This window comes from Neoarius graeffei, chromosome 3 (assembly GCF_027579695.1).
Source record: "Neoarius graeffei isolate fNeoGra1 chromosome 3, fNeoGra1.pri, whole genome shotgun sequence".
NCBI classification, from domain to species: Eukaryota; Metazoa; Chordata; class Actinopteri; order Siluriformes; family Ariidae; genus Neoarius; species Neoarius graeffei.
Window position 1 is genome coordinate 36667968 of NC_083571.1, and position 72089 is coordinate 36740056.

General features: G+C 43.6%; 3 protein-coding genes and 1 long non-coding RNA gene across 5 annotated transcripts; all 4 read right to left on the minus strand.

Annotated features, from left to right (window-relative positions):
• Positions 1–16425: 16425 nt before the first annotated feature.
• LOC132882775 (uncharacterized) lies at positions 16426–17438 on the minus strand. Its single transcript, XR_009654226.1, has 3 exons — positions 17183–17438; positions 16682–17068; positions 16426–16569 (listed from the first exon to the last, which is right to left on the minus strand). It is a non-coding gene; the product is annotated as an uncharacterized LOC132882775 (long non-coding RNA).
• A 2388-nt stretch (positions 17439–19826) lies between these two features.
• On the minus strand, positions 19827–22072 carry LOC132882543 (uncharacterized). Its single transcript, XM_060915642.1, has 5 exons — positions 22036–22072; positions 21535–21921; positions 21243–21416; positions 20813–20979; positions 19827–19859 (listed from the first exon to the last, which is right to left on the minus strand). The coding sequence occupies exons 1-5, from the start codon at positions 22070–22072 to the stop codon at positions 19827–19829; spliced, it is 798 nt and encodes a 265-aa protein (XP_060771625.1).
• Positions 22073–30879: 8807 nt separating this feature from the next.
• On the minus strand, positions 30880–44479 carry stim2a (tromal interaction molecule 2a). Its single transcript, XM_060915886.1, has 11 exons — positions 44417–44479; positions 40629–40743; positions 40423–40534; positions 40122–40237; positions 38447–38624; positions 36754–36931; positions 34277–34438; positions 33975–34075; positions 33449–33690; positions 32624–32807; positions 30880–32401 (listed from the first exon to the last, which is right to left on the minus strand). The coding sequence occupies exons 1-11, from the start codon at positions 44462–44464 to the stop codon at positions 30880–30882; spliced, it is 2958 nt and encodes a 985-aa protein (XP_060771869.1). The 5' UTR covers positions 44465–44479.
• A 16026-nt stretch (positions 44480–60505) lies between these two features.
• Positions 60506–72041, minus strand: rbpja (recombination signal binding protein for immunoglobulin kappa J region a). Of its 2 annotated transcripts, XM_060916762.1 has the most exons (11): positions 71988–72041; positions 71263–71301; positions 71093–71188; positions 68320–68485; positions 67778–67952; positions 67448–67585; positions 67222–67334; positions 66988–67128; positions 65080–65235; positions 64727–64830; positions 60506–64590 (listed from the first exon to the last, which is right to left on the minus strand). In XM_060916762.1, exons 1-11 carry the CDS (start codon positions 72005–72007, stop codon positions 64311–64313), a joined length of 1428 nt encoding a protein of 475 aa, XP_060772745.1. In that variant the 5' UTR covers positions 72008–72041; the 3' UTR covers positions 60506–64310. The 2 variants fall into 2 exon arrangements, with proteins under 2 accessions (XP_060772745.1, XP_060772744.1); XM_060916761.1 differs by lacking the exon at positions 71988–72041 and having other exon boundaries at positions 71263–71974.
• Between the last annotated feature and the right edge of the window lie 48 nt (positions 72042–72089).

Consider the following 72089-nt stretch of genomic DNA (forward strand, 5'->3'; position numbering starts at 1 on the left):
AGCTGTGCTTTGAGGCCATGTTGCAGGCTTGGCAGAAAGTTTGTCAGGCATTCCGGCACTTGCTCATGTTGGCGTGGCACACATGGACCTCTTGGTCAGCAGCCTCACTAAGACGGGGCCTCACGACGACCCAGAAGTCCTCCTCGTGATCTTTGAGGAAGCTGCAGAGGCATGGGAGGGCCAGTTGAGCAACAAGTGGCTTGTCTTCTGCCACTCCTCACTGGAGAAGCCCAGCACACCGGCCAACAGCTGCCCTTTGACAGGCCGCTCAACTATGCTGACTTGAAGCGAGACATCTTGTAGTGTGTCAGCTGCACCCCAGAACAACACCATCAGTGTTTCTGCATGCTGACACTGGATGAAGTCAGCCGGCCATTTGCTTTCAACCCACTGTCCCAGGACACCTGCCATTGGCGGCTGAGGGCAGAAGACTGTGACCCCGAGGAGATCATCACTGCAGTGGTGTTGGAGCAGTTCACTGCACAGCTACCAGAAGGGACAGTGGAGTGGGTCCATTGCCACTACCTGGTGTTGCTGGATCATGTGAGTGAGTTGGCGGAGGACCATCTGGGAGTGATTCCAGTGGCAGGTAGACATCCTGCCACTTCTCTCTCTCTCTCTCCCTCCTGCCCTCCCTCCCTCCCTCCCTCCCTCCTTCACTTCCCCCTCTTTCCATCCCTACCCCATCCCTGTGCCATGGAAAGGCGAGCGGACCCTCCCAGCCAGATTGCCGAGCCCATGGTGTTCCCCCCTCCCTCACCTTATGTGTCTGTTGGTGGATTCCAGGTGTAATCAGACCTCAGTCCACCAAAGCCTGGTTCTTGTTGAGGCATTGGGGGGAGCACAACTGGTGAAGGTTTTCTGTGCACATGAGGATGTTCATGAATATCCACGAGTGTCCATTCACATCGTATTTTGGGGAACAATACATAGTGTACAGGTGGCAGTTGGCCCGCGCCTCACCCACCAACTGATTCAGGGGACAATGTGGCCAGGGTGTAATGTTTAATGGAGCATGTAGTAGTGGGCTGATCCTGCAGTAGTGTGTCACATGGAGATCCCAGTGTGGCATTGTCTGGGAAAGCAGTCAGTGCGATATGGAGAAATGGGAGCAGCCCACCCCAGTCTTTGTCTCTCGGGGATTCCCTTGAGGATTTCCTCTTTGCTCAAACACAAGACAAGACTCTGCATCATGCTTTTGACTGAGAGTGGTCAATGGTCAGACCCTCCAGCCAAATGCAACACTCTCCTTCCTGTAATTCATGATTATTAAAGATAGGTTTTACTGAGTGATGCAGGACACTCAGACCCATGAGGAAATAACCCAGTTGTTAATCCCAAATAACTCTAGGGAACTAATATTCCATGTGGCTCAATTTAACCCTATAGCCAGACACTTAGGTCAGGATAAGACACTAGCCTGAATAATGGCCCAGTTCTATTGGCCAGGGATTTGGGGCATGTCCATAGGTGGCATGTTGCATGCTTCAAATGCCAGTTGGTGAACCTGGTGGCCACTCCAAAAGGGTCCTTGTGCCCTCTTCTCCTATTTGAGACCCCCTTTGAAAGAATTGGTATGAATCTTGTCAGCCTGTTACATCAGTCAGCACGAGGATATTGTTTTATTTGTCTCCTAATGGACTATGCAACATGATGCCTAGAAGCAGCCCCACTGCGTAACATTTGGCAATATGACAGAGGAACTGTTTAAAATTATCTCCCAATGTTAAGGGTGGTGAAGGTGTGGTAAGATAAGGATCCACAAGCAGAACACAGACAGTAATCCAATAAAAAAAGGTGATTTAATCCAGGGAAAAAGGGCATGGCAAAAAGGTGAACAAATGGGACAAAAAGAAATGGCAAAATAGTCCAGGTAAAAAGAGACAAAAAACTTGACAAAAACACAAGGCAGACAAGGACAAAAATGCAAGAGCAAAAAAAAAAACATAAACAAGAAGAAAACCCTAAGTGCAAAAACCATAAACTAGAAAAATAGCTTGAGAAAAAACCATGAAATGCAATAAAGGCACAGAAATGGCTGGAATAGCTAAACGAGACATTCTGGCAAAGTCAGGGTCTGAGAATGGCCTTTATATAGGCAGGGGTGGAAACCAGGAAGTGAGTTGAAAGTGAGCTGGAATTCACATCCTGGATCCGGATCCACACTGGTGTGGGAGATCCGTAATATGCGGAGTGGATATCCGGGGCAGAGCATGACACCAAAGTCAGGACTCCCAAAGAAATCCTGACTGACCAAGGCACTACATTCATGCCATGCACACTTTGTGAACTTTGTGAGTTATTTGGGGTTAAATCAATCCACACCAGCATTTATGAATGAATGAATGAATGAATGAATGAATGAATCAATCAATCAATCAATCAATCAATCAATCAATCAATCAATGAACCCTTTCTTATCACTGTTACCAGTGAATTTGACCATCAACCTGTCCATACAGAGGGGGAACAGGACAGGAAGACAGGGATAAAAGAAAAGGAAACACAGTAGTAACATGAGGAGAGAGGAGAAGAAAAAAAACATCCCCAAATTATGCTCCTGTCAGGAGTACAGTGTGGGAACATTAAAAAACCTCAGCACATAAGCACAAACAAGTATATTTCCAACACTTTACAACATGAAAACACGGGACTTGAGGGGGGGAAGGGGGGAAAGGGGGGCAATCAGGGGTGGGGGTAAGGGGTAAGGGGGGAGGGGGGAGGGGAGGAGGGGAGGACATAGAGGTAACCCAGCACAAGCAAGCAGCCGTCTGCTCCTGCAGCCATTAGGGCGCTGGTCACGCACCTGCTTGTCACACTGGGGGTGAAAACGGTGCCCACAGGAAATTGGGGAAGGAATGTGAAGAATGCGAGAGTGTCTCCCAGCAGTGACCTTCAGGGGGAGATATTATCAATTCCATGCTTTTTTAGTTTAGAAATTCAATGCGGAGAGAGTCTCTCAAAAAAAGTATAGGCAGACGAGACGAGAAAAAGAAGCACAAGCAGGGGAAAAAAGGAGGGAGAGGGAGAGCAGAGAAAATGCGATCACCTTCCGTGGAAGCATGGAGAGAAAAAAAATCATCACACTCAAACAGATGGCCTGGTCAAATGGTTTAACCAAACTCTTAAAAATTGATTCGTAAATTTGTCAATGAAAACACATAATTGGGATAAATGCCTTGAGCCCCTGTTATTCACAGTTCCAGAGGTTCTGCAAGGAACTCCACAGGGTTCTCTGCATTTTAATTATTAAACACTTGCAGCATTTTGGGAAGAGGGTAAATAGAGCTTTTTTCACCTTTGCTGAGAGAGTGGGAGGTTTTGACAGTCTCCGCCTACCAATCATTTACACATCACCACTGAAAAGTCTCTGTGGATATGAATGTGAAGTTTGTACTTTTACAGACTGCTGAATTCTGCAATCTCTGTGGTGCCTCTCTGGTCTGTTTGATAGGAAACTGAAATTAGACTGACAATATTGAGATGGGGATCAGCACCATGGACAGCACCTATTTCTTATTCTAATCTGAACACTGGCACTCATGAGCTTTATTACATTTATTACATTTATTAACCCAACAACATGGTGAGCCTCATCATTTATGTCCTTGGGCTGACGTCTTTTGCAGTATTATTCTAATGTTGAAAATCATTATATATTAAACATGATTCCTGACTGTCACATTTCTCACAACAACTGAAGCTATGATTTCTCTTGGGCTGAAGATGGACAGGATTCCAAGCAAGTTTTCAGACATCAGAAGTGGACATTGATGCTAGGTGTATAATTGCTTTAAAATCCAACAGCATATAACTCCAGTGTTGCAAATGAGTGCATCAGTAAAATTTCACTTGATTTGACTGTCTCTTTTTACATCTTTATTACTTTCTGTGCAATCAGAGGAAATGTAATGGACCTCATTTTCTAACCACCATACACCATGTGAAATCACCTCCTGAAAATGGGAATAGCACAGACTTTGTTTCTATTGTAAACTTTTCCTTAATTCAGCCATTCTGCAATGGCCTGACCCCTGACCCCTGATCCTAGAACAGAATGGAACAATGGACCGGTGCATTGTGGTGCTGAGGAACTTGCAGAAGTCCTGGGTTCTTGCAGAAGATGTGACCAAAGCACAGACTTCAATGTGGCAAAATTTCTAAGCCTTGCAATACTAATACATTTACTCAATCTACAAACTCAATGTTTTATGATTTTGGATTTGCCTGCTGTCTTTGTTGTGGATGTTTTGACACTTGACCCAAATATTTCCTTCTGAACTGTAGATCAATTGTGCAGTTCAATGCATTATTTTTGTGCAATTGCAGAATGGGAATCATTATTTTCATAATTTATTATTTGCTTTCTTTTGGTACTAACACTCACATGGTGAAGAGCTGCACTCTGTGGATGATGTCATGTCAGATATCACACTACTAAACTCAGATAATTGTATATTATACTCCTTTGAAGTCTTTTTGTTTAACTTATCAATAAGTTCTTCTGTTTTTTCTGCTGGCCATGACAACTTAAGCCCCAAAATCTGAAACAGGAAGTGATGACAAAAACCAGATGAACCACTCAGATAACCAGCGTGCAGCTCTGAGCACAGAGAGCTTCGACAGTTCAGTCAAAGCCCCAGAATCCACCGTTTTTAAAAGGATCAGTTATCAGTTCTTATCAGTTCTCTGGAGTGGATCTGAGTTCTACACTTGTGTTCACACTTCACCAGTCAGACTGAACTCTCACACAAATGAGCCATGGCCTGAAAAACACACCAAGTCTGAAAGCAACCTCACCTTCTTCCTGTTTTTGTGTTTTGCCTGTTTTTTCTATGTAACATCTAAATGTGATTCTCTGCACTTTTATGATCTTGCATTCATGATTTCATTCTTACAAAACTGAATGACAGGCAGGTGTTTCTCTCTCTCTCTCTCTCTCTCTCTCTCTCTCTCTCTCTCTGACACAGGAAGCTCAGTAAGAGTAGTTCAGGTCACTGCTGATCTCAGATCAGTTTAACATCATAGTGGTTGAATCATCAGACTCATTGAAAACAGTGTAACTGACCCTGAATTAGATAATCACACACACCCACACACACACTGCTGCAGAATAAAACCTAACATAAGACATGACTGTGTTTGTTTCTTTTTCAAAATTTCAAATTCCAGATTTGTCTTTAGTATTTATTATAAATGTGATCCCAAACACACACTGATTATCTACAAACAAGTGCACATTATAAAGCAATCATAAAGCAGACAAGTGAAGTAAGTCAGTTTGTGTGTGTGTGTGTGTGTGTGTGTGTGTGTGTGTGTGTGTGTGTGTGTGTGTGTGTGTGTGTTTAGTCTGATTTGACTGCAGGTTTCTGAAGTGTGTAAAAGACTTCAGTGTGACAACAGAAATACGCCATTACACTCCTCTCACACTGATGTACCTGAGAGAGAGACAGAGAGAGAGAGATATTATACCAGCAGTTTAAAGACTAAATGAAGATGATTGTCTGTGTATAAAATACCTCAAAGTCCTTCTCAGTGAGCAGCTCTCATCTCTTTTCACAGCCTGAGGAGAAAAAAACCCCAAAACCTTAGGTGAGAGAGTGGGAGGTTTTGCCAGTCTCCGCCCACCAATCATTTACACATTGCCACTGAACAGTCTCTGTGGATATGAATGGGAAGTTTGTACTTTTACAGACTGCTGAACTCTGCCATCTCTGTGGTGCCTCTGTGGTCTGTTTGATAGGAAACCAAAATCAGACAGGCAGTATATTCAGATGGGAATCAGCACCACGGACAGCGACTGTCTCTTATTCCAATCTGAACAGACACTCATGAGCTTTCTTATATTTATCATATTTATTAAAGTAAATAAATATGATGTTTATTAACCCAACAACATAGTGAGCCTCCTCATCTACATCCTTGAGCTGATGTCTTTTGCAGTTTTATTCTAATGTTGAAAATCATTATATATTAAACATGATTCCTGACTGTCACATTTCTCACAACAACTGAAGCTATTATTTCTCTTGGGCTGAAGATGGACAGGATTCCAAACAAGATTTCAGACATCAGAAGTGGACATTGATGATAGGTGTATAATTGCTTTAAAATCCAATAGCATATAACACCAGTGCTACAAATGAGAGTATCAGTATAATTTCACTCGAATTAACTGTGTCTCTTTTTACACCTTAATTACCTTCTGTGCAACTCAGAGAAAATATAATGGACCTCATTTTCTAACCACCATACACCATGTGAAATCGTCGCCTGAATATGGGAATAGCACAGACTTTGTTTCGATAGTAAACTTTTCACACACACACACAATTTTACAAAACATCAGCAAAGACATAATAATAATAATAATAATAATAATAATAATAATAATAATAATAATAATAATAATGAGACAATCTTACCGAGTAGAGAAAGTTGAGTGGATTTGTTTCTGTAATGATACACAGCACTGGGTATTATGACACTGACTTTGTCATTTGAAATGATTATCTCATGTAGAGCGCAGTAGTATAGGCCCAGATCTGATTCTGTGACATTCTTAATCAGGAGACTGTGTGTGTTAGTGGAGCCGTTAAACACAGCTGAGTGACATGTAAAAGCAAAATGCAACAAATTATGAGATGACATCATGAGCGGAGGTTGATTCTGATGTGAGCAGTTTCTAAACTACACTGGATAAAATCCACTTTTCCAAACACAGTCGGAGTAGAGAGTGACGTCATCTCCTCATCTGACTCTCATCTCCACTTCTGCTCCAGAGATCCTCTTCTGACTGGAGAACACAACACCTGCAACACAACATCACACTTTACAGTACACTGAAGAGGGAGTACAAACTTCTGAACAACCTCACAGCAAGTTTTAATTCTTTAGAAAGTGTGTAAAAGTTCAATGTGACTTACACACGAGAGTGATGAAAGCGACTCTTGATGTCTCCATCTCAGACACTGGTGCTGAGCGGCTCGTGCTGCTGAAGCTCTTTCATGCAGTTGTGTGTTCTTTAATCTGATTGGTCCACATCAGTGGAACGTTTTGCTCTCGCTCTCTAACAGCTCATTGGTTGCGGTTAAACTGTGATGTTTAGACAAGCGGGAGACAAACAAACCTCACCTGCCTTTTAACACTTTTTGATTTTTTTCATCACTCTGATCTTTCTTACACCTCATTGGTCAGCAGGTCAGGTGTTTTATCTGGTGACTCTAAGTTTGAGCCAAATGAGTATATTTTGTTTGTGAGACAAAAGCAGATTGTGAAACCTGAGTGAGTATTTTAAGTGAATCGACCCAGTGGGTGTTTCAGCTGATCCAAGATTAGTGTCTCTCTTCGTAATGGCTTTGATCATGTGACTTCTACAATGTAAAGCTGATGTTAGGTCCAGTGGTGGCTGGCCCATAGAGGGCACTCAGGCGCTGCCCTCCCAGATGTGGTGGGGAAAAAATATAAAATATTGTAGCAATCGTGGAAGGTGGGTGGAGCACAGAAGCATGGCAGGCCAGAACTGAGTTCTCAAACTCTTTTTATTGCTAGCTTTTCAGCTTTCAACAGTCTCCCAGCCACACACGCGTGCACACACACACTAGTGTTCTGGTTGGGGAGAGAGCTCCCTTTCTCTGCCCTCTCTCTCCTTTTAAAGGGCATGGTTACTGGGGAAGACACACAAACACAGGTTAATTCACATCAGGTGCAGTGATTCTGCCACTTACCTTCCCTGACTTTGCCCTCCATTCACAGACTGACCCTCGACCACGCCCCCGCTGCCGCAAATATATATTTTTTTTTACAAATTTTATTATCAATGTCAGTTTTACTTAATAGTGTGTGCCTACATGCAATCTGAATTATTTAAACAACATTTCCACCAACTCACTCTCATTCAACAGTGAATTTCCACCGACAGGCTCGTATCATTTCTCTTCTTGGGCACTCGTCAAAGTGCCCCAGAAGTGCAGTGAAATAGCCAATCATGTATGGTTGTTAGGGAAAAATAATGAATATTTGGCCAATCAGCATCGCTGAATTTAATGGTTTTGGGGTGCTGGAAATTTCGCCCTGCTACAGAAAATGTGGGAAAGTTTCGGATTGCAATGGTGATAAACTTGAGGTCTCAGGTCAGTCAGTCAGAAAGATGATGGCAATGATGACAGTTGAGGGGCAGCTTCCACCAAATTCGGTGAGATCTTTGTTGAACTACCCTTTCGCGAGCAGGACGATGGTGGAAAAAATCCGTGTTAAGGAGCTGGGACCCGACAATAAACATCAACCAGCCAACCAAGGAGAGAGTTAAAGCCTACAACAGGACTTTTTGTAGGAGTTGGTTCCAGCGTAAGTCGTGGCTGACAGGCTGTGGAACAGCCAATGCACTTTTTTTGTTTCCCCTGCATCCTTTTCAAAAGTGACAGGTGTGATTTGACGTGGACACAGTCTGGACAAATTGACTTAAAAGCACCTCTCTGAATGCATCAAGAAACATGAAAGATCAAGAGTTCACATGGAAACCTGCGTAAAGCTAGCTGTGCTCGGAAGGATTAGCATAGCGGCGCAGCTAGACGATGGGCAATGCATTGATGTAAGAAGGCGCAATGAAGAGGTATTTGAGTATTGTATTGTATTTGATACCATTCCTTTCCAAAGCATAAATGAAGCCTAATATAGCTCTAAATTGTTAATTTACTTTATCTGTGAAACTGCTGATTTTGAGAAGGAAATTAAATTATTATTGTGGAATTGTCATTTTCTGACTGTTCATTTGAATGCTTATACTGGACTACACAAGGAAATCTATTGGCACACACCAGCCCCACCAAAAATTTTTTTCACCAGCTGCCACTGGATAGATCAGTAAATAAAGTTGCACAGGAAGTGGCTTTAGCTGCCAGGGCCTGAGAAAACGTACCTTTGGTTTCCTGTGTACATGTATAGAGGAGTGTGTGTGTGTGTGTGTGTGTGTGTGTGTGTGTGTGTGTGTGTGTGTGTGTGTGTGTGTGTGTGTGTGCGCACTTGTGTTTTTCTCAGAAACTGAAAGGTGTTGTGGTTCTTTGTATTGATGAAGTGACCGTCTCTAACCACAAAAACTTTCCATTTTGTGTGTGTGAGTGTGAGATTGCATGTGTTCCTACGTGCCTTGTAAGCTCCACCAGCTACCATCACCCCGAAAGAGATGGAAGTCAGTGAAAGCACAAAGAGGCAAATGGTCGACAAGCGGAAATAAGACACAGGTGAGAATCATCAGGCCTTACCTGCTGGTTCGATGTGGATGAGCTGAAGCAGCTTAAAGCAGATATGCAGAACCTTTATTTTTAAATACATTTCTGAGTGGATAGTATCTCCACTCTTGACTCTTGTATGCTGCATAAATGGGAATAAAAGTTTATATTTCTGAGACTTAAACTCAACCGCAAAGTTGCCATTCGAGCTGCCCCGCTGAGCCAGCCAGCCCTGAATGCGTGACATCACAGCAGTAACCGGTTTTAAGGCCGAGGCCATTTACAGCTATAGACCAAAGTCATATCAATAAAAATTTATGGTGAAAGTAAGAAATCCCATTACTGATTTGCTCAACTAAGACTGATTTGACTTCACTGATTGTGGGTTGACTCTCATTAAAACAGGATAGGCATTATAACTTATGCAACATACATGTACATGCATGCATTTTCACTGATAAAATGTAAAAGGCTAATTAAATAATCAGATGAACTGAGACAGTCACATTCTGAAGCAAATTAAATAATCTTATACCGGCAACTTAAACACACAATACACCACGGGCGATTGCTCTAAGACAACGAGGGAGGCTCAGCCTCCTCTAAAAATGACAAACATCGTGTAGGATGAATTGCGCTAGGTTTATGTTATAGCCGACCTTATAACATCGCTATTTCAGATCCAGAATCATAGAAATATATGTGCTCAACCCAACTACAGTGCGAAATCATTCCGTTATAACTTTCTCCAGTTCGCCTAATGTGTGCGTGAGTTTTTCCCCCTCGTGACAGCGCGATGCAGCCCACCCTCAGTGGACTTCAATGGCATTCGGGAGCTCTGCGCTTGTCAATCTCAAAATGCAAGACGGTTATTGGACAAATACTGCGAAAACGCCCGCCCCACGGACTCCAAGCCTCACAGTGGGAGGGACATGGCAGTTTCCGCGAGGAGACTGGTGACTGGTGAAAGCGACCGGATATTTTCTTTGATTGACAGCTCGTTTCAAATATAGACAGGCAGCGGTGAATTTCAGTTCAGTCCCATGCGGATTCGCAAGTGCTGTGGTGTATTGTAAGAGATCAGCTTACATTTCGATTTCATTCATTACATACGGTTTCTACCAGCTTTTTTAGTTTGTATATATTTTCATTGTAAATAATAATAATAATAATAATAATAATAATAATACATTCGTTTTATATAGCGCTTTTCTAGACACTCAAAGATGCTTTACAACAATTATAGAAAAAGAAAAAATAAAGAAAATAAAAATAATAATTGAATAAAATAAAAATAAAAAGTCCACCAAGTAGGGGTCAGGATGTAATTCCCGAGGTGTAGCAGCCACAGTCCCACCAAAAGGCGCATGAAAACAAGTCCCACATCTCCAGCACCGCCACCACGACGCCGTCAGCCACATCGCTCGAACACCACACCGTGGATCCACAAAGCAAGCAGAGAAGCTCCGCCATGCAGAGCGCTGGTGTGTCCCAAACCGCCTGCACATCCGCCGCGACGCCACCGAGCAACACCGCCCGGAACATCACGCCAAGCGTCAAAGCGCAGAGCGCTGGACAACCACGATGCCAAACGAGCAATAAGCTCACTGCAGTCCAACAGCCGGGAGTGCAGGCATCACCCACGGCGAACCAAGGCCTGGAGGGAAACCAACGCCCAAAACTGGGTCCGGAGCCACACCACAACCAGCGGACAAAACACTCAAACAAACATCAAACGACACAAATACGCACAAAAATAAATAAATAAATAAATAAATAAATAAATAAATGAAATGAAAATAGAAAGAAAGAAAATGAAATAAAAAATAAAGTGTAAATATAGTGTTGTCAAGTTTGCTATCTTAGTTCCAGAAATTTCATTTATTTGAGTGACTGAACTTGAACTTGAGGGGGCTAGTCAGCTAGCAAGAAAGCTGTGCACGGATGCCAAGCATTGCTGATTTAATTTTGGTGAAGCCATTTGCCAGTCTTCCTTTCGAGGAAAAAATTAAAATTAAAGAGCAGGGTAGACCAACGCCTCAAAATGACTTGGTGAAAAAGGTAGGGAATAATACTCGTTCCTTTCAGCTCTCCTGGTACGAGAAAGTGAATTGGCTAACAGCAAGTGACCCACATCAACAACAGTAAATAGGCTACTTTAGTAATATGTCATGGATGGACCAAAAATATAGAATCTATTTAAAATGTTTATGCTGAGTATATTATATTGGAATATATATTTTCTGGATATGAATTAAACACAGCTACAATTTGGAAAACATTTTTAAACAAAAACACAGCCGAGAACATTTCACACTACAGACCTGGATTAAAAGTGAAGGGTTATCAAAATTGTCAATAAAACATTTTTCAGTCAAAATAAGTAAAATATAGGGAAAGTTTCATTGAATGAAATGTGTGGCACCCAGCTCTATGTTTGGCTCCCCAAGGTCAGTGCTTGTGCCTATTCCAGAACACTCTGCTGTTACTGCTGAGGTTCCTGACAAAGAGCTGCTTTCAATAATGATCATTTTTTAAACAACATGCCACATGCCACAATTTTAAAATATAATATGTTAAAATATACCCCCCAACACCACCATCATGTATATTGGACAGTAGGCTAATGGGCCAAAAGAACCTGTTATTTCACAGTTTGTGACCCTGCCAACAATCAGCCAGATCAGAGGCAAGAGTATGGGCAAAATTGATGTGTTTTTTCTTTTTTCTTTTAAAATCTGGAAATATCGTAACCGACCAGCCTCCCCTGTGTGAAAGACTACCAGCCGCCACTGCAATACACGTTACATGTATTAATCTAAATGCAGGTAAACAACATGTTGTTTTTGTTGTTTTTTATCCAAATGAGAGTTGCAGCTTACCCGTCTGTGTTCTCACTTCTTGAAGGCCGATCTTCTGGCCGATTGTTTTGAACCAATCTGACTTTCAATTGTTCGTTCAGTTCTCTGTTCATTCACGTCTTCCACGTACTGTAAGGGTGAGATGGCAGCAATACCCAGTTTAGAAATAAGACGGCTGCTACACTCATTCTCTCCATATTGTGTGCGCCGCCATTACTGCTCGGCTCAGGCAATTACTGATACCCAGGATGGAACGGGATGAAATCCAATTTCTGTCGTGTTGCTGCACCGGCAAAAACCACATCTACGTGGCATGGTAATAAATTAGCTCAAAATGGAGGATCGGAGTGACAGTCAGCTCTGTGTGTTAGTATAGCGGAAATGGCGATGAGATCGATAGACTTGCTGTTGTGATGTTACGGACGTCAATGTCATTCACTCAGACCGCTGCCTATATGAATCACTTAAATCATAAAAATTACTTTATTAGATCTATTGTTAATGCTTAAAACTATTCCTGTGCCATTCTTGAGGTCTCAAGGCATTTATAAACTAAAAATGAGGCCATGGCTCTGCACATACACTTTAAGAAGTTTGCATATATCGTAATGCTGGAACCAAATACAGACTACTGGTTGGTTTACATGCCCTGTGAACACCACACAAAAACAGCCTTTTTGTACAACAAGATGATTCTGTCTGTCTTATACCCTGTATAAGGGCTATCACTGAGAACCTGCAACCTTCCAGTGTCTCAATAGTCCTGATACCTGCCCAGCTCTCCTGCTACTTTGCAGCACATAGCTGGAGGATGGAGACGCTTCACACTTATCTAGATCATGACATTATACTGTCCTTCATTGAATGGAATCAGGAGTTCTTGGCCAGGTCCTTGGTCAACACCTTGAGTAACAGAATATGACACAAGCAGAAAAAATTCTTCCTCGTTTGAACACATCTATTTTATATTCCCAGACAGACTTCATCCCAAACCCACTTGCTCCACTAAACCACTCACTCTCCTTCCTCTTCCTCCCTCCCACACAGTTAAATTCCTCAAACACCTCACTTGGTTGGGTGGTTAGTGTTCATGTCCCGCCCTTAAAAACTTGTCCTTTTATATTTCACAATAAGTACCACAATTCATCTTCACCAGAGAATTACATCCATCATCCATCCATTATCCATAACTGCTTATCCTGTGCAGGGTCACAGGCAAGCTGAAGCCTATCCCAGCTGTCTATGGACGAGAGGTGGGGTACACCCTGGACAAGTCACCAGATCATCGCAGGGCTGATACACAGAGATAAACAACCATTCACATTCACACCCATGGTCAATGTCATGCCACCAATTAGCCTAAACTGCATGCATTTGGACTGTGGGGGAAACCAGAGCACCTGAAGGAAACCCACACAGACACAGGGAGAACATGCAAACTCCACAGAGAAAGGCACCCATCGGCCACTTGGCTTGAACCCAGAACCCTCTTGCTTTGAGGCATCAGTGCTAACAACTACACCACCATGCCGCCACTAGAGAATTCCACAAATCTGAAAAAAAGCTGTAAATGAGCAGTGAATATAATGTATTTGGGTTTTTTTTACACATGAGTAAGAATATAACAACAAGGTATTTTAATGCAAATGTATTTTTAACAATGCAAACAATTTCACTCTTACAATTAATCTAAAAATAATGAGAAACTTCAGCAATTAAACCATGATTCACAGGCACCAAGCATTTAAAATTCATTTCACTCTCTATTATTGTCATTAAGATGTAAAAAAAAGAGTTTATTAAAATAATACACTGTGATCTAATACAAATTTCAGAATTCATTAACGCCTCCTCCTCAGCATCTCTCAGTTCTCTCAGTTCTGACCTCTGAATATGTGCTAAAATCAGAGTGCTGAACTCTCTTCTTCCTCTTCATCTTCTTCTTGAGGTTCTGGATGTCCAACGAGGCGTAACAAACCTCATCGTCTCCAACCTCATCACGTCTCCGAGTCGTCCTTTTGTGACTTCCTGCCAGATCAGGTTTAAATTTTGCTGTGAATTAAATGATGTTATCTTTAATCTTAAAAGAGAGAAACCATTTGCTGAAGATTATTTAAAACTGTCTGGATGAAGCCACACCCCAAATACTTCAGACAAAATGCCTAAATGGTGATCAGAGGCGGAGTTTTCTGAATTAGCCAACAAAATGCTTGACAGGTGAGGAGATAGACCTCCTTAATGGTGACGAGAAAAGTTAACTCTGATTGTATTGAAAGGTGAAACAGTGTTAGTGCTGAGAGCGAGTGTGTGAGTACCTTTAGTGGTGTTTGTGCAGAGGCAGTACACACAGATCGAGGAGAGGAGTGAGGAGAGGAGAACACACACAGCACACACAAGTCCATCAGCTTCCAGCTAACACTCCACTCTGATACACAGGGTTCACACCCAGTTGGACAGGATTCTGCTCAGGAAAACACACACACACACAAACTTCTGAGTCTAAAAATGTCACCAGAACATTTTTCAGTTTTATTTGGATAATCTTAAAGATGTATCAATTTTACAAAACATCAGTAAAGACAAAAAATTTAAATAATTATTAGACAATTTTACCAAGTAGAGAGAGTCGAGTGGATCTGTTTCCGTAATGATACACATCACTCTGAACTTTGGGGCCATGTTTTAAATCTGAAACTATTTTCTCATGTATAGCGCAGTAGTACAGGCCCAGATCTGATTCTGTGACTTTCTTAATCAGGAGATTGTGTGTGTTGGTGGAGAAGTTAAACACAAACGAGTAATGTGGGAGAAACATCATAATTTTGAGTTGACATCATGAAACGAGATTGAGTGAGTAAATTAAGTGAATCTATCCAGTGTGTGTTTCAGCTGATCCAAGATCAGTGTCTCTGTTCTTAATAGCTTTGATCATGTGACTTCTACAATGTAAAGCTGATGTTAGATCAGTAACTAAAGATGCACAGGAAGTGGCTTTAGCTGCCAGGGCTAGAGAGAATGTAGCTTTCATTTCCTGTGTGCATGTACAGAGGAGTGTGTGTGTGTGTGTGTGTGTGTGTGTGTGTGTGTGTGTGTGTGCATGCGTTTTTCTCAGAAACTGAAAAGTGTTTTGGTTCTTTGTATTTATGAAATGACCATCTCTAACCACAAAAACTTTCCATTTTGTGTGTATGTGTGTGTGTGAGTGTGAGATTGCATGTGTTCCTACATGCCTTGCAAACTCCACCAGCTACCGTCACCCCAACGGAGATGGAAGTCAGTGAAAGCACAAAGAGGCAAATGGTCGACTAGCAAAAATAAGACACAGGTGAGAATCATCAGGCCTTACTTGCTGGTTCGATGTGGGTGAGCTGAAGCAGCTTAAAGCAGGTACGCAGAACCTTTCATTTTAAATAAATTTCTGAGTGGATCGTATCTCCACCCTTGACTCTTGTATGCTGTATAAATAAGAATCAAAGTTTATATTTCTGAGAGTTAAAATCAACCGCAAAGTTGGCATTCGAGCTGCCCCGCTGAGCCAGCCAGCCCTGAGTGCATGACGTCACAGCGGTAACCGGTTTTAAGGCCGAGGCCTCTTACAGCTATAGACCAAAGTCATATATATAAAAATTTATGGTGAAAGTAAGAAATACCGTTACTGACTTGCTCAACTAAGACTGATTTGACTTCACTGATTGTGGGTTGACTCTCTTTAAAACAGGATGGGTGTTATAACTTATGCAACATACATGTTCATGCATGCATTTTCACTGATAAAATGTAAAAGGCTAATTAAATTAACAGATGAACTGAGACAATCACATTCTGAAGCAAATTAAATAATCTTATACCGGTAACTTAAACACACAATACAAGTCACATGTATTAGTCTAAATGCAGGTAAACAACGTGTTGTTTTATATCCAAATGAGAATCGGCGCTTACCTGTCTGTGTTCTCGCTTCTTGAAGGCCGACCTTGTGGCCGATTGTTTTGAAACTATCTGACTTTCAGTTGATCGTTTGGTTCTCCGTTCATTCACTTCTTCCACGTAAGGGCGAGAAGGCAGAAATATCCAGTTTAGAAATAAGATGGCTACTACACTCATTCTCTATTTTGTCTATACAGAGTACTCCGCCATTACTGCTCAGCTCAGGCAATTACTAAAACCCGGGATGGAATGGGATGTCACTGTTTTTAGCAACAACTGCGGGGAGGTCACTGCCCAAGCGATATGTCCTGTCCCATTCCGTCCTGGGTTTTACCAACAACCCTCGGCTCACGCTCCTGGAGGGCTGGTGCAACTGAACTCTCTTAAAATAAATAAAACTCTCTTAAAAAATAAAATAAAAACTTTCCTTTTCTTGTTTTATTTTTCTTTAATTGTTGATACTGCACCCGGGCTTATAGCCAACGCCATAAGCCTGGGTGACTCCACTCCACTCCACTCTGATACACACAGGTCACACACACTGGGACAGGATTCTGCACTCACACACACACATACACACACACAAAATTTTGATCATAAAGATGTATCAATTTTACATCACATCAGTAAAGACAAAAAATTTAAATAATGATTAGACAATCTTACCGAGGAGAGGGAGTCGAATGGATCTGTTTCCATAATAATACACAGCACTCTGAACTATGGGGCCATGTTTTGAATCTGAAACTCTTTTCTCATGTATAAGGCAGTAGTACAGGCCCAGATCTGATTCTGTGATGTTCTTAATCAGGAGATTGTGTGTGTTGGTGGAGCCGTTAAACACAAACGAGTAATGTGGAGAAACATCACGCATCAAATTTTGAGTTAACATCATGAAACGAGGGTGATTCTGATGTGAGCAGTTTCTAAACCACACTGTCAAAAATCCACTTTTCCAAACACAGTTGGAGTAGAGAGTGATGTCGTCTCCTCATCTGAATCTCAGCTCCACTTCTGCTCCAGAGATCCTCTTCTGACTGGAGAACACAACACCTGCAACACAACATCACACTTTACAGTACACTGAGGAGGGAGTATAAACTTCTGCACAACCCCACAGCGAGTTTTAATTCTTTAGAAAGTGTATAAAAGTTCAATGTGACTTACACACGAGAGCGATGAGAGCGACTCTTGATGTCTCCATCTCAGACACTGGTGCTGAGCGGCTCATGCTGCTGAAGCTCTTTCATGCGGTTGTGTGTTCTTTAATCTGATTGGTCCACGTCAGTGGAATGTTTCTCTCTCGCTCTCTAACAGCTCATTGGTTGCGGTTAAACTGTGATGTTTAGACAAGCGGGAGACGAACAAACCTCGCCTGTCTTAACACTTTGTGATTTTTTCATCACTCTGATCTTTCTTACACCTCATTGGTCAGCAGGTCAGGTGTTTTATCTGGTGACTCTAAGTTTGAGCCAAATTAGTACATTTTGTTTGTGAGACGAAAGCAGATTGTGAAACCTGAGGGAGTAAATTAAGTGAATCTATCCAGTGTGTGTTTCAGCTGATCCAAGATCAGTGTCTCTGTTCTTAATAGCTTTGATCATGTGACTTCTACAATGTAAAGCTGATGTTAGATCAGTAACTTAAGATGCACAGGAAGTGGCTTTAGCTGCCAGGACCAGAGAGAATGTAGCTTTGGTTTCCTGTGTACATGTACCGTATAGAGGTGTGTGTGTGTGTGCGCATGCGTGCGGTTGTGTTTTTCTCAGAAACTGAAAGGAGTTTTGGTTCTTTGTATTTATGAAGTGACCATCTCTAACCACAAAAACTTTCCATTTTGTGTGTGTGTGTGAGTGTGAGATTGCATGTGCTCCTACATGCCTTGCAAACTCCACCAGCTACCGTCACCCCAACGGAGATGGAAGTCAGTGAAAGCACAAAGACAAATGGTCAACTAGCGGAATTAAGACACAGGTGAGAATCATCAGGCCTTTCCTGCCGGTTTGATGTGGATGAGCTGAAGCAGCTTAAAGCAGATACGCAGAACCTTTTTTTTAAAATAAATTTCTGAGTGGATAGTATCTCCACCCTTGACTCTTGTATGCTGCATAAATGGGAATAAAAGTATATATTTCTGAGAGTTAAAATCAACCGCAAAGTTGGCATTCGAGCTGCCCCGCTGAGCCAGCCAGCCCTGAGTGCATGACGTCACAGCGGTAACCGGTTTTAAGGCCAAGGCCTTTTACAGCTATAGACCAAAGTCATATAAATAAAAATTCATGGTGAAAGTAAGAAATACCGTTACCGACTTGCTCAACTGAGACTGATTTGACTTCACTGATTGTGGGTTGACTCTCATTAAAACAGGATAGGTGTTATAACTTATGCAGCATACATGTTCATGCATGCATTTTCACTGATAAAACGTAAAAGACTAATTAAATAATCAGATGAACTGAGACAATCACATTCTGAAGCAAATTAAATAATCTTATACCGGTAACTTAAACACGCAATACAAGTTACATGTATTAATCTAAATGTAGGTAAACAACATGTTGTTTTATATCCAAATGAGAGTCGGAGCTTACCCGTCTGTGTTCTCGCTTCTTGAAGGCTGATCTTGTGGCCAGTTGTTTTGAAACAATCTGACTTTCAGTTGTACATTCAGTTCTCCATTCATTTACTTCTTCCACGTAAGGGCGAGATGGCAGCAATATCCAGTTTAGGAATAAGATGGCTGCTACAGTCATTCTCTCCATATTGTGTGCTCTGCCATTACTGCTTGGCTCAGGCAATTACTAAAACCCGGGACGGAACGGGATGTCACCGTTTTTAGCAACAACCGCGGGGAGGTCACTGCCCGAGTGAAATGTCCCGTCCCGTTCCGTCCTGAGTTTTACCAATAACCCTCAGCTCACGCTCCAGGAGGACTGGTGCAACTGAACTCACTTTAACAAAAATAAAATAAATACTTTCCTTTTCTTGTTTTATTTTTCTTTAATTGTTGGTACTGCACCCACTTTCAATATGGGCTTATAGCCAACGCTCCTCAACAGATCAGAGGTTTCATACGAATCTTCAGTAAAATGTACAAGCAGAGGAGAGACTACTTTATAGGCACCCAATGTGTCCATGAATTTCTCACAAAACACGTCCAAATCTTTGCAGTTTGAACATTCTTGGGCCATGAATGCAACATAAATCCACCTTCTGTCATGTCACTGCACTGGCCAGAAACACATCTGTGTGGCATGGAGATAAATTAGCTCAAAATGGAGGATCGGAGTGACAGTCAGCTCTGTGTTTTAGTATAGCGGAAATGGCGATGAGACTGATAGACTTGCTGTTGTGACGTTACTGACAACAAGGTCATTCACTCAGACCACTACCTATATAATTCACTTTAATCGTAAAAATTACTATATTAGATTCATTGTTAGCGCTTAAAACTATTCCTGTGCCATTCTTGAGGTCTCAAGGGATTTATAAACTATAAGTGAAGCCATGGCTCTGCGTATCTGCTTTAAGAAGTTTGCATTTATCGTAATGCTGGAACTAAATACAGACTACTGGTTGGTTTACATGCCCTGTGAACACCACACAAAAATAGCCTTTTTGTACAACAAGATGATTCTTTCTGTCTTATACCCTGTATAACGGCTTTCACTGAGAACCTGCAACCTTCCAGTGTCTCAATAGTCCTGATACCTGCCCAGCTCTCCTGCTACTTTGCAGCACATAGCTGGAGGATGGAGACGCTTCACACTTATCTAGATCATGACATTATACTATACTTCATTGAATGGAATCAGGAGTTCTTGGCCAGGTCCTTGGCCAACACCTTGAGTAACAGAATATGACACAAGGAGAAAAATTCTTCCTCATTTGAACACAACTATTTTATATTCCCAGACAGACTTCATCCCAAACCCACTTGCTCCACTAAACCACTCACTCTCCCTCCTCTTCCTCCCTCCCACACAGTTAAATTCCTCAAACACCTCACTTGGTTGGGTGGTTAGTGTTCATGTTCTGCCCTTAAAAACTTGTCCTTTTATATTTCACAATAAGTCCCACAATTAATCTTCACCAGAGAATTACATCCATCATCCATCCATTACCGCTTATCCTGTGCAGGGTCGCATGCAAGCTGAAGCCTATCCCAGCTGTCTATGGACGAGAGGTGGGGTACACAGTGGACAAGTCACCAGATCATCACAGGGCTGATACATAGAGATAAACAACCATTCACACCTACGGTCAATTTAGAGCCACTAATTAGCCTAACCTGCATGTCTTCGGACTGTGGGGGAAACTGGAGCACCCGGAAGAAATCCACACAGACACAGGGAGAACATGCAAAGTCCACACAAGAAGGCCCCCGTCAGCCACTTGGCTCGAACCCAGAACCTTCATGCTGTGAGGCATCAGTGCTAACCACTACACCACCACTAGAGAATTCCACAAATCTGAAAAAAGGCTTTAAATAAGCAATGAATATTATGTATTTTTTTTAAATCAGTAAGAATATAACAACAAGGTATTTTGATACAAATGTATTTTTAACAATGCAATCAATTTCACTCTTACAATTAATCTAAAAATAATGAGAAATGTCAGCAATTAAACCATGATTCACAGGCACCAAGCATTTAAAATTCATTTCACTCTCTATTATTGTCATTAAGATGTAAAAAAAAAAAGTTTATTAAAATAATACACTGTGATCAAATACAAACTTCAGAATTCATTAACGCCTCCTCCTCAGGATCTCTCAGTTCTCTCAGTTCTGACCTCTGAATACGTGCTAAAATAAGAGTGCTGAACTCTCTTCTTCCTCTTCGTCTTCTTCTTGAGGTTCTGGATGTCCAACGAGGCGTAACAAACCTCATCGACTCCAACCTCATCACGTCTCTGAGTCGTCCTTTTGTGACTTCCTGCCAGATCAGGTTTGAATTTTGCTGTGAATGAAATGATGTTATCTTAAATCTTAAAAAAGTGAAACCATTTGCTGAAGATTATTTAAAGCTGTCTGGATGAAGCCACGCCCCAAATATTTCAGACAAAATGCCTAAATGGTGATTAGAGGTGGAGTTTTCTGAATTGGAAGACAAAATGCTTGACAGGTGAGGAGATAGACCTCCTTAATGGTGAAGAGAAAAGTTAATTCTGATTGTATTGAAAGGTGAAACAGTGTTAGTGCTGAGATTGAGTGTGTGAGTACCTTTAGTGGTGTTTGTGCAGAGGCAGTACACACAGATGGAGGAGAGGAGTGAGGAGAGGAGAACACACGCAGCACACACACTCAACATCAGCTTCCAGCTAACACTCCACTCTGATACACATGGGGTCGGGGTGTTTGGAGAAACAGTAACCCTGGGAGAGGTTTCTCCGGAGTCTAAAAATGTCACCGCAACATTTTCAGTTTTGTTTGGATAATCTTAAAGATGTACTGAATCAATTTTACAAAGCATCAGCAAAGACAAAATAATTAAATAATGATTAGACAATCTTACCGAGTAGAGAGAGTCGAGTGGATCTGTTTCCATAATGATACACATCACTGGGAATTATCATGCCATCTTCTAACTTTGAAACTCTTTTCTCATGTATAGCGCAGTAGTACAGGCCCAGATCTGATTCTGTGACGTTCTTAATCAGGAGATTGTGTGTGTTGGTGGAGCCGTTAAACACAGCTGAGTAACGTGGAGAAACATCACGCATCAAATTTTGAGTTGACATCATGAAACGAGGTTGATTCTGATGTGAGCAGTTTCTAAACCACACTGGATTAAATCCACTTCTCCAAACACAGTCGGAGTAGAGAGTGACGTCGTCTCCTCGTCTGACTCTCAGCTCCACTTCTGCTCCAGAGATCCTCTTCTGACTGGAGAACACAACACCTGCAACACAACATCACACTTTACAGTACACTGAGGAGGGTGTACAAACTTCTGCACAACCCCACAGCAAGTTTTAATTCTTTAGAAAGTGTGTAAAAGTTCAATGTGACTTACACACGAGAGCGATGAGAGCGACTCTTGATGTCTCCATCTCAGACACTGGTGCTGAGCGGCTCGTGCTGCTGAAGCTCTTTCATGCGGTTGTGTGTTCTTTAATCTGATTGGTCCACGTCAGTGGAACGTTTCTCTCTCGCTCTCTAACAGCTCATTGGTTGCGGTTAAACTGTGATGTTTAGACATACATTAAAGATGCTTCATATAACTTTTTTTCTACCTTTTCTGTTTGACACTTTTTTATGATGAGCCTTTGATGTGGATGCATCTTATTCGTGACTGGTCAAAGCCAGTGGAACATTAACATGTTGGGGTGGGACATGTTCTCTGAGCACTTATTTGTGGCAAACAAACACTTTTTCCATTCAAAACAAACACTTTTCAAACATTAATTTTTGCACTGGGTAATCATACAGGGGTGAAAATATTAATGTCATGAAATAAACACAGAAAACATGAGACTTTAAACTCATGTAAATAACAATGTTACATCAAATTTGTAAAATAAAAGGCCAAATGTTCGTTTATTTCATCTTCGAGTGGAACTGTCATGTTTTTATCTCGATTAAATCCAGCGTCACTGACTTGTGACCTTTGTGTTACACTTATACATGACAGAGCTGACTTATTTATGTGCATCTGAAACTGCAGGGTGACACTGTCTACTTCCTGTTTCAGCAAAGTGACTAGCTCTGTGTATGTGTGTATGTTTCTCAGAAACCAAAAGGGGCCCAGGCCCATCGTGTTTATGAGGTGACCATTTCTAACCACAGAAGTTTCCATGACTCGTGTGTGTGTGTGTGTGTGTGTGTGTGTCTGTGTCTGATGTAGAAGCCAAATTCCCTAGATGATCTTTGACCTCTACCAAAATCATAAAGGGTGTCTCAGTGTTTCACATGCTGCTCACTCGAGGACATGTATGCTCTCAGCTGAAAAAAGAATTCTCCAAGTTTTAGGGGTTTTTTTCTTTTATTATAATTAAATATTCAAAACATTTCATACAATTATAACAAATAAAAATTAAATTAAATGCATTAATTGAAGAAGCAACATGAACTCATGACTGTGAACGTTATCGGATTTGTCTGACTCAAGTTTCAAATGGTTAACATTTGGATGTGGGTTGTTTTTGTGACAAACAGGAATAAGCACAGACAGACAGACAGACAGACAGACAGATAGATAGATAGATAGATAGATAGATAGATAGATAGATAGATAGATAGATAGATAGATAGATAGATAGAGGGGCGCAGATACGTTTTTTGAACTGGGGGGGACAAAGCTGCCAGCAAACCAACCCCACCCCCAACATGTGTTGTGCGAGGAATATACTCTGATGCCCTTAAAACTGCCTTCTGAGCACTGTATCTACAGGCTACCACCGAAAGAAGGAGGCTACCAGAAAGGCATCTCTACTCTGTACGATTTTACTTTCACTACGACATTACTTTGAACAGACTATCAAAAAATTGCAAGGTGATATGATAAAGTAAGGCACAGTTTACTTACAGTCGTTGTTTTTTGAAAAAACGATGCAATCGTTTTCTGCCTTTTCGGTTTGGTACCCTTCATCATGCCGTGTTGGGGTCCTGAACTAGGAGCTGTCCCCGATATGCCTGTCAAACTTGTTGTAGGTAACCATAGCAACCAAGCTCGAGCTCGCAACCTGTGCAGTCTGCGCAGCTCAACCAACCGAATATCAGTCTTTGTTTTGTTTTATGTGAGTTGTTGCAACTATGTATGTACTGCTGTGCACCTCAATAAACCGAATGGTAATTAGTAGGGCTGCATGATTATGGAAAAAATGATAATCACGATTATCTTGATCAAAACTGTAATCACGATTATTAAATCACGATTATTCTTGATGTTAGGGAAATCACTTAAATTTTATTTCACTATATTCAAACAAACAATATGAACAGCTTTCAGTGCAGAATGAAATTTAAAAGAGAAATTCTGATTTCCAAATGACAAATAAATGAAATTTATCCAAGAAATTACCAAAGGATGAAGGAACTGAAAACTCAATTGCAACAATTACATAGCATTATACTGAGGCCTACAAGTTTTTAGCTAGAAAGAGCAGCCTATCAACATGCTCTGGCTTTAAACATGAGCGAAGGCAGGCCACAGCATTGCCTCCAGTGCTAAATAGTCTGTTGTTCCGACATGGTTAGCTTTTCTCTCTCACCTCAATCTGTTACCTACTCTCACGCTATCACCCCTTGAAGATACCGCTGCACTGAAGCTCTGCGCACTTGCCTTGCTTGCTTATTTAAGCGGAGTAATGAAACCTTACATGCGTCGGTTCGCCCCCTAATGGTTTGGCGGAGTACTGGTTAAAGTGCTTGATCAGATATCCAGCAGAGCTCGCATTTTAAATGGAAATAAATCACGATTTTCATTTAATTCAATCGTGGCAGCCAAAATCGCGATTTTCGATTAAATTCGATTAATTGTGCAGCCCTAGTAATTAGTCTTTTGATTTTTCCGTGAGGTTTGCCTTATGCAAAGAAAGACAGCATAGACGTTTTTTCCTCCCTATAAGTGGGGGGGACCGAACGAGGTGAATTTAAATCTGGGTGGGACGAATCCCCCCCGTCCCCCCCTCTATCTGCGCCCATGGATAGATAGATAGATCTTTAAAAACCATGCAAATCAACTTTTGTCCAGATGTAAACACATTGCACAGTACAAATTAGCCACCTGAAATTTCTGTTTTAATAAATTTTCAAATTTGAAATAAACGCTTGAGCACTCTTTAAAAAACTTTTAAAGAGAAAAATTGTGAATCCTTAGACATTCTATGTAGAACCTTACAGCACAACACTTTCCAAATAGAACCCTTGTTGGAGGCTAAGGACCTTTAATTTTTTCATTGAACCCTTAAAGAACCTTCAAAGAACCATTTTTTTCCTAAAAGAGAATTTACACAGCCAGCGAGATATAGGCGTGAGCGAAACCTAAGTGGATGCAAGTGTTTGCTGATTTACACTGATCTGTTTCTGAAATTTGATTTTCAAGGTTTGAGAACACAAAAACTGCTAAAATGACCAAAGTAACAGTTCAGCCACAAAGCAGCCAGTCTGGAATTGTGTTTCATTACAAGTAATTAGGTCTTTTACACCCTTTATCTTTACATAGTCTATGCTGTGTGAGGTGCAAACCTGGTTAGCATGTCTTTTATGTTGACCACTAATTTGCTAGCTACCACAACATTAACTGTCTCCACAATGTTGAACCTGTCAGCTCATTACAAAGAGATAAGTTATAGAACATCTCATCTCATCTCATTATCTGTAGCCGCTTTATCCTGTTCTACAGGGTCGCAGGCAAGCTGGAGCCTATCCCAGCTGACTACGGGCGAAAGGCGGGGTACACCCTGGACAAGTCGCCAGGTCATCACAGGGCTGACACATAGACACAGACAACCATTCACACTCACATTCACACCTACGGTCAATTTAGAGTCACCAGTTAACCTAACCTGCATGTCTTTGGACTGTGGGAGAAACCGGAGCACCCGGAGGAAACCCACGCGGACACGGGGAGAACATGCAAACTCTACACAGAAAGGCCCTCGCCGGCCACGGGGCTCGAACCCGGACCTTCTTGCTGTGAGGCGACAGCGATAACCACTACACCACCGTGCCGCCGTTATAGAACATGTCCGAAATAATGGAAGAAATATTCCCTTGTCTGTATCAACGACCAAGGTGGTATAATCACCATGGTAACAGCATATAAACAGTATAAATGGTAGAAAAGGTAAATAAATCTTCACAGTAAGCAAGATGAAAACCTGAAAGACATGTTGGGAATGGGATGCATGTGGCAGGATATTTAAAGAGCAGCAAATAAGCCATAAACATGCTCACATTCATTTGTAATAATATTTTATTTCTTTTTTTCATGCGATCACAAATTCATGGCATGAACAATGACACAGGAAGACACCAATGTCACAAATTCCCAAATCCTTGAACACAATGTTTTAATGTGACAAAATAGGAGGCAGTGGTTTGGTTGTTTTGGGTTTTTTTTTTTTTTTTTTTTTTTGTGTGTGTGTGTGTGTGTGTGTGTGTGTGTGTGTGTGTGTGTGTGTGTGTGTGTTTCTATTATGTCTCATGCACTAAAAAAAAGAAAGAAATGATGCAGAAAAAATTTATAATATGCACTTAAAGTACTACCAGTCTAAACTGCTGCATTGATTCCAATGAAATTCTATCTGTAACAAAAGACAGAAGTCAGCCGGAGAACTGAAAAACGCCTTGCAAATGCTTCTGGTGCAAATTAGCCTTAAGAGCATGTGTATTGACTGTGTAACTGTTAACTGTGTCCGGTACAAAACTCCAAATTATTGCTCATTATTTTCTTCTTAATACCTAGGACCTGTCGGGAGGTTAACATTTAGCTTCTTGGGCTTTACTGAACCAATTTTATGGTAGGGTTCTATATAGAACCTTTAATGGTTCCACCAGAGACATACACAAAGAGTCATTACGGGTTCTAAAGGCCCTTTAATAGTCCTGTTGAATCTTGTTCATATCCATAAATTCTCTGTTTTTATGTAAATCCACAGGCTTGTCTATGTGGCAATACTTTTGAAATATGTAAGACTTTATTACATTTCATAATTCATAGTGTATTTAAGTAAACATTTTCACACACTTAGATGGAATACAACTAAAAGAGTGCAATAAAGTGGTCACTAAAATAAATAGACTTCTTCTTACAGCCATTACATACAGTATTAAATAAACTAAAACCCACTGTATGCATATTAAACATGGCAAAACTCTAATTTTGTAATTTTATTTATCAATCTATAAATATAAAACAAAAACCTTATTGTACGTCACTGCTTGTGAATATGAAGGCTTTGTTTTGAAAATGTAACCTTCAGTAACAGGAGGTGAAGTAACCATCAGAACCACTATGTAGTGGGCGGGGCAAGTGACACAGAAAGTTAACCAGTTATTACGTTTAACATTATGCAAATAAAATGCAAATCCATGTGATGAATATCAATGGGACTGAGGGACGATGATACACTCCTTGCCACACAAATATTTTCCAAAGCTCTTGGGCAAGTCAGCGAGACTTATGGTGTTGTAAATATATATATATATATATGGGCTTGAAGTGTTTTATGAACCCAAATAAAACAATACTAATCTTCTTCTTTCAGCTACTCCCATCAGGGGTTACCACAGCTGATCTTTTTTGCATATTTTGGCATAGATTTTACATTGGGTGCCCTTCCAAATGCAACCCTCCCCAATCTAGCCAGGCTTGGGACCAGCACTAATTATGCACTGGCTCGTTACAATCCCAGTGGCTGGGTATTTTACCTAATCTGCATGTCTTTAAACTGTGGAGGAAACCCACGCAGACACGGGGAGAACATGAAAATTCCATACAGAAAGGCCCCCGTCGTCCATGAAGTTCGAACCTGGAACCTTCTTGCTGTGAGGTGACAGCAATACCCACTACATACCACCCCTCAAAAAATAAAACAGTGCTAATATTTTCATTAAAAATGGATAAACGTGATCAGGAAGGGTGAATGTTATTTTTTGACAGAAATAAACTACATGGATGCAATTTATACACAAGCCATTTCTCTTGAGAACTTTTAATTTTTAGCAGAAAGACAATTGATGTCTGGTCAGATTGGTGGCTTTGGATACATTCCAAGGCTAGCTATGCAATTTTAAAGGCCACATCTTGACATCAAGGTGTTACCATGGTAACTGAAACTCATTCAAGAAATGTTTTTTCCTGATTCTACTCTTCTATTTATTTATTTATTTATTACAGTGGTGCTTGAAAGTTTGTGAATCCTTTAGAATTTTCTATATTTCTGCATAAATATGACCTAAAACATCAGATTTTCACACAAGTCCTAAAAGTAGATAAAGAGAACCCAGTTAAACAAATGAGACAAAAATATTATACTTGGTCATTTATTTGTCAAGAAAAATGATCCAATATTACATATCTGTGAGTGTCAAAAGTGTGTGAACCTTTGCTTTCAGTATCTGTTGTGACCCCCTTGTGCAGCAATAACTGCAACTAAGTGTTTCCCATAACTGTTGATCAGTCCTGCACACCAGCTTGGAGGAATTTTAGCCCATTCCTCCATACAGAACAGCTTCAACTCTGGGATGTTGGTGGGTTTCCTCACATGAACTGCTCGCTTCAGGTCTTTCCACAACATTTCAATTGGATTAAGGTCAGGACTTTGACTTGGCCATTCGAAAATATTAACTTTACTCTTCTTTAATCATTCTTTGGTAGAACGACTTGTGTGCTTAGGGTCATTGTCTTGCTGCATGACCCACCTTCTCTTGAGGTTCAGTTCATGGACAGATGTCCTGACATTTTCCTTTAGAATTCGCTGGTATAATTCAGAACTCATTGTTCCATCAATGATGGCAAGCCGTCCTGGCACAGATGCAGCAAAACAGGCCCAAACCATGATACTACCACCACCATATTTCACAGATAGGATAAGGTTCTTATGCTGGAATGCAGTGATTTCCTTTCTCCAAACATAACGCTCCTCATTTAAACCAAAAAGTTCTATTTTGGTCTCATGCGTCCACAAAACATTTTTCCAATAGCCTTCTGGCTTGTCCACATGATCTTTAGCAAACTGCAGACGACCAGCAATGTTCTTTTTGGAGAGCAGTGGCTTTCTACTTGCAACCCTGCCATGCACACCATTGTTGTTCAGTGTTCTCCTGATGGTGGACTCATGAACATTAACATTAGCCAATGTGAGGGAGGCCTTCAGTTGCTTAGAAGTTACCCTGGGGTCCTTTGTGACCTTGCCGACTATTACACGCCTTGCTCTTGGAGTGATCTTTGTTGGTCGACTACTCCTGGGGAGGGTAACGATGGTCTTGAATTTCCTTTACTTGTACACAATCTGTCTGACTGTGAATTGATGGAGTCCAAATTCTTTAGAGATGGTTTTGTAACCTTTTCCAGCCTGATGAGCATCAACAACGCTTTTTCTGAGGTCCTCAGAAATCTCCTTTGTTTGTGTCATGATACACTTCCACAAACGTTGTGAAAATCAGACTTTGATAGATCCCTGTTTTTTAAATAAAACTGGGTGCCCACTCACACCTGATTGTCATCCCATTGATTGAAAACACATGACTCAAATTTCACCTTCAAATTAACTGCTAATCCTAGAGGTTCAGATACTTTTGCCACTCACAGATATGTAATATTGGATCCATCCATCCATTATCTGTAGCCGCTTATCCTGTTCTACAGGGTCACAGGCAAGCTGGAGCCTATCCCAGCAGACTATGGGTGAGAGGCGGGGTACACCCTGGACAAGTCGCCAGGTCATCACAGGGCTGACACAGAGACAAACAACCATTCACACTCACATTCACACCTACGGTCAATTTAGAGCCACCAATTAACCTAGCCTGCATGTCTTTGGACAGTGGGGGAAACCAGAGCACTCAGAGGAAACCCACGCAGACAACATGCAAACTCCACACAAAAAGGCCCTCGCCAGCCGCTGGGCTTGAACCCAGGACCTTCTTGCTGTGAGGCAACAGTGCTAACCACTACACCACTGTGCCACCCTAATATTGGATCATTTTCCTCAAAAAATAAAAGACCAAGTATAATATTTTTGTCTCATTTGTTTAACTGGGTTCTCTTTATCTACTTTTAGGACTTGTGTGAAAATTTGATTATGTTTTAGGTCATATTTATGCCGAAATACAGAAAATTCTAAAGGGTTCACAAACTTTCAAGCACCACTGTATATAGCCTCATTCAAGAAATTACACAAACACTAGTGACCATCATAGAATGATGTAAATGATAGAAGTCTGCTATAACACTCAACTTAACTCTTTAACTCACCCACAGCAATGCAAAGGAAAAGTGGTGGGACTTTTTTTTTTTTTTGGTTGGTTGGTTGGTTGGTTGTTTTTTGAGCTGACAAACAACAGCATAAGAGGTGAATATAATCTTTCATGAATAAACTTGAGAGTTTCACTTTGAACACATAAAAGACAAAGGTGACTACCAACAGGAGTGAGAAAGTGGGTAATATGCACCCAGTTTCTGATAATAACCCACCTTTGATTTTATATATATATATATATATATATATATATATATATATACACACACACACACACACCTGTGAGTGTTTAGTCTATGTCTATTTCTTATCTAGAGTGTTTATACTGTTTATATTGTTTATTTCAGTTATTCTATTTTTATTTATTGCATTGCCTGTTTGCACCATGGGTCAGAGAGGACTGAAATTTCATCTGTGCTGTATGTCGAGCATGTATAGCATATTTGACAATAAAGTTGGCTTGACTTGACTTGACTTTTTTACCTACTACGTATTTTGAGTGTGTTGCAGTAGGTTCTTTTCTAATTAGCTAGATTAGCTAGTAATAACCTTCCATAGAACTACACTTCATACACATCGAGTACATGAATAAATGCTGCTAAAGGTCAAATGACCAGGTGGTATCTGTTGGGACTTTTACATAGTTTTGTTTATAGTTGCACAAAACATACTCTCAAGTCCTGAAGCATCTTTGGTAAAAGAACCCAAATTATGTCCCTATATTAATTGTCCCTGATTATTAACACTGCCAATATGATGTTCTTTTGGCCAAGCTTGGAATAAGAGTACCAGCAATTTGTTTCAATATCACCTAATTCAAGTGACAGTGATGAGATTTCTAATACATTTTAGGTTTAAAGTCTAAACTTACACAAATCCCTTAAACATTGTTGGGTCTTAAGTCTATGAGTTCTTGTTGTAATGACTCAAACTCACAGCTTCTGTAAACCCCCTTGTGGATGTTCTTGTTTTGCATCTTTATCTTTCTCCTTAGCTTTCTTTTTTTTGAACAGATTCTTGAGCTTTAAGGTTTTCTTGCCTTTGCCTCGACTATAGGATTCTGCTGGCGAGAGATTTCCAGATGGAGTAGAACTGCTGCCAGCACCATCACTGCTCACAAGACTTTGGGAGGAGGCAGACATTGAGGATAGCGAGGCAGGATGGCTGAGATCTCCAGGACTGGTCATATTCAGAGTGTTCTGATAAGACTTCTCTAAAATACCATCATACACTAGATGACTAAGGGGGTCTGAGGTTGGAGTCCAGAGCATTAGGGAGTTGATTGTAAGGTCAGGTTGATTGAAATGACCTGGGTCTGGAACTACAAACTCATCTCTGGATATCTTTGGCCTAACAGTCTCCACAGGCATGTCTGACATATCTCTCTGGATTATATCTCTGGGTGTGTCCAAAGTATTGTCTGGCCTGACATCCCGGATCAGTCTTTGTCTCTCTGTGACAACATCACGCTCATCTCTTGAGAGCTTCATGGATACAGCATTGTCCCTTCTCTCTCTTAAAGACATTCCTTGCTTATTTTCCATTGACGCATCCAAATCATCATGTGCCTTTTTCCTAAAACTGCTATCTATTGAAACACCTCTACTCAGCTTTCCCTTGTCCATGGACAGACCTAGTTCATCTCTGGGCACCTTTCCGTAAAATCGTTCTTTGGGCAACTCTTTGCTATCTCTTACCATTACTCTTTGTCCATCCACTGAGACTGAGTCATCATGCTCATCTCTCAAAGGGCCTGTGAAAGTAGAGGCTAAAGGTTTGTCCTTTAACAGGGTATGTCCCTTTTGAGTTTCCTCTCTAAGCATTAATCTTGGAGCAGTGTCCATATCTACATCAAAATCTTGACCTGTATCTCCACTTTGGATATCTGTCACATATTCATCTTTTGGTGTCATTTTTGACAGGCCCTCTCCTGAGGGATCATTCCTTTCTTTAGACACCTTTCGTTGCAGACTGCCCACATTCACCTCAGTATCATCCATGTATCTTATTCCAAGGTAAGGTTCCATGGGGGAATCTAATTTCTCCCTGGTGGACAGTCTAATAGAAGAATAAGTAGAATCTATTGGTAAACTTCTTGGAATCTTCTTGAAATCAACAGGACCCTCAGGTTCTTTTATACACACAGGACTGACCAAAGCCACCTCAGGTTCCTCTCTGGATATCTTTCTGGCTTGGGTTTCAACTCGAAGTTCTTCATATGAAACTTTTCTAGAATCACTCCTTAGAGGAACCCCAAGTTCCTCTCGTGATATCTTGCGCACGGGACTGTTCTCATGTCCATCAAGTGGAATCTTACTTGTGACACTATCAGAGAAAAGCTCCAGCTTATCACGATATAGTTTTCGAGGTGAAGTATCCAATCCAGGGCTGGTGTATTTTATTCCAACAGTGGGCCCAGTGGGATCAGACTCGGAGGCTGTCTCTAGACACTCTCTGTAAAATATGTAAAGGATTTTAGAATATGTTGATGATATTTTGCAATATTCTTCATTTAAAAAATGAGAAAAACAAGCCATACAAACGCAACCATGTAAACTGTATTCTCTAGTAATATTACTGCAGCTAAACCTAGAAACTAAAGATGCTACCAATCAAGATCAATTAACCAACCAACTTGAATCTACCAATCAAAATCAATCAACAATAAAAACTTACTGTTTCAAAATAGCAGGGAAAATTATTCCTTCCCCTTCCTCCTCACCATATGAAGGGAGAGGAGGCCGAATGGGGATTAGAAGATCAGGATCAGGTGACAGAATCACAGGTGATTGGATGATATGACCTGATCTACGAGAACGGACCAACGCTCGAGGAGAAGGCTTGAGTGGAGTAACTGTGACTGTAGATAAGACAAATGTAAGAAGTGATAGATAAACTAAGGCACTCTGGAGTTCATTCATCTCATTATCTCTAGCCACTTTATCCTGTTCTACAGGGTCGCAGGCAAGCTGGAGCCCATCCCAGCTGACTACAGGCAAAAGGCAGGGTACACCCTGGACAAGTCGCCAGGTCATCACAGGGCTGACACGTCATAGACAACCATTCACACACATCTACGGTCAATTTAGAGTCACCAGTTAACCTAACCTGCATGTTTTTGGACTGTGGGGGAAACCGGAACACCCAGAGGAAACCCACGCGGACAACATGTAAACTCCGCACAGAAAGGCCCTCGCCGGCCACGGGGCTCGAACCCGGCCCTTCTTGCTGTGAGGTGACAGCACTAACCACTACACCACCATGCTGCCCTCACACTGGAGTTTTCCCTCTAATTTACATTTTCATTTATGGCATTCAGCAGGTGCCCTTATCAAGAGTAACTTACAGAAATGAAATGACATTACATTTGACATCTTATTTATACAACCAAGCAGTTTAAAGTTAAGGGCCTTGCTCAAGGGCCCAATAGGGGCAGCTTGGTGGTGCTGGGATTCCAGCATGCAACCTTCTAATCAACAGTCCAATGCTGACCATACTCACCAGGAATTTTTTGTGGCATCATGGAAGGCATACCATCCTCCATGTCATCAATGCTTACAGGCGTTTGGTAGGAAGACATGGTTGCTCTTTGCAAGACCATCCAGCTGGCATCAGGGTACAAGATGGCTGTGAGGCTGGACAGTCCAGCATTGTTCATTACAGCAAATCCACACAACATCTCGATCTGCTGCCACCTGTGCAGGCGTTCTTGCAAACATGCCGTCACCTCTGCGAGGGCATTTCTGTTACCAAAAAGAGCAACAGACTCATTAATATCATTATTAATATTATACCCTAAGATTTGTGTTGTTCAATAATTCCTCTGTATTCCCTTCAGTACAATGGTCCCTCTCTATTATCTGTACACAACAATAGAGTTTAACAAAAAATACCACATTTTTGTACCATATCATTGTGCCAGGTTTTCCAAAAAAAACTCAGTACTGTCCATTTGTCAACACAATTTCCCTATTTTATTCCTCTCATAAATACACAGACATAAATGTTCCCTCTCTTATATTCTTACTTGGCCTGTAAAATCTTGTGATCCACTTCATCTAAAGAGGAACTGTGTGCCACATGGAGGGTACCAAGAACAGAACCTCTCTTCTTCTTAATTCTTTCTGCCTTGAGAGACCACCAAGCAAGAACACAACAACAAATACATGCACACACTGGGTAAACTTTATACGAGAACTTAGCAGGAAAGTAGCATGGCAAAACTTAAACATGAACATAAGATCTACCAAACCAAGCACCACTGCCCTTGTTAACTTGTAATTCAGATAGTCTCCAAATGCTAAATTGCAATGTAGACAGGGTTGGTACCTCATACTTGGCAGTGGCCAGCTGCTGTTCAGCACTCTGCTTTTTGACATTGTAGTACTGCATCTCCATCTCATGTGTGAGTTGCAGCCACAGCTGCAGAGACTCCGGCATTGACCAGCTAGCTTGAATGTCCTGCTCTGCCTTCTTCAGTGCCCCTCGAATCTGAGCACAACACGCACACATCACATACTCCTTCAGGGCTGTTTCAGAACCTTTAACAACCCTAAGTGACATCCAACTGGCCCCCCACCACCCCAATCATACCTCTCAAGTTGCACAAGAAGGCCTCTGTAAAAGTTTGAAACATGGTAAAACTACAGTCCTTTCTCACTGAACTATACTATTGTTACCAAAAAAAAAAATTCTGCATTCCTCTGGGCCCCTCGAGAGTCTCAGGGGCTCTAAATGGGTGCTTATTGAGGTTTTTCACTCACGTGACCAAGTCATGTGATGCATCATTAGGCTGCCATTTTGGACATCACGGCTCGAATCAGTTTGAATGCGAGGAAGGCGACAAACGAAAAACATAAAAGAAAAAGGAGCAGGATGCAGAAAACACCTTCACTATACAGCGACGTAAGGCATTTACAGGGCGAGCAGAGGGAGAGGTATTTGCAAAAATTGAGGTTAGCAGGCTTAGAGAACGACGTTTACCTGCTTCCACCAGGATTGTTCACTGACGTACGGAAGTACACGAAGCCCTTGTCTTTACCTGACTTCGGCCCACATGATCTGTATACCTATGTCGTTAAAAACCCATCGCCATACACAGGTATTGATCTGAAAGCGTATAAGAGTTTGGATGCCTACAAATATTTTGTGTTAGGCTGGGTAACATGCCTACATCAGTGGGTCGTCCCTGGAGCCGGTGGTCGCCATTTTATTACAGCTAAGGTTTGTTCACATTTTCATTTACTTTCGGTCCTCAGGATAAACAAAATGTTATTAAATGTCATTGAAATAACTTCTTAGTCTGTTGAGACATGGCCCGTTATAAATTTGCTGTTACCAGGCAATGACCAAGAACTGTATTATTAGGGTCGGTGTCTGTGTTGTAGCAGTGTACTAGCAGCTAGCTGTTAGCACTAGCTAATGTCAACAACATAGTAGCTAGTATGTTACTGTAGCAATGTTTACGTTCAGTCATTTGGATGACTGTTAAAACCTTTCAGTCTCAAGTTTTTCTCATCTCATCTCATCTCATCTCATTATCTCTAGCCGCTTTATCCTTCTACAGGGTCGCAGGCAAGCTGGAGCCTATCCCAGCTGACTACGGGCGAAAGGCGGGGTACACCCTGGACAAGTCGCCAGGTCATCACAGGGCTGACACATAGACACAGACAACCATTCACACTCACATTCACACCTACGGTCAATTTAGAGTCACCAGTTAACCTAACCTGCATGTCTTTGGACTGTGGGGGAAACCGGAGCACCCGGAGGAAACCCACGCGGACACGGGGAGAACATGCAAACTCCACACAGAAAGGCCCTCGCCGGCCCCGGGGCTCGAACCCAGGACCTTCTTGCTGTGAGGCGACAGCGCTAACCACTACACCACCGTGCCGCCCGTCTCAAGTTTTTCCTTTACTGTATTTACTAGTTTACTGTAATTATGATCCGGCAGCTATTTACACCGGATCCAGTGTAAATAGCTGCCAGAGCACGCTCCGGCTTGCTCCCCCTCAAATTAAGCAGCGCACTCCGGGAGCAAGCCGGAGCGCGCTGCTTAATTTGAGGGGGAGCAAGCCGGAGCACGCTCCGGAACCTCGGCTGGAGCACTCCGGGAGCAAGCCGGAGCGCGCTGCTTAATTTGAGGGGGAGGAAGCCGGAGCGCGCTCCGGAACCTCGGCTGGAGCACTCCGGGAGCAAGCCGGAGCGCGCTGCTTAATTTGAGGGGGAGCAAGCCGGAGCGCGCTCCAGAACCTCGGCTGGAGCACTCCGGGAGCAAGCCGGAGCGCGCTGCTTAATTTGAGGGGGAGCAAGCCGGAGCACACTCCGGAACCTCGGCTGGAGCACTCCGGGAGCAAGCCGGAGCGTGCTGCTTAATTTGAGGGGGAGCAAGCCGGAGCGCGCTCCGGAACCTCGGCCGGAGCACTCCGGGAGCAAGCCAGAGCGCGCTGCTTAATTTGAGGGGGAGCAAGCCGGAGCGCGCTCCGGCAGCTATTTACACTGGATCTGGTGTAAATAGCTGCCGGATCATAATTACAGTAAACTAGTAAATACAGTAAAGGAAAAACTTGAGACTGAAAGGTTTTAACAGTCATCCAAATGACTGAACGTAAACATTGCTACAGTAATATACTAGCTACTATGTTGTTGACATTAGCTAGCTTGACCTTCAAAATGGCGGACACCGGGGTGTCACGTGACCCTGTGACGTCAGGTGAAATACCTCAATAGCTAGAAATGGCCCTACTCTCCTTCCATGCCACTCTTTTTGTTTGCATGTAAATTATGCTGAGGCAAGCAGTCACCTGTTCAAGTTCTTCTTCAGCATATCTAAGGCGGCTGAGTTCACTGACAGCACCCTTGCGAAGCTCATGGAGCCGGTTGGCCTCCTCTTGAGCTCCCTGGATCTCATCCCTCATCTTCTCCTCTAAAAACTGCTTCTCCACTGCTACTGTACGCTTCTCCTCCTGGGCCCGCTCCAGCCTGGGCAAAAGAAAATGATGGTATTAACCATTAAGTTCTATTCAGTTCATCTGACCATATGCTTAGCTAGTGTGTAATAATTGACAGGGACTTAGCTGGAACAAAAACAGCTAAAATGCTTTTTAAAAAATTATTGGTCTTTAAAAGGTGCTCGAATACCCACCATCAGAGGAACTCTCAAGCACTGAAAGAGTTTTTGTGTCTACTAACATTCCAAAACAGTAAATTAACCATAATAAAATGTTACAGTACTTCTTCTTTCAGCTGCTCCCATTAGGGGTCGCCACAGAGGATCTGTTCCACGTATTTGATTCGGCATAGGTTTTACACCAGATGCCCTTCCTGATGCAACCCTCCCCAAGCTATCTGGGCTTGGGAACAACACTGGCTTGTACAACCCCAGTGACTGGGTATTTTACCTAATCTGCATGTCTTTGAACTGTGGGGGAAACTGGAGCACCTAGAGGAAACCCACGCAGACACAGAGAAAATATGCAAACTCCACACAGAAAGACCTCCATCGGCCATGATGTTCGAACCCAAAACCTTCTTGCTGTGAGGTGACAGTGCTAACCACTGCACCACTGTGCTGCCCAAAATGTTACAGTACTATCGGTCTTATCTCATCTCATTATCTCTAGCCGCTTTATCCTGTTCTACAGGGTCGCAGGCAAGCTGGAACCTATCCCAGCTGACTACGGGTGAGAGGCGGGGTACACCCTGGACAAGTCGCCAGGTCATCACAGGGCTGACACATAGAGACAAACAACCATTTACACTCACATCTACGGTCAATTTAGAGACACCAGTTAACCTAATCTGCATGTCTTTGGACTGTGGGGGAAACCGGAGCACCCGGAGGAAACCCACGCAGACACAGGGAGAATATGCAAACTCCACACAGAAAGACCTCCATCGGCCATGATGTTCGAACCCAAAACCTTGCTGTGAGGTGACAGTGCTAACCACTGCACCACCATGCTGCCCAAAATGTTACAGTACTATCGGTATTAAATCCAAAAAGCTGGTTTGGATCAATAGGACAGCTATTGTTAATTAGGGCAGCACAGTGGTGCCTCACAGCAAGAAGGCTCTGGGTTCAAGCCCAGCGGTTGACAAGGTCCTTTCTGTGTGGAGTTTGCATATTCTCTCCGCGTCTGTGTGAGTTTCCTCTGAGTGCTCCAGTTTCCCCCACAGTTCAAAGACATTTAGTTAAGTTAACATGGGGCAACCATGGCCTGAAGTTGGGCTGAAGTGGCCTTGAGCAAGGGCACCTAACCCACAACTGCTCCCCAGGCACTGTAGCATAGTTGCCCACTGCTCCAGGTATGTGTGTGCTCTTTGCTCACTTGTGTGTGCATGTGTGTGTTCACTGCTTCAGATGGGTTAAATGCCGAGGTTAAATTTCACTGTGTGCTTAAGTCTGTGCTTGAGTGACAATAAAGGCTTATTGGCTTCTTCTTATTTTCAAGGTTACATGATGGTGAAATACTAGTGTGGACAATGATGACTCACTGCTCTTGCAAGTCTCTGAGACTCTTCTCAGCTCTGTGTAGGCTCTCCAGATCCTTCATCATTTTGGAAATGTGCTCCTTTGATGCTTTGTTCTGCACCTGAGCGAACCAGCACCCACCCAACCCCATCACTGCCGACACGATGAGCAGCAGATCCTTCATCCAGTTGTGTGGTGGCCCTGGAGACAAAAAAGGGAGGGATGCAATATGACAAAAGTCCAGCCAATTGGATCCTTTCACAGTTCACTTGTTTCTCAGTTCTAGTGCAGTCCTGTAGTCTTACAAAGTTTCTATTTTTTGCTCTAGCATATCTGATTTGACCTACAAAATACTTGATAACTAGTAGAGGAAAATGAGGACAAGGACTGAAATTCCAAGATAGTATTCACTAGGTGTGACAGATGAAGTATGTTGCTTGCTAAAGTTAGAAGGTGCTCAATGCACTTAAATATGGTCAGAGCTATATTTGTAAATGACATTAAAATATATGAGAGTGTTAATGGCCAAACCTGTTAGTCACACCTCAAGTCATACTTAACGAAGAATGATATGATACCAAAGACAGACCAACTCCCAAAATTCCTACTCCACACTATCCCATGCCTCTGGCCACCACCCAGGAGTTGAGATGTTGAATTTCATATATGAGTAAATTAGATTATGTTACTAGAAATCTCAACCACAGGTAAATCTGGGACCTCTATGTGGTTCATCTTGGTGTTTGTATGACTTTCAGTTTGAGCTTGTGATGTTCATATGAGGTTGAGGTTGACCTGGGCATTTTTATTAGATTGAGCAGATCTTAATATTTCTGTTAGTTTTATCTTCGAATTTCTATGTAGGTGCAGTTGATCTTGATGTTTCTATGAAGTTGTGGTTGATCTTGGTAATTTTTTTTTTTTTTTTGAGGTTGAGTTGATCTTGGTATTTCTGTGATGTTTACCTGGGTGTTTCAATGAGGTTAAGGTTTATCTTGATGTTTTTATGATGTCAAACTAATCGTGGTGTTCCTGTGAGGTTGATCTTGGTGTTTCTATGAGAGTGAAGTTGATTTTGATGTCTTTATGAGGGGGAGTTGATCTTAGTATTTCTGTGAGTTTTATCTTGATGTTTCAATGAGGGTGAAGCTTATCTTGATGTTTCAGTGAGGTTGAGGTTGTTGTTTTTTTCTGAGATTGAAGCTGACCTGGCTGTTTCTATAAGCTTATGTTGGTCTTGGCATTTCCGTGAGGTTGATCTTGGCATTTCTTTGTGGTTAAGGTTGATCTTGATGTTTCGATAAGGTTAAGCTGATCTTGGTATTTCTGTAAGGTTGATCTTGGTGTTTCTTTGAGGTTCAGGTTGATCTTGGTGTTTCTATAACATTGATTGATCTTGGTTTTTCTATGAGTTTAAGTTGATCTTGGTTATTTCTGTGTGGTTATTCTTTGTGTTTCTCTGAGTTTGAGGTTTTTTGGTGCTTCTATGTTTCTATTAATCTTGTTTTCATTTGGCACCTCAAGTTGGCATCATCTATAGCTGCTTAGGCGTTTTATCATGTATCAAAGACATGATATATTGTAATGAATAAACACCATGCCCCTGATACTATATAGGAACTCTGGGTGTGTGGTTGTTAGAAATTTGAGGCTTAGGCCTTGAAATCTCATTATAAGTACACAGTTAAAAGTACACACGTGTAGGTGGTCCAAACAGCACGACATCTAGCGCCTTGAGCTTCAGCTTGTGTTTGTGCTGCTGGTCCTGGATCTTCAGGTAGGTGCTCATGAACGATGGCTCATTGGATGCAATCCTAGAGAAAAATTAAAATTTCTACAACCAAATTTCATACAATTATCCATTTAATAATTCAATCCATCAGCCATGTTTCATTAGTGTTGCACTGAATCAATCTGAAGAACCCTTGAGAAGCACCCTTTTTCTATAAGTATATGATAATTACATTATTACAGCAGGCCTCTGATTGGTTGCTCTCACCTAGGCAGTGTGTTTCCATTGACATGTAACTCTTTAAAGCTCTTTTCATATTGCGGCAACTCCACAAACTCTCGCAGCCAGCACAGCACATCCTCCTGCGTCCAGTTATGAACTGCAAGGGTGAGAAAAACACACATAATATTCACTGCCCACTAGCTTAAATATCATGGATTGCTGAAAACACACCAACACCCACCCACCCACACCTTCTGAGGACTTCCAGCCTCTCCAGAGCTCCTCCACAGTGATGTGCTGGTCCTCTCTGTGCAGTTTACTGTGTTTATTTGTCTGCTGCTGCTGCTGCATGTCCTCAATAATGAACTACACACACACACACACACACACACATTATTTATATACATACATACATACATACATACATACATACATACATACATACATACATATATACTAGTGCATCTCAAAAAATTAGAATACCATGAAAAAGTTCCTTTTTTTCATAATTTAATTCAAAAAGGTAAACTTTCATATATTCTATATTCATTACATGTAAAGTGAAATATTTAAAGCCTTTTTTGTTTTAATTTTGATGATTATGGCTTATAGCTCATGAAAATCAGAAATCCAGTATCTCAAATTATTATAATATTCCCTAAGCTCAATCAAAAAAAGGATTTACAATACAGAAATGTCCAACTTCTGAAAAGTATATTCATTTATACACTCAGTACTTGGATGGGGCTCCTTTACCATGAATTACTGTATCAATGCGGTGTGGCATGGAGGTGATCAGTCTGTGGCACTGCTGAGGTGTTATTGAAGCCCAGGTTGCTTTGATAGTGGCCTTCAGCGTATCTGTATTTTTGGGTCGGGTGTTTCTCATCTTCCTCTTGACAATACCCCAAAGATTCTCTATGGGGTTCAGGTCAGGCAAGTTGGCTGGCCAATCAAACACAGTAATATCACGGTCAGCAAACCATTTGGTAGTAGTTTTGGCACTGTGGGTAGGTGCTAAGTCCTGCTGGAAAAGGAAATCAGCATCTCCAAAAAGCTCGTCAGCAGATGGAAGCATGAAGTGCTCTAAAATCTCCTGGTAGATGGCTGTGTTGACTTTGGACTTGATAAAATACAGTGGACCAACACCAGCAGATGACATCGCACCCCAAAATCAATACAGACTGTGGAAACTTCACACTGGGCTTCAAACACCTTGGATTCTGTGCCGCTCCACTCTTCCTCCAGACTCTAGAACCGTGATTTCCAAATTAAATGCAAAATGTACTTTCATCTGAAAAGAGGACTTTGGACCACTGAGCAACAGTCCATTTCTTTCTCTCCTTAGCCCAGATAAGACACTTCTGACATTGTCTCTGGCTCAGGAGTAGCTTGATATTAGGAATGCGAAAGTTGTATCCCCTTTCTTGAAGATGTCTGTTCGTGATGGGTCTTGATACACTGACACCAGCCTCAGTCCACTCCTTGTGAAGCTCTCCCAAGTTCTTGAATCAACTTTTCTTGACAATCCTCTCAAGACTGCGGCCATCCCTGTTGCTTGTGCACCTTTTCCAGCCACCCTTTTCAGCAATGACCTTTTGTGGCTTACCCTCCTTGTGGAGAGCATCAGTGATCATCTTCTGGACAACAGTCAAGTCAGCAGTCTTCCCCATGATTGTGGTTGTGTGTACTGAACTAGACCGAGAGATACACTGTGTTCATACTGTTTTACTCAAACTTGAAATGAAATATTCTAATATTTTAAGATGTTTTTTTTGTTTTTGTACTGTATGCCATACTGATTAAAATTAAAATAGAAAAATGCTTGAAACATTTTAGTTTATGTGTAATGAGTCTATAATATATAACATTTTCACTTTCTTAAATAACTGATGGAAAATATTGAACTTTTTCACAATATTCTAATTTTTTGAGATGCACTAGTATATACATACATATACATATGCATATATGTATGTATGTAACATACACACACACACACACACATATATATATATATATATATATATATATATATATATATATATATATATATATATATATATATATATATAGTCAGCCCTGTGATGACCTGGCGACTTGTCCAGGGTGTACCTCGCCTTTCGCCCGTAGTCAGCTGGGATAGGCTCCAGCTTGCCTGCGACCCTGTAGAACAGGATAAAATGGCTAGAGATAATGAGATGAGATGAGATATATATATCTACAGTTATTCCATGAAATCGAGTTGTTCATGAGCCGACGAGGTGCTGAGTTGGCTATAAGCCATGTACGACGAGATTGAGCCTAGTAGTAGAGTAGCCAATCAGAGCATGCGATTCCTCATATCCAGTGAATGTGGGCAGAATTATATATATATATAGATGTGTGTGTGTGTGTGTGTGTGTGTGTGTGTGTGTGTGTGTGTGTGTGTGTGTGTGTGTGTGTGTGAGACTTCTTCAAAGGGCTGTTTGAGGGTTAAGACTTAGGTTTCAGGTTAGAATGAGATTTAGATTAGGGTTAGGCATTTAATTGTAATGGTTAAGGTTATGGTAAGTGGCAAGGGAATGTATCATGTCAGTGAGTCCCCACAAAGATAGAAGTACAAGAATGTGTGTGTGTGGTGTGTGTGTACAGTCTTGGAATTTGTTCTGTGCTATAACTGGAGACTCCATGAGAATCCACCTTAGGCATGTCCTTCATACGCCCCAGACACCTGATCTGCACGTGCACACACACATGCATGCACACACACAAACTTACAACAATATGTTTTTTTAAGCAGCTATAACATAGTAGATAGTTGTTGTTGTTTTTTTAATTAGCTATGTTAGTAAACATTTTATCACAGTGCTGCTGAGTTCTGCATTCTGATTGGTCAGAAGGTGTTGATTAATTCTTTATAACAGCAGCTCTGACAGTAGTGCAGGTTTATATTAATACATTCATTCTGATACATTATCATTTCTATAGTAACTGCTCCTTCACAAAGACTTGTACAACAGACACTACACTGATACTAAATAGATTAAAAATCATTGATGTGGTGAAGTTTTCTTCAGAGTAAGGAGACGTTTATTTTAAATTTAGGGAAGGAGTTTGCAGTGTCAGCTGCAACTTTCAGTTTTCTGACAACTTCAGGACGAAGCAGTTTGCACTTTTCAGTTTCTAGTTAACATGACAAGATGCACTTATTTTTTGTTTTCCTAACTTCAAAGAGGGGTTGGCATAGTGGTGTAGTGGTTAGCACTGTCGCCTCACAGCAAGAAGGTTCTAGGTTTGAGCCCAGCGGCCGACGGGGGCCTTTCTGTGTGGAGTTTGCATGTTCTCCCCGTGTCTGCGTGGGTTTCCTCTGGGTGCTCCTGTTTCTCCCACAGTCAAAAGACATGCACTTAGGCTAATTGGCGGCTCTAAATTGACTGTAGGTGTGAGTGTGTGAATTTGTGAATTGTTGTTTGTCTCTATGTGTCAGCCCTGCGATGATCTGGCGACCTGTCCAGGGTGTACCCCGCCTCTCGCCCATAGTCAGCTGGGATAGGCTTCAGCTTGCACAGGATAAGCAGTTATGGATAATGAATGGATGGAACTTCAGAGAGAGTTTGGTGAGGGAACGACTGTTTATAGCTGCTATAACATACATGAAAACATGAACTAACTCATTTCCAACTTAAATGTAACTATAAATCAGGGGTGTCCAAACTGATCCATAAAGGGCCGTGTGGCTCCAGGTTTTCATTCCAGCCATGCAGCAGCACACCTGACTTGGCTCATTCAATCAACTGAACTGTCTTCACACAGTCAAATACTTGCAGCCACACCCACCCTTGTTTAAAGGGTGGGTGTGTCAGTTGATTGAATAAGCCAAATCAGGTGTGCTGCTGCATGGCTGGAATGAAAACCTGCAGCCACACGGCCCTTTATGGATCAGTTTGGACACCCCTGCTATAAATGACTAAAAAAGTGATGTTTTAATGTCTATACATAGCTAATGTGTCACTTTTTTCAGTATAATCATCTCTCTCTGTCTCCCTCTGGTGTTCACCTCCACACTCTCCTCCACCTCGATCCCTCCGTCTTGATCATCGTCCATCTCCTGGTGGATGTGCCGCAGCGCCTCTAGGCTGTAACGATCCGCCTCTGTCACACATGGAGGACTCACCTGCTGACACACATCTGGGGTCAGAGGTTACAGACGAGGGTCAGTAAGCAGCAACGCTCTTTAGTGTATTAGCACAAGGTAGGAATCCAACCACACCATCTGGAAAGTTTATTCATTCCCTAATCCCTCACACCAAAACCAGGTGAATTTAAGACATGCCCCAAATCACCATCCTCTCAATCTTGTACTCTAAAGCAGCCTGTGTCTTAAATCACTCCAGCCTAATTTACGATTTTTAATCAACCAATCCATCGTTCATATCATTCTGGACAGAAACAGAATCAGCAAATGAAATATTATTGAATGGTTGTTTGTTTTTCTTGATAAAACTAGCAATATTCACCTGTTATGGTTTGAGTCTCCTTCTGTGCAGGTTCTGGAGTGCTGAAGCTGAAGCTGAAGTTAAAGCCACAGCTGATCAGCAGCACTGTGACAGGAAGTCCGAGCATCATGATCAGTTCCTCAACCGCAAATCAGTCCAACACTCAGCCTCCAGGGATTGATTGATTGATTGATTGATTGATTGATTGATTGATTGATTGATTGATTGATTGATTGATTGATTGATCTGCAAGGTCCTGAGTTTCAACAAGCCAAATTTAATTTTATAGTTACTTTTTATAGGTTACTCCAGACTTCTTTCATTCATTTATATTCATTCATTCATCACCTGACACTTACAGACAGAACATTATCATGTTCAAGTCCCTAAACTAAAAAAAACCCCTCTTCTTTAATAGCCACTAGATTTCTGCAGCAGGTAAAAATAGAAAGTCTCGAGCGCTTCTCATAAGGCGCGTGCGTAAATCACGTGACATGACATGCAGCTTATCACTTTTCGATAATATCGTCTCTGCGGTATATCGCTATATCGAAAGGCAACTTTACGGTTTTTTTTATTGAATACCTGTTATAAACTTTAATTTTAAAGGCGTGAGCGTTGACGACAAAAGAAAGAATAATAAGCGAGAGAGAGAAAAAAAAGCGACCCTAAGAGAGTAAATATGTAAATATGTAAATATCCACCCGGTTAACTGTCGGATCTGATCATCATACAGGAAAAAAGTTATAAATAATCAACAAAATCCATCAAACAGCGTAGAGGATTAAATAATTTCCGTGTAGAAGCCCATTATTCCTTCACTCCTCGCTGTGGATCATGTTCAGAGTAAAAAAAAAAAATCCATAAACATGAGCTGTTTTCTCTCTGTGTGTTTGCTGTAAATACGGCAGTAAATCCCACACATGCGTCTCTTCAACTTCCCAAAGCAAACACAGACGCGCTCTGGTCACAGGGGATGCGCTCCAAAGCGCACAGGGCTGTCAGGGGTGTGGGATCAAGACTCTCTGTGGATGTGTCCAAAATCACTCACTCATTCACTACTCCCTACTCACTATATAGGGAATTCTATTGCTGGGTTTCATTTGACGTCACATCCGCCTCATTAGTTATTCAAAACTTTAAGCTAGTATCTCACTGGGCTGCGAGAGCTTGCTACAAATTGCGAACGTCATTCGCGAGAGAGTTTCAAAAGTGTCTTGAAACATTCGCGGGGCTTCTCAATTTCCTCGCATGAGTCGCAAAGTGTCGCTCCTTTGTCACTGAAACTTTGAACATGTTCAAAAAATTTGTGCGACAAAATTTCTCTCAAAATAGCTGCAAATGCGTCGCTGGTGTCGCAAAGCCGTCGCGAACCCTTCTCGAGTCAGTTTCCATGAGGCTTCCTGTACTTCCCTGCCTGCCGAGGGAAAGCCAGGCTGCAACAGCCTGAGACTAGTTGGAGACACAACAACTGTGGTAAAATATGCGAATATCAATTCAGTGTGATTCCAAGTGAACATTGTCGCTAATTTGCATATTTTATCGCAATTGTTGTGTCTCCAATTAGTCGCGGGCTGTCACAGCCCAGTGAGATACTACCCTTAGCTGGTGGTCTACCAAAGCTCAGTTGACAAAGTGTTTGCACGGAGAAGGTGCATTGCTCGCGTGAAAAATGCCTTACACTTGCATTGTTTTAGGTTGTTAGAATCGATCAAACCATGACACTGAAAAGCTTCTTCAGGGTTCTCTGTGAACTAATAAAAAAGGTTGAACGAACACAGGATTTCACAAAAAGACGTCGGCTTTTGAACCTCACTGAAATCGAAGGGAGCCGAGTTGAAGCATGCTTGAATTTGCAGTGATCACTTCGTGAAACTGATAAATTATATCCCTCTCAGTTATGTCCTTAGTGTTTTCCAAGTACTTTTCTTGCTATGTGTCGTTATTTTATGGTACTTGTTTTAGTCACGAAGCGCTAAAGTCCCCAGCTGTTTCTTTGTTTCCTCCTCACTCCTCACAAAGCCCATATGCATGAAGGTCGCGACAAAATTCTTATCCAGCCGTACAGTTACAATGCGCCATGATCACTTCTCCGTCTTGTTTAACTAAGATCCAGGTCTTTAAAGGGGTTTCTGATGATCTTTGTGAATGATTTACCTGAGAGATAAGAGCCAACACGAGTGAGAAGCAAGTGAACTGTTGTTTGTTTACACTTCAACTTGCAGCGCTTCGTTGTAAGGATGCAAATGAAAAGCTTTAAAAAAAACATACTTACACGGGCAAAAACAATACAGGATTAATTTGACAGCGACTTGATACCGAGGTCCTTTACTCAGCCACATACAAAAAAGTTATAAGCCTCCATACTCTTCCACGCTTTCATCTGTTTTGTGGTGTAGACGGACGTCTGCAACACCAGATAGTTCAAGATGTCGGGGAACTTGACTGAAGGGTAGTTTTTGAGATCGTATGACAAATCCTTCTTTCCCAGACTGTAGGGGTCGATTCCATTGCACATAGCAATCTTCTGAATATATCTAAAGCTAGCAGTGGCTTCTAGATTACGAGCATTCTGAGAACTTATCACTAGTTGTTTGCACTATGGCAGCCGTTTAGACCACCAGCTATTTCACTTCCGGTAAAACCACGTAGAAAAGTCATGTGAATGAAACCCAGCAATATAGAGGAGTATATAGTGAGCTCATTGGGAAAAGTTAAAAGCCAGCTCCTGTTGTTGAAGATGCCCCAGCAGCTTCAGAGTCTGAAGCTGAGTCCACAGCCCCTCCCCCTGCTTCCAAGATTGACACGGTCGCCGAGGTCCATCAGCCAGCAGAACAGTCCTCCTCTGACAGTGATGATGAGCTTCATCCCAGTGAGGCTGCCAAGTCCCAGAAGAAGCGCAAGAGGGAGCTGGTGACAGCTGGCTTCACTGAGGAGCAGGAGCAGGCAATGGTTGACTGGCTCAAGGCCCCTGAGCAAGATTGCATCCTCAACAAAAAGCACCCCAACTACATCAAGAAGGGCCTGAAGGATGCACTGTGGGAGCAGAAGGCCAGGGAGATGGGCAAGACCAGTGACCTGCTGAAGAAGTGGTATGCCAACATGAGATCAAGGTTTGGCAAGCTGAAGCAGACTCCCTCAGGTTCTGGAAACATTGAACTGACTGCAAGGGACCGCTGGATCCTGTGCCACTTCAAATTTCTCAGGCCCCACCTCATCATCCAGGTCAAAAAGAGGGTCATTGTCAGTGTAAGTATTTTATTTCATTATTTCATCTTTTCATTTTGATGAAAATGAATGTGCCACATACCCCCACCGCCCGACTCAGGCCGGGCAGCCGTCTGGCCTGTAGCCGACTCCCCCCCCCCCCCCCTTTGACGGGAGAGGAAGTCCGCCACGACCATCTGCGCCCCCGGCCTGTGGACCACCTTGAAATTAAAGGGCTGGAGTGCCAGATACCAACGGGTGATCCGCGCATTGGCATCCTTCATGCAGTGGAGCCACTGGAGGGGCGCGTGGTCCGAATAGAGGGTGAAAGGGCGCCCCAGCAGGTAGTACTGGAGGGCGAGGACCGCCCACTTGATGGCCAGACACTCTTTCTCTATGGTGCTGTAGCACCCCTCACGCACCGACAGCTTCCTGCTGATGTACAGGACAGGGCGGTCCTCCCCCTCCACCTCCTGGGACAAAACCGCCCCCAGCCCTCTGTCCGACGCATTGGTCTGCAACATAAAGGGGAGAGAAAAGTCAGGGGAGTGTAAAAGTGGCCCCCCACACAGTGCAGCCTTTACTTCAGAAAAAGCCCGCTGGCATTGCTCCGTCCACTGGACCGGATCTGGTGCCCCCTTTTTAGTGAGATCAGTCAGCGGGCTGGTGACGTCCGAATAATTAGGTATAAACCTACGATAATAGCCAGCCAGCCCCAGGAACTGTCTCACCCCCTTTTTGGTCTTGGGCCTCGGGCAGGACGCAATTGCTGCGGTCTTGTTAATTTGGGGACGCAACTGCCCGTTGCCCAAGTGGAAGCCCAGATACCGTACTTCCACCCGCCCAATCACACACTTCTTCGGGTTGGCTGTGACACCCGCTCGCCTCAGCGACCTAAGGACGGCCCTTAGGTGTTCAAGGTGCCTCGGACAGTCATTACTATATATGATGATGTCGTCGAGATAGGCGGCCGCATAAGTGGCGTGGGGGCGGAGGACCCTGTCCATCAGCCGCTGAAACGTAGTGGGCGCCCCAAACAGCCCAAACGGAAGTGTGACGAATTGGTGTAAACCAAACGGTGTGGAAAAGGTCGTTTTTTCTCGGGACAGTGGAGTCAAGGGGATCTGCCAATATCCCTTCGTCAAATCCAGTGTCGAATAAAAGCGAGCCGTGCTGAGTCGATCGAGCAACTCATCAATACGAGGCATTGGGTACGCGTCAAATTTAGACACCACGTTGACTTTTCTATAGTCCACACAGAACCGGACCGACCTGTCGGCCTTGGGTACCAAGACCACCGGGCTGCTCCAGTCACTGTGGGACTCCTCGACGATGCCCATTTCGAGCATGGTCTCAAGTTCTTCCCAAACCACCTTTTTTTTGTGTTCGGGTAGCCTGTAAGGGCGGCTACTCACTACCACCCCCGGGGGCGTCTCTATGTGGTGCTCTATGAGGTTAGTGTGACCGGGCAGGGGGGAGAACACATCCGAAAACTCGGTCTGCAACTGGGCGACCTCCGTGAGTTGGGTCGGAGAGAGGTGTCTCCACAGGGGACCGGAGAGGCACGGGATGCCAATGCCCCTTTTTGAACCTCCAGCCCCAGCTCCGCCTTCTCCGGAACCACCGACACCAAAGCCACGGGGACCTCCTCATTCCAGAGTTTAAGCAGATTGAAGTGGTAAATCTGTAGCGCCCCACCCCTGTCCGTTCGCCTCACCTCATAGTCGACGTCCCCGACTCACCGTGTGACCTCAAAGGGTCCTTGCCACTTGGCGATCAATTTGGAGCTCGACGTGGGCAACAGTACGAGTACCTTATCTCCTGGTGTGAACTCCCCAAGGCGCGTACCCTTGTTGTACAGGCGGGCTTGCCATTCTTGGGCCTGCCACAAATTCTCCTGGGTTAGGTAGGTGAGCGTGTGGAGTTTTGCGCGCAGGTCCATAACGTATTGAATTTCGTTCTTACTTTGCGAAGGTCCCTCCTCCCAATTTTCCCACAGCACGTCTAGAATGCCGCGCGGCTTACGCCCATATAACAATTCGAACGGGGAGAACCCCGTGGAGGCTTGGGGGACCTCTCGCACTGAAAACAACAAGGGCTCGAGCCACTTATCCCAATTACGTGCGTCCTCACTTACGCATTTTTTAATGATATTTTTGAGGGTGCGATTGAACCGTTCCACTAAACCGTCCGTTTGTGGGTGATAAACGCTGGTACGGATCGGCTTAATCCCCAATAACCCATACAGTTCGCGCAGTGTCCGTGACATAAATGTGGTGCCTTGATCAGTCAGAATCTCTTTCGGGATTCCAACTCAGGAGATAACGCAGAAGAGCGCCTCTGCAATACTGCGTGCTGAGATATTGCGCAGAGGCACTGCTTCCGGGTATCGCGTTGCATAGTCCACCAGAACTAATATAAAGTGATACCCTCATGCTGACCGATCTAATGGCCTGACAAGATCCATCCCAATCCTTTCGAACGGGGTCTCGATTAATGGTAGGGGGCGCAAAGGCACTTTTGGAATGGCCACTGGATTTACTAACTGGCATTCACGGCACGCCGTACACCACCTATGAACATCGCCGCAAATCCCCGGCCAATAGAATCGGGGCATTATTCGGGCTAGTGTCTTATCCTGCCCTAAGTGTCCAGCCATGGGATTAAAGTGAGCCGCCTGAAATACCAATTCCCGGCGGCTCTTTGGAATTAAAAGTTGGGTGACTCGCTCTTTAGTTTGAGTGTCCTGCGTCACTCGGTATAACCTATCCTTCATAATCGCGAAGTAGGGGAAGGACGGGGTGGCATTCGGCTGGAGCGTTTGACCATCGATTACTCTCACTTGGTCAAATGCATGTCGCAGAGTCTCGTCTCGCAACTGCTTTAATGGGAAATTTGTGAGGGATTCCCCAATAGAGAGAGGAGGGGCCGGTGGCTCCTCACTCTGACGCGAAGGTGACGTAGACGGCTCTGCGACAGCTGCTCCCGCCAAAGCGACACCGGAACCTCCCCCTGTTAAATGGCAGGACCCACTCTTTACTAAGCGTGTCATTAAACCCCGAAATCCTGGCCAATCAGTCCCCAAAATTAAAGAGTGGGTGAGGCGAGGATTAACCGCCACCTTCACTATAAATTTTTCCCCTCGGAAGAAAATGTGGACTGACACCAAAGGGTAGCTGTGAATGTCCCCGTGCACACACAACACCTTCACCCCCTGTGCTCCCCCCAACTCCTCGTCTTGCACCAGGCTTTGGTGAATTGAGGTCTGGTTACACCCAGAATCCACCAATGCCTGATATGTCTCGTCTCGTCTTGTCTCGTCTTCTTCTGCTTATCCGGGACTGGGTCGCGGAGGCAGCAGTCTAAGCATGGAAGCCCAAACTTCCCTTTCCCCAGACACCTCGGCCAGCTCCTCGGGAAGAACACCGAGGCGTTCCCAGGCCAGCCAAGAGACATAGTCCCTCCAGCGTGTCCTGGGTCTTCCCCGGGGCATCTTACCGGGGGGACATGCCTGGAACACCTCCCCAGGGAGGCGTCCAGGAGGCATCCGAAAAAGATGCCCGAGCCACCTCAGCTGATTCCTCTCGATGTGGAGGAGCAGCGGCTCTACTCCGAGCTCCTCCCGAGTGACTGTGCTTCTCACCCTATCTCTAAGGGAGCGCCCAGCCACCCTGCAAAGGAAACTCATTTCGGCCGCTTGTATCCGTGATCTTGTTCTTTCGGTCATTACCCAAAGCTCATGACCATAGGTGAGAGTCGGAATGTAGATCGACCAGTAAATTGAGAGCTTCGCCTTTTGGCTCAGCTCCTTCTTCACCACGACGGACCGGTAAAGCGACCACATCACTGCGGAGGCTGCACTGATCCGCCTGTCGATCTCACTCTCCATCCTTCCCTCACTCGTGAACAAGATCCCGAGATACTTAAACTCCTCCACTTGAGGCAGGACTTCTCCACCAACCTGGAGAGGGCAAGCCACCCTTTTCCGGTCGAGAACCATGGCCTCGGACATGGAGGTGCTGATTCTCATCCCAGCCACTTCACACTCGACTGCAAACCGCCCCAGTGCATGCTGAAGGTCCTGGTTTGAAGAAGCCAACAGGACAACATCATCCGCAAAAAGCAGAGATGAAATCCTGTGGTTCCCAAACAGGATTCCTTCCGGCCCCTGGCTGCGCCTAGAAATTCTGTCCATAAAAATTATGAACAGAACCGGTGACAAAGGGCAGCCCTGCCGGAGTCCAACATGCACTGGGAACAGGTCTGACTTACTGCCGGCAATGCGAACCAGACTCCTGCTCCGTTCGTACAGGGACCGGACAGCCCTTAGCAAAGAGCCCCGAACCCCATACTCCTGAAGCACCCCCCACAGAATACCATAGGGGACACGGTCGAATGCCTTCTCCAGATCCACAAAGCACATGTGGACTGGTTGGGCAAACTCCCATGAACCCTCGAGCACCCTATGAAGGGTATAGAGCTGGTCCAGTGTTCCGCGACCAGGGCGAAAACCGCATTGTTCCTCCTGGATCCGAGGTTCGACTATTGGTCGAATTCTCCTCTCCAGTACCCTGGAGTAAACCTTCCCTGGGAGGCTGAGAAGTGTGATTCCCCTATAATTGGAGCACACTCTCCGGTCCCCTTTCTTAAAAAGAGGGACCACCACCCCAGTCTGCCACTCCAGAGGCACTGTCCCCGACCGCCACGCGATGTTGTAGAGGCGTGTCAACCAAGACAGCCCCACAACATCCAGAGACTTGAGATACTCAGGGTGGATCTCATCCACCCCCGGTGCCTTGCCACCGAGGAGCTTGCAAACCACCTCAGTGACTTCGGCTTAGGTAATGGACGAGTCCACCTCTGAGTCATCAGCCTCAGTCTCCTCAGTGGAAGACATGACGGTGGGATTGAGGAGATCCTCAAAGTATTCCTTCCACCGCCCGACAATGTCCCCAATCGAGGTCAACAGCTCCCCACCCGCACTGTAAACAGTGTTGGCAGAGTACTGCTTCCCCCTCCTGAGGTGCCGGACGGTTTGCCAGAATTTCTTCGAGGCCGACCAATAGTCCTTCTCCATGGCCTCCCCGAACTCCTCCCAGTTCCGAGTTTTTGCCTCCGCAACTGCCCGAGCTGCAGCACGCCTGGCCTGCCGATACCCGTCAGCTGCCTCAGGAGTCCCGGAGGTCAACATGGCCCAATAGGACTCCTTCTTCAGCTTGACGGCATCCCTTACTTCCGGTGTCCACCACCGGGTTCGGGGATTGCCGCCACGACAGGCACCGGAGACCTTGCGGCCACAGCTCCGAACAGCTGCATCCACAATGGAGGTAGAGAACATGGTCCACTCAGACTCAATGTCCCCTGCCTCCCTTGGAAGCTGGGAAAAGCTCTCCCGGAGGTGGGAGTTAAAGACCTCCCCAACAGAGTGCTCGGCCAGACGTTCCCAGCAGACCCTCACCATACGTTTGGGCCTGCCAGGTCTGTCCAGCTTCCTCCTCCGCCAGCGGATCCAACTCACCACCAGGTGGTGATCAGTTGACAGCTCAGCCCCTCTCTTCACCCGAGTGTCCAAGACATAGGGCCGGAGATCAGATGAAATGACTACAAAGTCGATCATCGACCTCCGACCTAAGGTGTCCTGGTGCCACGTGCACTTATGGACACCCCTATGCTCAAACATGGTGTTCGTTATGGACAAACCGTGACTAGCACAGAAGTCCAATAACAAAACACCACTCGGGTTCAGATCGGGGAGGCCGTTCCTCCCAACCATGCCCCTCCAGGTGTCACTGTCGTTGCCCATGTGAGCATTGAAGTCCCCCAGTAGCACAATGGAGTCCCCAGTCTGAGCACCCCTCAGTACCTCTCCCAGGGACTCCAAGAAGGCCGGATACTCTATACTGCTATTTGGCCCGTAGGCACAAACAACAGCAAGAGCCCTCTCCCCAATCCGAAGGTGCAGAGAGGCGACCCTCTCGTTCACTGGGGTAAACTCCAACACATGGCGGCTGAGCTGGGGAGCTATAAGCAAGCCCACACCAGCCCGCCGCCGCTCACCACGGGTGACTCCAGAGAAGTGGAAAGTCCAGCCCCTCTCGAGGAGCTGGGTTCCAGAGCCCAAGCTGTGCGTGGAGGTGAGCCTGACTATCTCTAGCCAGTACCTCTCAACCTCCCACACAAGCTCAGGCTCTTTCCCCCCCAGCAAAGTGACATTCCATGTCCCAACAGCCAGCCGCTGTGTCCGGGGATCAGGTTGTCGAGGCCCCTGCCTTCGACTGCCACCCTATCCACACTGCACCAATCCCCTACTGCTACCTCTGTGGGTGGTGAACCCACAGGAGGTCGGGCCCATGTCACCTCTTCGGGCTGAGCCCGGCCGGGCCCCATGGGCAAAGGCCCGGCCACCAAGCGCTCGCATACGAGCCCCAGTCCCGGGCCTGGCTCCAGGGTGGGGCCCCGGCTGCGTCATACTGGGCGACATCATGGTCCTTGATTTTTTCTCCATAGGGCTTTTTGGTGAACTGCTCTTGGTCTGACCTGTCACCTAGGACCTGTCTGCCTTGGGAAACCCTGACAGGGGCATAATGCCCCCGACAACATAGCTCCTAGGATCATTCAAGCACACAAACCCCTCCACCACAATAAGGTGGCAGTTCTAGGAGGGGCGCCTGATATGTATTCCCTTGAATACTCACCGGTATGCGATACACTCCGGCCCGATCGAGGGCGGCCTCTGGCGTGTCGGGGATCTGAACCACCGTGCCCACTTCCATCGCCGTGCACTGCTGTTGAAGGTGGCCCGGCTCCCCGCAGTGCCAGCAAACCGGCCCGGGCTTTCCCTCTGCACCGGTGTTCAGGGGCTCACTCACCTGAGGGGGGGGAGAGACAGACACAGAAGGGAGAAACGGGAGGGCACCGTGGGTGCGGTGGGCCAGCAGGGGTGGTGCCGGCCCCCGCCTCCGCGGTGGGGGAATGGGGCGAGGACGGGACACAGGAGGAGGGGGAGAGAGAGAGAAGAGGAGAGAAGATGCTGTCTGCTGTCCTGCCGCCGGAACAGTCGCCAAATGGTCCTCCGCCAGCTCGACTGCCTGATCCAGCGACGCCGGGCAGTGGCACTGGACCCACTCCGCGGTTCCTGCTGGCAAGCAAGCGATGAATTGCTCCAGCACCACCTGGTCGATGATCCCCTCGGCGTCACGGTTGTCAGCCCTCAACCACCGCCAGCAGGCGTCCCGGAGCTGCTGGCCAAATGCAAATGGTCGGCCGACTTCCTCCAAGCGCAAAGCGCGGAAGTGCTGGCGCTGCTGCTCCGGGGTGTGCCCCACGCGCTGGAGGACGGCCTGGCAGAGGTCCGCGTAGGCCAGCCGGCGGTTGGCGGGGAGCTGTAGTGCGGCCAGCTGTGCCTCTCCCGTTAGCAGGGGGAGGAGGCGCGCCATGCGCTGCTCCATCGGCCACCCCGAGGCCTCTGCAACTTGCTCAAAGAGCGTGATAAAAGCCTCGGGGTCGTCCTGCAGACCCATCTTGGTTACGGTGAGGGGAGACGGGCCCGCGGTGGGAGCGCTGGTGGACCCCGCCGACACAAGGAGGTGCCGGAACGCCTCTCGGTCTTCTTGCTGGGCCAGCACCAGGGCCTCGAAGCGTCGTTCTTGTTCCTTTTGGAGGGTGACGAGCGCCTGGTGCTGGCTTTGCTGGGCCGTGGCGAGGGCGTGGACCAGGTCAGCGAATGGGGAGGACTCCATGGGGCTGATTGGCTGGTGCTCCACTATGATTCCCTGGTTTCAGCACCACTGTGGCAGTTCCTTATGAGGGGGTGGAGCACAGAGGACAGCAGGACAGAGATCAGGTTTATAGCAAGGTTTTATTGCCACACTTTTCAGTCTAACAATATTGTATTCCACAATAGAGAGACACACACACACACTAGCGTCTCATCCAGGGATGAGCTCCTCTGCTATCGCTCTCCCTCCTTAAGTAGGGCACGGTCACTGGGAAGACATACAAACACAGGTTAATTGCTCTCAGGTGTAGTGATTCTGCCACTTACCTTCCCTGACTCCGCCCTCCTGTCACAGACCGGCGCTTGACCACGCCCCCGCTGCCACACTGTACTTGTAAATTTGTTGCCTGTCTTGCATTATTAACAAATAAAGATGTGCCCTTGAAATCTAACATGTTGTTTGTGTGAATAATTTGCCCAGTAATATCTCCTATTATTATTTTAGAATAAAGTTACAGTAATTTAGCCCACAAACATAAAACATACACTTCAAAAAAAGAATTCCAATGATAAATAAATAATGGACAACTAACTTGCCCCTGTTCGAAACATATTTGGTGGCTATTCCGGGAGTGTTCTGACTGCATTTGAGGTGAATTCGTACAGCATTCGAGGCACTTTCTGACCAGACTTCGGGTGGTATTCGGGCAGCAATCGAACCGCACTCGTACGGCATTCGAAGTGCATTCTTAATATTCTTACTGCATTCTAACAGCGTTCTAGGTATTCCTACTGTGTTCCAACTACATTTGAACTGCATTCAAAAGCTAATACACCCGGAATGTGCAAGAATCATTCGAGGCGGGTTTGAAGAGCATTCTAAGTATTCGAACGACATTCTTACAAAGCTGTAAGAATGTTGGTCAGTTTGAAATTCCCACCCAAATGTGGCACGAATTTTGAAAAATTTTTCATTCTGGCTGGTTCTGCTTCTCATCTCATCATCTCTAGCCGCTTTATCCTTCTACAGGGTCGCAGGCAAGCTGGAGCCTATCCCAGCTGACTACGGGCAAAAGGCGGGGTACACCCTGGACAAGTCGCCAGGTCATCACAGGGCTGACACATAGACACAGACAACCATTCACACTCACAGTCAATTTAGAGTCACCAGTTAACCTAACCTGCATGTCTTTGGACTGTGGGGGAAACTGGAGCACCCAGAGGAAACCCACACGGACAGAACATGCAAATTCCACACAGAAAGGCCCTCGCCGGCCCTGGGGCTCGAACCCAGGACCTTTTTGCTGTGAGGCGACAGCGCTAACCACTACACCACCATGCCGCCCCTGGTCCTGCTTGATTCCTGCTAATTCTGAATAAGTGTGACAGGGCCTTTAATGTTAGCCTGCTTTATCCTCCACAACCAGCTCTGATGCGTGTTTGGGTTCACTGTCCTGTTGTAAGTCCCAAGTCATGTTCAAGTTTCTGATGGTTTATGCTGAAGAATTCTGAGGTAGTCCTCCTTCTTCATTATGCCATCCACTTTGTGCAATGAACCAGTTCCACTGGCAGCAAAACAGCCCCAGAGCATGATGATCTTACCACCACCACCAGCTGGTACAATGTCCCTCTGTAAATGGTGGTAATTGTGGCCAAACAACTCAATGTTTGTCTTATCTGACCATACAGCTTTACTCCAGAAGGCTTTTTTCTTTGTCCGTGTGGTCAGCTTCAAACTTTAGTTAAGCCTGAAGGTGTCAATTTTGGAGCAGGGGGTCATTTCTTGGATAGCAGCCTCTTAAGGCCAATTTATGCTGACAACCCAGTCCTCGCAGATGGTGTCGCAGATGACGTCTGCGAAGCCCCCCCTTCGCAGACGCTCTGCGTGCACCTCCCAAAAATTGTGACCACCACAGACAGCCTCGCAGACAGCGTCGCAGACAAGAGGGCTCTGATTGGTCCACTCTACATCCGCTGTACACGCACTTCTGCTTCCCTACTTTCCCGGTTTGTTTTGTTTTCACTACCGCCATTTTTAAAAACACGAGCAAAGATGGAGCAGCACGAAGAGCGGTTGATCGAGGAAGTACGTACATCTATACGACTCCAGTTCTAGTCATTATAAGTAACCGGAGGATAAACACTCCATTAACCACACCCACCAACTACTCCTAGCGATTTCGTGACTTTGCGCCCCCTTGCGTTGTGGCGGTGAATAACATCACGCACGCCTATTACTCCCCGCTCAACAATAAATTACAACTGTCTGCAAAAAGCTATCTGCGAAAGCCTTGTCGCAAGAGCATGCAGAGGCCTTTAGTCCATGGTGATCTGAACTGTAGACAGTGATCCATCAACTTCCAGTTCATGGCAGGGCTGTGCCATGGTGGTTCCCAGGTTGTTCCTGACCATCCAAACCAATTTCCTTTCAGCTGAGGATGGCAGTTTGGGTTTTCTTGAAGCAAAGTGGCTTGGCAAAGTGACTACACCTCATAATAACTTGGATACAATTGTTTGAACTGATCTTGGAATGTGCAGTTGTTTAGAAATGGCTCCAAGAGACATTCCAGAGTTGTGTATATCTGCAATCCTCTCTCTCAGATCTGCACTGAGCTCCTTGGACTTTCCCATTTTACTGTGTGTTGGTCAATCCAATGAGTGCTGGAAACAAACCCTTTTTATGAAGGTACAAAGAAGCTACCAGCTGTAGTCAATCATGATCACTAACAGGAAGTTAAGAGACCTCAGCCATGGCAAGATACGAGACATTTTGGAGGTTTCAGCACCTCTGAATTAATAATCTAAGTGATCGTATGTACATTTCTGACCTTGTATGTATAATTTTGACCCTGTGTTAATTTCAGAAAACCCAAAGAAAATTAAAACTTGTGCACCAAATTCTAGTGTTTTTTTTAATTAAAGGTGTATGCTGTACAGTCATTCTGACACAGAAAAAGAACAGTTCAAAGAAATTACTGAAAGCCCAAATATTGCCATGACATTCATATCCAAGATGACATTCATGTCACTGTATGTAAACTTCTGACTGCAACTGTAAATAGAGTCGATTCCGCACAATAATTCTCTTGGGACAGAAAATAGGATGCAACTACACTACTGTGATGAACAATGGAAGTTTCTCTGTATGGAAACCTTTAAAATATAGATACTGTGTATTTCATAAGTCTTATACTCGTACACACACACACACACACACACACCTAGACTCAGGATTAAATTTAGAACCCTATCATATTAAACGAGACCAACATTCATGTTCTTAGAGGAGCAGAAACATCAGGTCGGGTTACATCTTAACAACTCCGCTGGCGTGAAAACACAACAGGTGTTTGTGTGTGTTTAACCGAGGGCTGAGGAGGCTATTCGAAGTGCACCCAGATTGTGCAAGTGAGCAACCCAAGGCCACTTGACATGACATCAGCACCAGCTGACACTGAAGCTCCGCCCACCTCAGCAAAAAAATCAACATGAAGTTAACATGCATTCACAGGGGCAGCAATTTTCTTGGTCAAATCTTTCCATGTTTAATCACTAGTGAGCGTGTCCTGTAGTGAATCATTTCTGTTTTCCATTGACTCATTTGGCTATAAATTTAGCTACACATGCACAACTTTGCAAATTCTGACCCCAGATCAGTAGTTTTGCTACTAAAATAAAAATACATCAGTGAGTGTCAGCAACCACAGGGAAAAGAATTGCATTACTCTCTCTCTCTCTCTCTCTCTCTAGCTCACTTCTCATTTGCATAAAATTAAATTGTAAATTAAGTTGTAAATTCTGTTTTGTGTTGGTCTTCACAGATGTCCTTTTGAATTCCAAGTCATATCCATAGACCTGAACTTCAAAACAGAATCGGATTTCGCATTTGTATTGTCTGTTTATAGCTCTTGGGTATAGATTAACCAAGAGATGACTGGAGATTGAAATATGAATGTATAATGTTCTATAATTTTAGTCGACAGTGATTTTTTTTTTTTGGATCAGAAGGGCATTTATTTCCAAATGTGCACACTGAAATATCAGGCGCAGAAAAAAAAAAAAACACCCACTTCCGTTTGATCCACCTCCTGGTGCTGTAGATCACTGGTGCCATATTAAGGCTGTCCCCCAAATACAAACACACAGAATCAGTGCTACATTTTCCCAAGAGTTCTCTGAATAATGAAAGGTTCCACTTGGAACCTGCACTGATGGGGAAACACTGGTGTAGAGATTTACACAGAATCTTCAAGGGTTCCCTTCAGAAAATGACGAGAGTGGTTTCTCCCAGGTGGAAGGTGGGAATTACAGGTTTTCACCATATGACGCTGATGCAGCGTTAGAGGTTCATGTTGTAGGGCGCAGGTTCCCATCCGTGGTCCAGAAGAACCCTTTGTACTGAACACTTATAGTGTTTTCCTGCTCTCACAGAAGTGAGGTAAGTGTGTTAGAGTACAGAAAACACGGACGTGTGAAGGACAGGAGGTTCTCCAGGACAGGCTTGGGAACCCATATGCTAAACTGTAAGAGTTTAAGGTGAAAAAATTAAAAACAGCAGTCTAGTGTTCTAATGGGAACAGAAATGACAGCAGTAAGTTCAGATCACAGTGCATTGAACTGAAACCCAGAACATTCCCAAGTGATGGTTACTGGTTTATTTCTAGCTAACTCACATCTTATTATCCATCCAAATAAAGTAAGTGAGAGAAATGAAAGAAACACAATCATCTGTTAAAGTATTTTATTGCTCTTCTGACATCGACTCCACTGATCCCTCTTCTAATGGCCATCTAGTGAACTTCACTCAAGCAGATAAAGCAAGAGAGCTTCCCCTCAAATGGCAGCATGGGCTTGAGAAATGGAACACAGCCTGGATTTTACACTGATAATAATGTGCATTGCATCCATTACAGTATTTCAATGAGGCTACAGCTGCAGTGGCCCTTTAGAGCATTAGCACTCAAAATGTCCCGAGTGCAAAGAACACAAACGATCTGGAATCCTGCCATACAGCACACGTGCGCACGCACACACACAAACACAACATTCAAGACTAATCCGAGATGTCTGACATGTGTGAGCTCTGATCTGAGTGAAAAGGTTTCAGCAAAGGATGTTAACAGGCGTTTCATCAGAGAACTGGTTCACTTATTTTTGATCATTAAGGCAAGTGCAGTGGCACAAGTGACAAATAATTCTCATGAAATAAAAAAAACAAAAAATATAAAATCAGCATGACTTTGAAAAAGTTCATCAGTCTCCTTTAATCTAAACATAGTTGAGCAGATGAGACATGTTCATGGCTAAAACTAGCTAGCTAGCTCTGGCCTCTGACCACACCCAGTTCTTTAGCCTGGTGTGCTGATATGGTTTAGGACGCTGTGGAACTTCCTGGCATCGAGAAACATGAGCGGAACTTCACAGGAAGCTGCATCGTTACAGAGGCTAACATCCTGAATGCATTTTGAATTGCCTCTTAGGCTCCGCCTACTAAAAATTTGATTAAGTAACTGGAGATGATTTGAGCTTAGAGGTGGAGAAAAGGTTGCTGATAGTCAGAAATTTATTTATTTTTAAATGAAGCTTTATGACGACGTTTGAAACGACTGCCGGAAGAGCTGTTTGTGGATGGAAAGACTTCGCTTTACTTCTTAGCAAAACTAAAATCTACACTTGTTGCTAAACGATGACGATTGCCATGTTATTCCCTTTATAAACAGGCTGTAAGGGAATAACTTTGGAAGACTATCACTGCGTTCCAGTTTCGGTTTAAAACACACCCTTGTTAAACGAATGAGCCAAACCGATAGTGGTAGGAGTTGGAGGTTAAAAAAAAAAAAAGTTAGTTTTGAAAAGTTTTGCTGCCTGTTTACACTTTATATCTATAAATTTCATCTAGCGTCATCTATAAATCTATCCATCATAGCCAGCTGCTCAAAGAAAAAGTTAAATGGAGAAAAAAAAAAATCCAGAACCATGTCACCATCCTTGTGACTAATTCCCCAGGAGCCCATCTAGAGAAGGGCCCAGGGGACAAGGGTGTGTCAAGAACACGACTGGAGCACAGCTGAATAAAGCAACTGGAGAAAACAACACTTAAAAGTTTGTGACCTTCAAAAACGTTGACCTCTGGGTTTGACACGAGTTTGAGAGTGGTGATGAGATGGGGGAGATTTCTCATAGGCACAAAGGGTTCAGTTCAGCTGCCACAAAAATTATCTTTCATGACGGAGGGGAAAAAAATAAACAGGATGAGCACCAAAAAAAAAAAAGTCAAAGTGCAGAGATTCCGGATGCAATTTTTTCAGCTTATAGGTGATGAAGATCCCTCAGTAACAGGGTGCTACGTTCCTACACATGACCAAACACACCAAATCTAATGGGCCTGAAAACAAAAACCAAGAACACGCCCTTCCTTACAAAAAGCAATGCAGGTATCTGAAGTGAACACAGACAAACAAAAAGAAGTACAAACAAACAAGGAGAAAAGCAGAGCAGAAGGCACATTAACACTCCATTTGAAGCGAGTCTGTACACCTCGGTTTGCCGCCGTGTTCAACATGAACCTGTTCATAAAGGCAGAGATTCGACTCGACTCGACTTCAAGGCTGGATAAATTCTGCAGCTGTGTACAAAATGAAAGATGACACGATGCCCTCATTGGAAATTCTCGTCTTTTTTCCTCTCAAATTTCAAAGCTCTAAAATATTTCATGCTTCATTCAGAAACATGCGGTTTTGATTCGTTTTGCTCCGGTTATGCTAAAAACGACTGCTTTAAAGATTAAAACGCTGGATTCTAGGAGTTATGAACTGGAAATGTGGCACATGGACTTTGTGTTGTTTCAGATTTTGCAAGCTGTTTTTCACCCTCATTCCTAGCTCTGGCCCAAACATACATTTTCCTGAGTTCTGAACTCAGCCTGTTTGCCATTTCCCAAGTTCTGAGCTCAAAACTGTTTCGCGTTTGGACCAAGTCCTGAGTTTTAAACTCAAAACATTTCCCAGTCTGAATTTTGGACCTGGTTCGATCTGTTTCACGTTCCAGCTTCCGGACTCGATACGTTTTACGAGTTTTGAGACTGGACTCCAGCAGGTTTTCCTTTTTATCGGATTTTACGTTACTGAGTTCTGAATCAAATCTGTTTTATAGAACAATCTGAACTGTGACTGTTTCACCTTTGAGTTTTGAAACTAAACTCTTTGATAAATCCAAAACCTGTACTGGACCTCGTGCGTTATGGAACAAACCTATTTTGCGGTTCCCACAGCCTGGACTCGACTTGCTTTGCGTTAATGAGTTCTAAGCTTCCATCCCACCGTGTTGTTCAACCTATGAGAGCAAAATCCCCCAGACTGCATCATGGCAGTTTTAATCAAATCGTTAACTTCTTTTGAAAACTGAATCAGATTCAGGTTTACTAAAAGCATCGTGGTGATGACCTGGACTGCTAGTGAAAGCCACTGAAGCAATGATCTCTGTGACGTTGTGCTCGAGATCAAGAGGTCTAAGTGCATTACTCAAGCTGTAATGTGTGGAAAGGTGATTTCCCCCCCCCCACACACACACCAGTAACGACCGGGACACTTTGTAATAGCTCAGACGATCATTAAATAGGAGGAGGAGTCAGTTAAAGCTTCTGAGTAAAACAAAACAAACATGAGTAAAGCCACCTTCTCCCAAATGACACACACTCTCTGTCTCACACACACACACACACACACACACACACTCTTCAGTTTAGGAAACAAAAAACCGGACAAATATACACGATGTAAAAACGGTATTACAAAAAGGGAAAAAAAAATGTAAAAATGCTGGTACAAGTCCAGAAAAGTTAAGGCAGTTGCCAAAGAGGATTAAAAGGCAGCTATGACAAAGAGCTCAGGTGATTAAAACCGTGTGAACCTCTCTTTTTTTTTTCTCTTCCTTTTTTAAACTTCTGAGCACAAATGCTCATGAGAAATATACAAAAACTATTTGGTAACAAAAGGTTACTAAATGTTACAAAACTGAGGAAAAAAAAGGTGAAAAATGTACCTTCGCTAAAGCTTATAAAATTATACATCATTAAAAAAAACAATAATAACAATAATAATAATAATAATAATAATAATTAATACTTGGTCCTTGAAAACTATATTACTACACGATAACTTTTTCTTCTTCCATGTTGAGCCCTTCTGACAGAGGACACGAAGAGTTTTCTTCACCTCTGTTTTTACGGTTTGGCAAAACTATGATTAGTTTCATTTTATTTCCATGAAAGAAAAAAAAAAAAGGAAAAGAACAAGGAGAAAAGAGCTGGTCTTGAGTTCAATTCCTCTCTCAGAGTCTCATCCATTCTCCAACATCGGTGTCCTTTAGTGGAGAATCTGAAAGGTGGCGTTTTATTTTGCCCTTCAGCACCACACACACGCGCGTGAGCAAGCACGCGCGCGCACACGTTAGGACACGGACATGGCCGAGGAGAAAGAGGACGATGAAGAAACCGCGCTGGATGTTGGGAATCCAACCTGACTGTCGATCCTTCACTGCAGCATAAGGCTCGATGAAGATGATGATGAAGACGACAAAGAGGAGGAGGAGGAGGGTGAAGAGACGGAGGCTGAGCGCAGAATGGCCCCTGCGGCACTGCAGTGTGGCCGTGGCCCTGGCTCAGGCGTGTAGGTGAATGTCAGTGCCGTGGAGTAGATGATGCCATCGTTGCGCACCAGAGTTACAGGAACCTGGACGGGCTGCCGGACCCAGCGCCATCCCTCACGGAACGCTGAGATATCAGGAACCACGCAGAGAACGCTCTCGCCGCACCTACACAGATTTTACATTTAAAACTCCAACACACAGAGGCCAAATCTGAAATGACTTCACACTTGTGTGTGTATTTTTTATATTATATATAAAAAATGCTGACTACACTGGGTATAACTCTGTGTGACTGGCTCACCTGTACATGGTGTCCGCCTCCACATCACCAAACCACACTCGGAGATTTGGAGTAAAATTTTGTCCAGTCAGCTCCAGCATGGCCACATCACCCCCTCCGTTTAGCTACCACACACACACACACACACACACCACTCTAAAATCCCTTATGAAAGCAGCACATTTTAATACAATCATGATACACTTACACAAACAAAATTAATGGAACGGATTTATTTCTGGCCTCACGTCTTAAATGTGCATTTTTTTTCAAAACTGGATAATAAACTGATCGTCTGTTCCTGTATCAGAACAGTGGACTAATGGCATCCAGAGACTGTATTATATTTGTGTGTGTGTGTGTGTGTGTGTTACCTGTAAACTCTCAACCACAGGTACAGGTGTGACAGGGTGTGTGACAGGGCCCATGCCCTCGTAGAATGTGTACTCGGCTTTATCCGTGCTGATGATCGTCCACGATGCGCCATCGTTAATCATCTCTTTGTTCATTTCTTTGGGGCACGGTGTTGCCTGGAATCATTCAAATTACAGTGAAAGAGGTGTGGCCTGCACACCTGTCTCAGAAAAGGAGGCGTGGCCTGCTCACCTGTCAGTAATACAACCCCGATTCCAAAAAAGTTGGGACAAAGTACAAATTGTAAATAAAAACGGAATGCAATAATTTACAAATCTCAAAAACTGATATTGTATTCACAATAGAACATAGACAACATATCAAATGTCGAAAGTGAGACATTTTGAAATTTCATGCCAAATATTGGCTCATTTGAAATTTCATGACAGCAACACATCTCAAAAAAGTTGGGACAGGGGCAATAAGAGGCTGGGAAAGTTAAAGGTACAAAAAAGGAACAGCTGGAGGACCAAATTGCAACTCATTAGGTCAATTGGCAATAGGTCATTAACATGACTGGGTATAAAAAGAGCATCTTGGAGTGGCAGCGGCTCTCAGAAGTAAAGATGGGAAGAGGATCACCAATCCCCCTAATTCTGCGCCGACAAATAGTGGAGCAATATCAGAAAGGAGTTCGACAGTGTAAAATTGCAAAGAGTTTGAACATATCATCATCTACAGTGCATAATATCATCAAAAGATTCAGAGAATCTGGAAGAATCTCTGTGCGTGAGGGTCAAGGCCGGAAAACCATACTGAGTGCCTGCAATCTTCGGGCCCTTAGACGGCACTGCATCACATACAGGCATGCTTCTGTATTGGAAATCACAAAATGGGCTCAGGAATATTTCCAGAGAACATTATCTGTGAACACAATTCACTGTGCCATCTGCCGTTGCCAGCTAAAACTCTATAGTTCAAAGAAGAAGCCGTATCTAAACATGATCCAGAAGCGCAGACGTCTTCTCTGGGCCAAGGCTCATTTAAAATGGACTGTGGCAAAGTGGAAAACTGTTCTGTGGTCAGACGAATCAAAATTTGAAGTTCTTTATGGAAATCAGGGACGCCGTGTCATTCGGACTAAAGAGGAGAAGGACGACCCAAGTTGTTATCAGTGCTCAGTTCAGAAGCCTGCATCTCTGATGGTATGGGGTTGCATTAGTGCGTGTGGCATGGGCAGCTTACACATCTGGAAAGACACCATCAATGCTGAAAGGTATATCCAGGTTCTAGAGCAACATATGCTCCCATCCAGATGACGTCTCTTTCAGGGAAGACCTTGCATTTTCCAACATGACAATGCCAAACCACATACTGCATCAATTACAGCAGCATGGCTGCGTAGAAGAAGGGTCCGGGTACTGAACTGGCCAGCCTGCAGTCCAGATCTTTCACCCATAGAAAACATTTGGCGCATCATAAAACGGAAGATACGACAAAAAAGACCCAAGACAGTTGAGCAACTAGAATCCTACATTAGACAAGAATGGGTTAACATTCCTATCCCTAAACTTGAGCAACTTGTCTCCTCAGTCCCCAGACGTTTACAGACTGTTGTAAAGAGAAAAGGGGATGTCTCACAGTGGGAAACATGGCCTTGTCCCAACTTTTTTGAGATGTGTTGTTGTCATGAAATTTAAAATCACCTAATTTTTCTCTTTAAATGATACATTTTCTCAGTTTAAACTTTTGATATGTCATCTATGTTCTATTCTGAATAAAATATGGAATTTTGAAACTTCCACATCATTGCATTCCGTTTTTATTTACAATTTGTACTTTGTCCCAACTTTTTTGGAATCGGGGTTGTACAAAGTGTGTGTGCGTGTGTGTGTGAGAGAGAGAGAGAGAGACACACACACACTCACCTGGAACTGGATGATGCGTTCCTGAGAGAGACACAGGTACATCCGCTCCGTGTCCTTCAGGTAAAATGCACACTTGTGAAGCTGAGATACAGGATCATCTGCATCCATAAGTGCAGTCTGCTTATCCACCTTACGGATGACCTACACACAATTTAATAAACAATGCCAACATTTCATTTGCCATGATTAACATCACAAAAATATTACAATATTTAAAATGATGTGTGTTCTCACCAGACGTGGTAAAGCCATGCCTGTGACGGAACACACCAGTTTAACGGTCTGACCGTAGTGGATGTATCCGTCTCTCACTGTGAACTCCTCACCCTCTGACTCCTCGTCATCCACTGTACAGTGCGAGGAGAGAAAAAGAAAAATCAGACACTGAACAATAAAACAGAAACATAAGGATGTGTTTGAGAGGAGTGCGCGCACACGCACGCACAAGAGAGAGACTCACACAGGTGGATGTAAAAGGCCCCCCACTGCTGAGAGCTAGCGTGGAAGTTTCCTCCCTCAACATGAAGGTATCGAGTGCTGACTGTCTGAGAGCGTAACCGATTAAACAGAGCCACTTTAGTGCCCGATGCTATACACACTGAGAGAGAGAGAAAAATTTAAAGCTGAATTTTCACCGAATCAAATTAAAACTGAATTTGATAAAAGAGAAAAGTAAGAAGCCATTAATGTATTAGCACACTGCTCAGAGTTAAGTGTCTCTTTGAATAGAAATGACAGAAGAATTCACAGAATGACCAGATTTAAAAAAGACTGAAGATAAATGACTCACGGTCTGCGTTCTTCAGAGACTGTTTCTTCTTGGAAGGTTTGGAGATGACTTTGATGCGTTTGCTGAGGAAGACACCAATTTCTGCGCTGTTCCCGTAGAACATCTTCACTGACAGCATGAAGTGCTTCCTCTTGTCTGAGTCGGATATGTACAACGTTTTGGCTGTGCAGAAGTTCTGCGGCGGGGAGGAGAGATGGAGAAAGGAACCAGTCAGGACAAAGGGAAAGCTCAACAATTTCTTAACCCTTTGGTGACTGACCCCTTGAAAATGGTTCCTCCAGGAACCATGACGTTTCAGTTGTCAAGACAACGGAAAAACTAAAATACAAATACAAGAGCATTTTGTTTTGTGCACAAGAGCATTGTGACGTATCTTTCTGTTTTTGTATTTTAGTTTTTCCGTTGTCTTGACAACTGAAATGTCATCGTTCCTGGAGGAACCATTTTCAAGGGGTCAGTCACCAAAGGGTTTTAAACGGCTTTTATCGTTTTGCATTGTGTCTTCACTGGGTGAGAGTTTAAGAGCGTGTCTGTTGCACCACCTTGCCCTCCAGGTTGAGATGCTGCATTTCTTGCTCGCTGTTTCCGATGCCGATAAAGGCGCAGGGTTGTGCTTCCTGCTCAGAGCAGCCCTCTCTCTCCATCTGCTCCTTCTTCTTCTTCCAACCACAGCCCATCAGGTACACACACGGCGGCGGGCAGAAGAACCTCAACATGACACACAACACCACGTTATGAACCTCAACAAACAACTCACAGCTACTGTTTCGCCCTTACGTACACAATTAACACGTGAGTCACAGTCCACAGTCTCTGCCTCCTAACTCCAGTGTAACCAATAAGACCACAGACCCCACCTCCTAACACTATAAAACAATCAGACTGTAATTCCCATAACATCTGGGATTCCAGTCAACTGATTCTTTCAAACAATCTGAGAAGCTGAACCAGGTGAGGTTTTTTTTTTTGGGGGGGGGGGGGGGTCCTCAAGTTTTAATACTTTTGCATGTCAGGTATCCTGTTGGAGTATTTTCTTGGATATATATTTAATACAATGACATTTTGATTGTTTATTGCTAGGTTTTTCAATCATGTTGGCTTATTCATATTGAAGTTTTTGTTCAATTTAAATACTACAATACGTCTACATTTGTTTTTATTCTCAATATTTATTTAATGGGGGCGGCACGGTGGTGTAGTGGTTAGCGCTGTCGCCTCACAGCAAGAAGGTCCGGGTTCGAGCCCCGTGGCTGGCGAGGGCCTTTCTGTGTGGAGTTTGCATGTTCTCCCCGTGTCCGCGTGGGTTTCCTCCGGGTGCTCCGGTTTCCCCCACAGTCCAAAGACATGCAGGTTAGGTTAACTGGTGACTCTAAATTGACCGTAGGTGTGAATGTGAGTGTGAATGGTTGTCTGTGTCTATGTGTCGGCCCTGTGATGACCTGGCGACTTGTCCAGGGTGTACCCCGCCTTTCGCCCGCAGTCAGCTGGGATAGGCTCCAGCTTGCCTGCGACCCTGTAGAAGGATAAAGCGGCTAGAGATAATGAGATGAGGATTTATTTAATGTGAAATTTGACTCACTCATTCTAAAAAAAAAAAAGTGCCTAAAAAAAAAAAAAAAAAAAGGCCATCAGGGTTAACCCTGTTCTCATTTTATTTGCTGGTTGTGCAAGAGCCAACATTACCGGCATTCAAAAGTAAGTAAGTAAGTAAGTAAGTAAGTAAGTAAGTAAAGATAGATAGATAGATAGATAGATAGATAGATAGATAGATAGATAGATAGATAGATAGATAGATAGATAGATTTATTTCATTTCAACATGGTAAACCCAATCAATTTATCAATACATGTCCACAGCCTAAAACACATTCGTTTAACATCATACAGTCACAGGCATGTCCTTAAATCTCCCTTTTTCTCTCAATCGTTTAATTATTGAAAAAAAAAAAATTCTAATATCAGACTCGGACTTTCTGCTTATGGAGGCTGATGGTCGAGATGCTCAATCAGTTTAACAAATTTTCCCCCCCCCCAAAAGATAGACATTACTGTGACTTGATTTTTGGACACACTATTCCACGCTTTCTTGCTTTTGAATGATTGTTATTGTCCCAGTGCGACACTGAAGGTTTCTGACCAACTGCATGTAGCTGACTGGAATCAGGTGAATTAGAATTAAAACAAAAACAAACAAACAAAAACGAATGACTTGGTTATACTGGTGAAAGGGTACAAATAGCTCACTAAAAAGTGTTGTTCAGCAGGAACCACACCCACGGCTCGAAATTCGCGGTGGTCCGGTCGCCCGAGGCAACTTAGTCATTTGGTGGGCAATTCCTGTCACTAGTCAGCCCGGCTGGCTAGTTGAAAATAAAAAAAATATATATGAAGCGAAGATTCAGACACACCATCAACTAAAGCCGCCACATATTAAGCGTGTGCCGTGTCTGTTTTAATCAATGAGTTTATCGGCAGGACAGAAAATACCAAAGAATTCCGAATCATATCGTGTACGAGTCAGGCTGTCAGTTTTTTCACTACTGCGCATGCATATAACGCATCTCGTTGAATATCGCGGTAATCACGTTATCAAATTCAATAGATGTGGCCATATTATCACCCATTTAAACATGTGTTTTTGTTGTTGTTTACATCTACATCTGCCAAAGCTACGTTGCAATGTGGAATTTTTTGAAAGGTGTACAGAAACCGCCAGAGACGGGGACAAAGCGACCTCGGTCTGAAGAGGAGAAAAAGGCCGCTGATAAAGCGTATGAGAAGGAGAAACGACAAAGGACTTATAAGCAAACGTGGGAGCAGGGTAGGCCTTGGCTGCGATATGATTTCTATGGAATAATTAATTTTTTTCAAGTTGATTCCTAGTCAATATGAAGCTCCTGATGCTTTCTCTCTCATAAATGGTTAAATACAGAAAGCATATTGGACATATTTTGGGTGCTATAGTCATGATAGTAAGTATATTTGTTTTCAATACTCATACACCAAGTTGCCAAGTTTTCCAATACATTACTATTTGTTGATATATTATGGTGCTCTGTGTTATGTATTTAACAACAGTATCAAAATACTCGGGTCTTGAAATAAATGCACGTTAGTCATGAACAATGGGAACTACTCTCTTTTGTGTTATTTTTGACAGAAGTAAAATTCATACATGAACAAATTTTGGCGAGTTGATTTTCTGTTTGGCAAGTTACTTTGGAAGGTAACTAGTCCGGCTGGCTGGTGAAAAAAAAATATGAATTTCTAGGCCTGACACCCCACTGTCTGGAACATCCGAACAATGTATATTTACCTCTTTTCGTTGCCGTAAGATTTCTGTGCAACTTTTGCATGTAGTATCAGCACAGTCTGATCTCCTCTCTCCTTCAAGTAATTACGCATCGCCTCTCTGGGGACAAAAACAACCTCGATTAGGGCATTATTAGAAAATTATTTAAAAACAAACAAGGACAACCTGTGTACCTGGTAAGGCGCTTTGGCTGAGGAAGCTCACCAAATTTCCTGCATAAACAAAGCAAAAGAAGGTCAGAATTACTGAAATACATATGTATAAGGCTTAGCAAAGAGATCTGCGCATGCGCAGTTTCTGTACAGTTGGTTGACAGTTTGGAAGGCGAATAAACACAAAAATAAAAAGTGAACAAGCGTTAAGTGTTCATACGTAACTCTTATTCGAGGACAAATAGCATTGCGTGAAAGCAATGATGTGTCATAATACTTGAAGAAACCCGTTATTAAAGTAAAAGTCTTGCTACAGCTAGCGAGCTAAGAGTTGGCTAACTCGTTAAACAGCTTTTTTTTTTTCTGTTCACACCGAGCGGCGTAAAGAAACCGCGCAGCCTTTTACGCTTTACTGCTCACTCCGATAAAGTACTGGCACATTTACACAGATGTAAAACGCCTATATTATGGGCAATAAATATCATTTTCGCAGAACATGTCTGCTTTAGAAATGTGGGCGAAACTTGTCTGATTAGCATGATGGCTAACTGAGCGAACTACATAAAAGAACAAAGCTAAAACAAGGCACGAGACCAAAAAAGTAGGTAAATAACAACGGTGAACAGGACTACACACGGGAGAGAGACCGAACACGAATAATTTAAACTCTCCCGACAAACCCCGTATATTTAACGTCAACTTTAACTTCTCCATGCCTCTCTCTTGTTGTTAATTTCATCACTTACCCCGTCACAACAGGCGCCATCTTCCATCAACTCTCTAATAAAAGTCTATGTATCGCGAGATTTCCGCCAGCCTTCCTTCCAGACAGAACAACCCAGGCGTGG

Excerpts from the sequence above, each read along its gene's own strand:
- LOC132882543 (XM_060915642.1), bottom strand. The coding sequence starts at position 22,072 with ATGGAGACATCAAGAGTCGCTCTCATCGCTCTCGTGT. Across the intron at positions 21,922-22,035 it reads CGCTCTCATCGCTCTCGTGT|GTGTTGTGTTCTCCAGTCAG; the intron begins GTAAGTCACATT and ends GTTGTGTTGCAG. Across the intron at positions 21,417-21,534 it reads CACTCGACTCTCTCTACTCG|ACTCCGGAGAAACCTCTCCC; the intron begins GTAAGATTGTCT and ends TGACATTTTTAG.
- stim2a (XM_060915886.1), bottom strand. The coding sequence starts at position 44,464 with ATGGACGATGATCAAGACGGAGGGATCGAGGTGGAGGAGAGTGTGGAG. Across the intron at positions 38,625-40,121 it reads GCTGTTTGGACCACCTACAC|GGCCACCACACAACTGGATG; the intron begins GTGTGTACTTTT and ends TTTTGTCTCCAG. Across the intron at positions 33,691-33,974 it reads CACAAGATTTTACAGGCCAA|AAATGCCCTCGCAGAGGTGA; the intron begins GTAAGAATATAA and ends TTTTGGTAACAG.
- rbpja (XM_060916761.1), bottom strand. The coding sequence starts at position 71,345 with ATGTATTTCAGTAATTCTGACCTTCTTTTGCTTTGTTTATGCAGGAAA. Across the intron at positions 71,189-71,262 it reads CAGCCAAAGCGCCTTACCAG|AGAGGCGATGCGTAATTACT; the intron begins GTACACAGGTTG and ends TTTTGTCCCCAG. Across the intron at positions 64,591-64,726 it reads GAGGCGGACACCATGTACAG|GTGCGGCGAGAGCGTTCTCT; the intron begins GTGAGCCAGTCA and ends AAATCTGTGTAG.